We start from the raw sequence: 72,089 nt of genomic DNA on the forward strand, positions 1-72,089 counted from the left end.
ATGCCATTAGCCATGAAGTTGATACCTGACCATGGCTAAGGAGAGTAGCCAAGATGAAGGACAAGGGAGTCATGGAAAAGGTGGCTGGAAAGTAATCCCTTGGTCTCTTTCTAGAGAGGTACAGGCATTAGGAAATAAGATTCTTGAAGAATTTATAAGAACACTAAATACATTTAAGAAATTAAGAGGAGCGATAGTAAATATCTCAGTTTGCTTTAAGCGAAGTGCTTCAGGCTCTGAACTGTTCACCCAGCTCATCCCTGGGAGCAAGTGTGGAGAGCTGTCTAGACCCTGTCCCTGCTTCAGGTAGCTGCGTGAAAACGCCTGTGTCACAGCACGGATCATTTACTCACTGCTCTCCAGAGACTGAACACTCTGCCCTGTTCCTTCCCAGCCTCAGTCGGGACTGAGTGGAGAAGCCTCTACCTCACACAGCAGGCCCTAACTGCCACAGTGCCTTCCGCAGAGAGCTTTAAATTCTCTGCCTTTAGTCATAAGCCTCTTTCTTTTAACTGGAACAAATCATTGGTCAACATTTACCTCGGGTGAAGAGGAGACAGGCCTCTGCAAACTCTTCAGAAACAGCCCGGGTTTCAAAACCAAAGACAGTTGTGTAAGCAGTTTGGAAACAAGCATGCTGGACTTTCTCCCTAGTGTAGCAGTTAGGAAACGCTAACTAGTTTGGCTAATTTGAGCGACCAGCTGACCAGTGAGCACAGTGAAGCAGTAGAATAACAACATCCAGAGGTGGTTTGAAGGAGAAACAGAAGCATTTTGACTTCATACCCTCTCTGAGCCTGGGTTTCCTGAAATCGTCACACCTGCAGCAGAAGGAAAATGGCAGAGTTGAAGGTAAGACACTATCTGGCCACTTCGCTGTGGCTTCTTCAGCCACAACTCACGGAAGCGTCTGAGAATTCCAGAGCTTCAGAGTCAGAAAGAACTTAGAGAGGCCCTCGTCCAAGCTGTTGTGTTCAGAGGCTTCGCCGTGGTGTCCGTAAGCATTGCTGGGGCTGGGGGATGATAAAGAAAAGAGATGACAGTCTAATTGTCCATCTCTTGCCTTGCTCATTTCATATATTGTCTTGGGAATCTGTAGACGTCATAAGGGCTCTCCTCCGCCATGGACAGACATGTTTCTCACTGTGTCTGTTTGCCAGCCCCTACTCTCCCACACCTTCCTGATGCTGCAGCTTCCTGGACAGCCTCCAGCCGACCAATTAGGCCTGTTTAATCTATTCAGTTATTTTGAGGCTCACAATCAGCGCTTGGCCAGTAGAAACCCTAGCACTTCCTCTAGGAAATAATTCCTTTTTATTATTTAATCTTCAATTGAAAAAGATGTGTGGGTTATGTGTTACTAATGAATTAACTCATAATCTTCAAAGTAAATCTGGAGGTAGCCACTTTACCATTAAGGAAAATAAAGTTCAGAGAGATTAAGTCACTTGCCCAAGGTCACTGCTGATAGGTGATGGAGACTGGATTAGAAGTTGGGTTTGTCTGAATCCATGGCCAGGCTCCAAAAGGAGCCTTAGTGGCATCTGCTAGACTGAGTGCCTTAAAGCCAGTGTCTAAAACCATGCCTAGTGTCCACCCCAGGCCGGCATCAGTGCCCAACACATGCATGTGGGCCTGAGTAGAACTGCCCAGAATTTTGACTCAAGCCAAGTGTGCCAGACTCCAGGCTTCTCTCCAGAGTTTGAGCACTTCCTGAATGCCCTTCAACTGATGCTGAGTTTGAAAATCAAACATCTCCCTAATTAACAGGGGTCCTAAAACCACTCAACACCAAAGTAAAAGAGTTTGCTTCTTTATGCCTGATCAAGAGTTAGAAAGACTGAGAAAGAATTCTTATTCTTTCATTCGGCAAATATTATATGTGAATACATGATGCCACAAATTAACATAAGAAAGGCACTGAATCTGGACTAGGCGGGGCCAAGAGAAACTTCTCCAAGGAGGCTGTTCCTAAGCTGAGTCTTAGGAGAGATGTAGAAATTGACTTAACTGAAAAGGGGCTAGAGGAAACAACAGGTGCAAAGGCGCAGCACACACAGAAAGCCCTGCACATTCTGGCATCCAAGAGTTAAATCTGGGTTGCTGCAGGGACAGCCAAGATGAGATACCCAGGATGTGGTCAGATGTATGGATCTGGATCTCAGGGGAGGGGGTAGAGCTAGGAGAATAGATATGGGAGGTCATCATATCAATGGTGGTAGTTGAAGTCTTAGAAGAGGGGGAGTGCATAAAAACTTCATTTCCTGATGAAAGGCTATGGGGAAGTTCAGCAGGGGTGGAAACATCCTTACCATTTATAAATAAATTATATCTAAAATCCTATCCTGCTGAAATTTTTGAGCAACTTATTATGCACAGCACCAGCACACCAACGTAAATTGCATGCTGATCTTTGTTCTCAATTTCAAAGGCATTTTTCCCAGGCTGCTGTCTAATCTCTGCAAGGAAAGGTTAGCTCTACAGATCACAAATCCAAACACAGAAAGCCAGATTGCATCACTCTAATCAATACACATTATAAGTTAAAAAAAATATTTCTCTGCTTTTATTTCTTCCTTTTAATGGATATGTCAACACAAAGTCTCAAATGAAATCACATTTACATAAAAGCAGCACAACTGGGGGAAGAAAATTCAAAAGATAAAATAGTAAAATTAAATTTTAAATGAACCACCCAATGTTCTTAAGTCTTCTACAAGTCCACTTCTACAAGTCTTGATTTCTTCATTTCTAAAAAACAGAGCTGTTTAACATGCAGACTTTGGGCCCCAGCACCAAATACTTTGATTCACTAGGTACGGGTCTGTATTTAACAAGCTTTGGGGGTGATTCTAATGATTAGCCAGAGATGGGACCCCCTGGTCTACATAATTATTGTATTCGTTTCCTGTTTCTGTTGTAACAAATTACCACAAATTTAGTGGCTTAAAATGACCAAATTAATTTTCTTACAGTTCTGGAGGTCAGAAGTCTGAAATCAGTTTCACTGGGCTTAAAGTCAAGGTGTTGCCTGGTTCCTTTTGAAGACTCAAGGGGAGAATCCATTTCCCTGCATTTCCAGCTTCTAGAAGTTGCCTGCATTTCTTGACTTATGGTCCCTTTCACCATCTTCAAAGTGCATCACTCATCTCTGCTTCCATCATCACATCACCTTTTCCTCTTCTATAATCAAATCTTCCTCTACCTCCCTCTCTTACGAATACTTATGATTATATTTAGGGTGCACCCAAATAATCCAGGACACCTCCCCATCTCAAGATCCTTAACTTAATCACATCTGCAAAGTCTCTTTTGCTATATAAGGGAACACTCACAAGTTCCAGGGATTAAGACATAGGTATCTTTGGGGCATCATTATTCAGCCTACCGCAGTTTAGCCTACTTGCAATAATCTTCAAATTCCCCTAACAATCTATATCCTATGTTCCCAACAAGGTTAACTAGAAATACTGGACTCTTTGCACAGGAGAAAAAGGTAGCTATAGTTCCATCTCTACCCTGACTTCTCTCTCTTTCCCTCATGCCCAGGAAAAGGAAGTGAGGTATAGTATCTGCTCATCCCATCAGGGTGTTACCCAGAATCAGAGTCAGGAGAAAGCACCTCATAAAACTACTCTGACAAATAAATCATATCCTGGGGACCAGGTGAAAATTAGAAAGCTGTACACTAGGGAGCTGCCAAAGAACTGATGGTACTGAAGTTACATGGAGCTCAATAATTTGTTCTTTCATTTAGAAAGGATGTGTATAATTCTCTTGGAAGGAAACAAAATTGTTTCTATGTGGGATCAAATTATTCAGAAATCTGGATTGAAGAAAGCATACAAACACACTTGCTTAATGTCAGACGTTTTTATTTTCAATTTTTGGTATAAGGTATATTTGTATAGTCACTGAACCAGCTGGAGTTGAAAGCTTGGATGTTCACAGCTGATATAAGCAGAGTTCAGATTCTGTCCTTGATCTCAAAGCCTTGGGAAAGCAGCTGCAGAATACTGCTTCCTTGATTCTGATACCTTCAGCAGTAAGGCACATGATATTTTAAAACTCTAACAAACTCATCTGTAATTTTTCTCTCAGGGGATTAGGAAAACCAACTGGTTTGAGAATGACTCAGCAGTTTTCACCCCCCTCTTCAGCCAATGCACCTCAGCTAAGATTGAGAAACCAATTCAGAACTCACACCTCTCTCTGAGCTGGGTGGCTCCCTTCCAAAGCACCAACTGTTCTTTCTACTTTCTTTTCTACTTTTTAAAGCAGTCTGAAGCATATGCTTTAAAATTACATATAGTAAGTCTCTTTTCCTTTGTTCCCAACGTACAAATAACCCTGGACTCTGTTCTGAGGCCAGCAGTTGCAAAGAATGGAGAAGGTTAATGAGTAAACCCACCCACTCCTGCCAGAAAGCTCAGCGCTCAGACCTTCTTGCCTCCCTTTGCAGAGAGAAACAATGCTGCAGTTGAACAAAGTGAAGCCACTGTGATACTCAGTGGCTTCAGGCAAGATTGGTCTTCAATTCCATTCCACAGAACTGAAGATAATTTCGGGTCATTACCATTTCTCAGCAGCTCAGATTCAATCTTCTTGATGGTGAGCAGGAGGTTCATTAGAGAGAAGAAAATTGTATACAGTGGAGAGTCAGAATGCTGGATGGTCTCTGCCCTTTCCCCAAAGAAATCATTCCAAACTGCATGCCGCTGTTAACCAATCTCTGTGTAATATAACTCACTGTTTTTAGTGCTGATAGATTTTCAAATACAAAAAAATATTGTGTCTGGAGGCAAAAAAGAATAATTTCACTTCCATTGCTTTCTAGGTCATAACATTTCACATTTGATATTCCTTCCAAATATGGGCAGCTGTTGCCCTGATCATTGCTCACACATCCAGGTGTGTTACATCAATCTCATCCTGCTCCGAGCTGCTGAGAATTCTGGAGGGTTTATCCTCCACCCACTTACTTCCTTCTTATATCTCTTAAAGACATGTACTCAGATGGTGGCATTTCACTCACTGAGTGACACTGCACTTTCATTATCGTGGGCTAAAATTAAGTATTGATACATTTATGAGGAACAACTATGGGAAGAAAGTGGCCTTTTTTTTGATGTTTAAGTCAGAGAAAAGGGGGTTCTAACCCTACTGAGAGCAGGATACATACACTCGTGTTAGAATAGGCTGTAAGGCGGACTTCCCTGGTGGCACAGTGGTTAAGAATCCACCTGCCAATGCATGGGATAGGGGTTCGAGCCCTGGTCCGGGAAGATCCCACATGCCACGGAGCAACTAAGCCTGTGCGCCACAGCTACTGAGCCTGAGCTCTAGAGCCCATACTCCACAACAAGAGAGGCCACTGCAGTGAGAAGCCCACGCACCGCAACTAACGGTAGCCCCAACTCTCCACAACTAGAGAAAGCCTGCGTGCAGCAATGAAGACCCAACCCAGCCAAAAATAAATAAATAAATAGAGTAGAATAGAATAGGCTCTAAGGGAAAAACTAAATCAAACAATAGATATCTACTGAGTACCTTCTATAAACCAGGCACAAGGCATATAGAGGTAAACACGATGCCATGGTTCCAGCCTTCATGGAGCTTATAAACTAGCAGAGAAGCCAGACAGTGAACAAGAACTCACAGGTGTGTTTAAGTGTTGTCAAAATAAGTTTTAGGGGCTCCGCACACTTTACTTTATTGAGAAACTCCCTTTTCTTCCTCTGGATGAAAAGTAAATTGATGACAATCAGAATGAACTCCATTGTGCCACTGAGGACAGATTCTGATCTGGCTATTCTCCTGAAAGCCACCCATACCTTCAAAACTTGTTTTCCTATATCCACGTAGATGCAAATATATTTACAAGTGCTCCATAGATGAGCCAGATGATGTAGGTTTTTGCCTGCAGCGAGGCTGGTTGGAGGGCTTTTTCTCAAGGGTTTTGCTGTCAGATTGGATCCACACACTCTTTACAGCTACTTGTTTCAGCGTATGGAGGGGAAGTGGGGCTCCAACCTCGGGGAGGTTGCAAGCTAGGCCAGCCAGATCTTACTAACCTGGAGTTGAGGTGATGCCTGAGCCATCTCCCCTCTCAGGAACTCCCTGATGGGCCCAGAATTAAAGAAGCTTTTCTTGGAGTGGGATAATTAAGAACAAGCCCATAAATCAACTAAGTACAGCTAAGGATGGAAAGTCCATGTAATATCCAGCACTCTTCTCCCAATTAATTGGTGGTCTTTAAAATTCACACAGAGAAATTATCTTTCCTAAATGGTTCACATGCCAAGACATAGCAAAGATGTTATGTATAGAACGTGATACACAAACATATGTGCATAAAGAAATTCTTACCTTCATAGACAGTCAAAATAGCAAAATACTCTTTAAATCCCATTAATGGTGACCTTTGTGTCTTTGTCACATGCAGTACATTTCTGGATTCGGTAATGAGTGCACCTCAGAGGATCCTCGCTGCCCAGGTGCCCTGCCAGAAGGACAGGTATGAGTGAATAGAATATTAGCTTGGAGAACTCTGAATTATAAGAATGAATGACCAGCTTTCAGGCCAAGTGCTTCTACCCACCATCTTGAAAATTAGCCTGTGAACTGTCTAGGAGTTTCACAAATCATTAAGACAATTGGGATGCAGAACAATGACAATACAAAGGTTAAAGTTGGATAATAGTTACCTATGGCAAAGCACTTAGTCCCAAAAAAGTAACACTAAATTTAGGGCTTTCAAGAAGATCCCCTAGGTCCAGGGTTAAGGGACTTCCTTAAAGTTCCCTTGAACAGCATAAGATATGGCAATGATGAGAAAATAATCAGTCCTTGTTAAAAAAAAAAAAAAATGTGTGCGCAAAGATGTTTACACTAGTGTTGGTTACAACAGCAAAAATATGGCAAACAAAAATTTTGTCAAAAATTGTTAAGAATATTTCATGGCATGAAAAAATGCTCATGATATAGTGTTTCCTCTTTTTTTAAAGTGCTAATTATTAACAGGACTACACATATCATAGGGTTCCCATTTTGGAGGATAAGAATGGAAGGAAATATACTCATATGTCAACATTGGGTTATTTCTGGATGGTGAGATAATGGCTTATAGTTTATAAATTTTCTACAATAAGCATGTACTACTTTTCTAATCAAGGAGGAAAGTCACCTAAAACATTATTACAAGAAGGATGTATGGGTTGGAGATGGTCATGTGCAGTGAGTGGCCCAGAGCATCCCCATCCAAGATAGAATTCCCCCACTGAGTTGTTTGATGAGAAGGTGGAATGCTTTTCTGATGGAGTGATGTCATTTATTGCCTCCTTTGTTTTAGAATAATCCTCAAGTTTGCCCTTACAATCTGTATGCTGAGCAGCTCTCAGGATCAGCTTTCACTTGTCCACGGAGCAGCAATAAAAGAAGGTAAAAGGATTAGGTTAATTCTGACCTGCGGTCTATGGGAGCTGTGACTAGTATTTAGTGCTGCCTCCTATACCCGGGCCACAGCCTCCCAGGGTTGCCCAAGAGCCTGCTTCTAACAGGCTGTGCTCTGGGTCATAGTCAGGGGAGGATGAACCTCACCTCCAGCTAGAATCAAGTGACTGATGGAAGAAGGGGAGAGAGCAGCTGCACAGAGCCTAGAAAACAGACATGTCTAGTTCCATTTATAATTTGTTGCTTGTACTCAGAAGAAAGTGTTCCTCATAGTCTGGCCTTCCCCTGGGATTGTGCAGTTGAGTTCCAAATTTTGATTTACTTGGGAGTTTTTTTTATAATGATTAACTCAAAATTATAGAAGATTCAGTGCAATATCTTCCTCAGCTGACTAGAACTATTATGTTCTTTGGATGAAAATGTTGGATAATCCAAGCTTGGGTTAGATGAAAGGTCATGTATTATGGCCCCTGGTGGTCTGAATTAATAAGGTTTTTTCTCCTCGGAATTTGTCTTTGCTGGAAACCAGCACATTCATTAGCACAACGTGTCATGATCCATGTTTGCTCTAATCCTACAAGCCAGGTCAATGAACTCAGTCTCTTGGTTAACTCCTTTGGTGCAGGTTGGTTTCAGTAGCTGTTGCGGTTTAGGGAAGCAGTTGAGTGTTGTGACTTAAACAAGCAGTGTCTAATTATGGGAATTTCAGAATAGGACACCTGTGTAGAGGGCTGCTGCTTGTATTGGAGTTTGGGGGAGGAGGGCAGGCAGTCTTGTACTGCTTAGTGGAAGGTGATCGGGTTTGTCTCCAGCGAGTCCTCCTGAGAAGTAAATGAGATAGTGAGAACAAAAGCACCATGGACCACACAAATGATAGGTTGTTCCCCTTAGGGGTTAATCGTGCCCACTCTGGAGGCAGGCCTCCTGAGTTTAAATCCTGGCTCCTTCTCTTTCCAGCTGTGTGACCTTGGGCAGGTCATGTACCCTCCAAGAGCCTTCTGGTTTCTCATTTGTAAAAGAGATAATAATAGTACTTATCTCACAGTTGTGATGAGGATTAAGGGAAAGAACGTATGTAAGGTGCTTAGCACATTGCCGGGTACATGGTGAGTGCTCAATTAACATTAATTATTATCATCATCATTATTGCCACAGTAGCAGAGTGTCTCCCTCCAATACAGTGTATCCCTAGGAGGCTGTCGGAAAACTGAGTGGCAGGTGCTATGCTACCATGTCAATATCAATATTGCTTCCCTCTCGATAGATCTGTACATGGAGGGGAAAGAGATAGTTTCCCATACTTGTCAAATCAAGATTAATTCTATCACTATTTAATCATCTCTCTCTCTCTGCAAGCCCAGATAGCCAAGGTAAGGTAAACACACAGACAATTCCTGTCTATTCTAATTTATGACAGCCTGGCCTCCATGACTATGTTCTTGACTTTATGACCCATTCACTAACTGGACACCCGGACTCCGGATTCTGCTGCCTGCCCCCATTATTCAGCAATATCTTCAGCCAGCAGGAGCAGAGCCCTGTTCCAGGAGGCTGAAAAGGAGCTGTTGGCATTTCATTAAGACGCTGGCACCATTCCCTGAATCAGAATTAAATCTCTGTCCAGGGCAGTGTAGTGCTGCCTGGGGAGTTTTATAAACTCAGCTGAAAAACAAGGGACACTAGGCATGGTTCACCCATCTGTTTAGAACTCTTCAAAGGTATCCACAAGAATTTTGTGAAAATGCTCAAAATCCCCAGTGGGAAGATGGAACCAGCCCCATCCATAGATGAGAAAGCCTGAAATTCCTACATTTAGTCACTATTCATTCAAGCCACAGAATTCAGGATCTCCCCCACCCCCACCCACAAACTATCAGAGAGTATATCTATCAGGGGTTGATTTTTATCTGATTAGTTAGCTGATCCCTTAGGTCCTGAGAAGGTGAGAGCCAGGACAGAGATTGTAGGAAATCTGGACCATCAAAAAACCCCAGATGATTAGAGGTAGGCAGATAGACAATTCAACACACATCTAGTAAGTGAGCACCTATTGTGTGCCAGGCATTCTAGGTACATAAACTCTGAATCCTCACAACAATCCTAGGAGACAAGGATGAGGAACATAGGATCAAGAAAGTTTTGGGAATTCCCTGGAGATCTGGTGGTTAGGACTCTGAGCCTTCACTGCTGAGGGCCTGGGTTTGGTCCCTGGTCAGGGAACTAAGATCTCACAAGCCACACAGGGTGGCCAAAAAAAAAAAAAAGAAGGTTTTGTAACTTGCCCAGGATCACACAGTTGGTTCTAAAATACACACACACATGTTCTCAATTCCGTATAGAACCTAGAGAGGCCTAGTTAATTCATGGCCCGAAGTCCAATGTCTGAGATTACTTCACGTAGAGCTAGAGGAATCAAAAGAAAACTGAACAAATCTAGCTAGCCCTTTAATCTCCCGAATGGCTCAGTGTAGGGCCAGGTCAATTCCACCCCCTGAAGTAGACTGTCCTGGGGCTTAAAGGGCCAGAGCTTGTTCAAGCAGGTCTGGTCTTCCATTGCCCCAAGTGGTGTTCCTCTTCCTGCTGTACCCTGTCAGGGTAACAGCCTCTGAAAGGACCTGGGTCCCTCTTAGTGAGGTTCAGTGTCCCTCTCAACTTCTGGATGGTTCTCCTCCTGGTGTCCTTCAGGGTTCCTTCATCAGAGTCTTCTCTTCCTGAAACAAAGCCAGAAATGTACTATAAGAAAGTAAAGATGGATGCTCTTATAATTTTAGATATGTTAATTTCCTAAACATCTTACAAATTAACATCAAAAAGACAACCCAATAGAAAAATGGTAAAGGACTTGGGCAAGTAATTTATAGAAAAATTCCAAGGGACCAATAAACATACAGATTCTCAACCTTACTCATAATAATGGTAATACAAAATAAAAATGAGATAGTATTTTTCACCTACAAGGCCAAAATTATTAATAATACCCCCTATTTGTAAAGATGTGGGTGATCAGGCACTCTCACACATTAGTGTTGTGAGAATAAAGTGGTACAACAATTTGGCAATTTTTCTTATTATGCATTGGAAATATCTTAGAGATTGTACAAGAAAATTGCTAAGTTCTGATGCCTCTGAGGATTGGCTCTGAAGAAATTGGAGGAGAAAGCCATCTAAGTCTACCTTTTGAGACTTCTTAAATTACCTGAATTATTTTTATCACTGGCATGAATTACTTCTATAATTTTAAAGAAGAAAATTGATTTATATTTCAAAAATGACAAAGAAACCACCCATATTGTCTCAATCTGTGAAGGATTCGTTGTCTTCACTTTCCAGAGCCAGAGCAAGGATTAGTATCCAATATGTACATAAGCTAATGTTTTTCTGTGGATTTGCCTGCACAGATATCCCTCAAGGTACTTTCCCTTCCTTTATAGTTGTCATTGGGAAAGGCAATTCTTTTTTTGTCAGTATGGAAATAACCAAGGGCTACAGGCTCAGTTTGAAGAGTGATGGATCGTGTGGAAAGGTGAGAAGAGGCCAGGGCTATGGGCAGCAGTGGCTATTAAGAAATGATGCTGTGTCATTGCTTCTCACATTAAAGCCCACAGATCATTGTTGACTTGAGCGTCTTCCTAATAGTATTTCCTGAGCCAGTCTGTGCATTACTCATAACATCACCCTAAGGCTTATGTGTCCTTGTTTCCCCCCAGCTGGCTATATAGGATTCTACCTTCGGTTTCTCACAAGCCTTTTGAATCCATTGACCAAGGCCATGTCACTCACAACTGGGATGAAGTTGATCCTGATCCTAACCAGGTAACCTGGTCCTGTGAATTGGAGAATAGCATGTATCCAAAGCCTTAAGTACAAACATTTAAGTCTAACCTGGGTCTTTGAGAAATTAGACAGATTTTTTAAATAAATGCTAAAGTGTATCTGTTCTTTTGCTCAAACTTGGGTAGGAATTTTGGAATTGATTGACTGTGCCTGTGCACGTGTGTGTGTGTGTGTGTGTGTGTGTGTGTATAAGCTTTCGTTTTTCTAGCCTAATGGCTTTAGGAGTGCCCCAGTGAGTTGAATGAATGGAAATCATATAGGCTGGTGAAAAGACATCTACACACCCGTAGGTTGGTTGGTTTGTTTTTTTTGTTTTTTTGTTTTTGGTTGGTTTGTTTTAATCTAAACTCACCACAGCATACTGAAAACACATTCAACACTTATGCCTCTGAGAAGAGGCCTCTGATATAGAGAAGAGAGGCTTGTTGTCTGACTTGGATTCTATAAGTCTAGTGTCACCTAGGAACTTCCATTCCTTGCCTAAGAGTTTCCTTCTTTTGGTCTAGTGACAAATCGGCTTTCCCTCTGCATATCAGTATTATTTATGTACTCTACTTTCAGTAACAAGACAGACCCATTGCTATAATGGACTGAGCTTTTTTTTTGTTTGTTTACCTTTTGAGCACCCCAGTGTATTCCCTTTGCCCCTGAGTTTAGGTACATGTCACTGATCACAAGAGCATAATGCAGGAAGGAAAACAGACCTGGGTTTGCATCCCTGGCCCTCTACTTGTCACTGTGTCTTTGAGCTACAGTGTTTCACCTGTAAACTGGGATAATCATGACATCTGCCATGCAGTGCTGTTTTGTGAAGTTTACTTGACAGAACAGGTGGTGAACATGCTTCGCCCAGTGCCTGGAACACAGTAGGCAAGAACCATGACTCTGATACAGCCATTTTGATATATTCACTTAAAGGCAGTGATAGTACATGTAAATCTCAGAATTTATATTCAGGTAATTTTTTTTTCATTTTATATTTTTTTGAATTCTGAGGTCTCCATCTGCCAAACTGGCAGAAAACAACTTCTTCTCAGTCTTCCCTGAGAATCTCTGGGGTTTTTTTGGTTGTTTTGTTTTTTTTATAGTTTTATTTATTTATTTTTATCTTTGGTTGCCTTGAGTCTTGGTTTCTGCGTGAGGGCTTTCTCTAGTTGCGGCAAGTGGGGGCCATTCTTCATCGCGGTGCGCGGGCCTCTCGCTATCGCAGCCTCTCTTGTGGAGCACAGGCTCCAGACGCGCAGGCTCAGTAATTGTGGCTCACGGGCCTAGTTGCTCCGCGGCACGTGGGATCCTCCCAGACCAGAGCTCGAACCCCTGTCCCCTGCATTAGCAGGCAGAGAATCTCTGGTTTTAAACAATGCCAAAGTAGGACTGGGGGTTGGGCCATGCTGGTTGGTCCTCTTTCACTTGATGGTGTTGAGATACCCATTGTTCTGCTGCTATCGTGTCAGGCCTGGGCATGGAATCATCTGCAAGATACTTCTAGTCTTGTTGTCCCAGACATGCCACACAACCATTTCTTCCTTCTGGGAGTTGCTAGGACATGGGCTCAAGGGTCCCCTCTGTATTCAAAGTTCACACAAATTGATCAGTCTCTCTCCCTCCCCTTCCGTCCACTCTCCTCCCCTTCCACAACTCCTTCCCACAGCCCAAGGAAATCTTCTGTTTCCTCTTGGTTTACCAAGATGTTTGGTCTATATACCTGCTAATCCCCTTCCCTTAAACGCTTAGACTTTTTGTAGAACAAGACAGAATAATTTAGAGTCACTTTTGGTTTCCTGCCCTGTTCCATCTTTTCCCTAATTATGGAAATCTCAGAGAACCAAGTATCTGCTTGAGTGCTACTCAACCCTCTCCAACAGGGACAGGAAGAGAAGCCTTAAGAGTGGAAAAATATGTGAGTTAGCAACATACAGTATCATCCACCTCACAGTCATTTTGAAGCCAAGACATTCTGTTTAAATAACTGACCCTTAAACTTGTGTGAAGTTTAGTGCCTGAAGCAGACATCCTCCCCGGTCTGCCACTGGCCTATATATGGCCTTTGAGCCTATGGGAAAAGGCACCCCAATCCCCAACCCTGCAGGCACAGTCCCCTGCTGAGACACTGCCCCTTTCCCCTTCAGCAGATCAGGGCCCTGTGCTGGACACAATTTGCATAGCCAACCTGTGGACCCCATCTTTACCTGTCTGAGTCTCACCTGGGATCCTAATCCAATCCCATACATCCTTCTCTCCCACACTCTGGAGTTAGGAACCCATCTGGCAGACACACTCATTTAATCATTTACCTCACTCATTTAACCATTTACTTCCCCACTCATCTCACAAAGGGCCATAAATCATTCTATCCAAAGTCACTGTTCATTCTTTGAGAATCTGCTTGACTCATCAATGGGTTACATCTCAAATTCTCCAATTTCTCTCTTAGAGTTACAATGGTCATACATGTTTGTTTTAGATTAATAAATAGACCTGACTGCTTAATAATAGGACTCCATCTTTCATTGGAAAAAATAAAGGATGGTTGCCTATACCTCTATAAGATTCTTGGTCAGGCTAAAAATTAAGCATTTATTATATACTAGCTTTGGAAGGTTGAGAAGCTATTTGAACCACAGTAAGTTTTCTAATTCTTCTCTTCAGGAGGCAAAGAGAATCCCCAATTAAGTTTCTGACAGTTCTCTCAAGTAGAGCCAAATCTCATATTATACAAAGGAACAGCGTGGCTGTAAAGTCAGCAAGCAAGACAAAAATTAAGTACAAACAAAATTATCTCTGAAAAATCCCTTAAATCACCCATAAAGTATAGGATACATGGCTTTGTGTGTGCTACTTTGTATGGTAATTCTTATGCACACTAAATTTGAGAACCATTGAACTAAATTTGAGAACAATTGAGCATTGACTAAAAGAGAGATTATAGGCAAAATCTGTAGGCAGATGTTTGGGAATTCAAATTGTGGAGCCCTTAAGGTAACTATCGACCAGTGGTGTATAGGGTAGAGAGGGGAGTTCCAATGCCTCTGCCTGCTCATATCACCCACACAGTTATCTAAGTCTCTTTATACATCATCAGAGGTTTGTGCGTGGTTGTGTGGGCAACAGTGGAGCCACACGTATATCATTTTGTTTGGGGTGGGGAGGTGAGGTTTTAAACCTAACCTTTAAGGAAAATATGAGTGTGATGTGTAATATGTAATATGCTCAGTAATATCCTTTTATTATATAATATTATTATTGCTATGACTACTCTCAATACATTTTTTTAAACATGAATACAACACTTCACAATGATTATTTGGGGGTACAAGTGGCTTATCCAGGGAAGCTAACCTCATTGTGATAGAATTTTTCTGGTTTTGTCTTATTATAAAAGTAATGTATACTTATAAAAACTTAAATGATATAGAAATTAACAAAGTAGAAAATGGAAATCTCACCCCATATGTGAGAGTCAAGTACATCAGTTGTGCATGTTAATTCATTATTTCATAAGTAGTTAACATACATTTAGAGAGAGAAGTTTGAGGAAACTGCATTTAAAAGCCTGAGTTAATGTAAAGGCATCAAAATAGCTGCATCAGAAGTTTCTGCTTGCTTTCTAGCAGAACCTCGATACATATTTGTTTCCTTCTCCCCTTCCCCATTTCCTTGCTTTGCGTTTTTCCTTGAACTTGTTACCTTCCTCCGGTTTTGAATCTTTCAGGTGCTTTCTACATAGTGGCCACCAAATGTATTTCTTCTGCAGTATTTCCCCTACTCATTTTCAATGTTGTGCTCACACATGTTGGGACAGATGTGCCCCAGAACTCTATCGTGCCTCTTTGGACACCAGCTCCATCAAGGTAGAGGTTTATCCTCCTCCCGCTCTGTAACCTACACCTGCCATCCTGCTTCCCTTGTCCTGATACACACCCTCGCTGTTCTTGCAAAATCTATCCTTTTGTCTTTTCATTTACACTTTCTTGACAATTTAATATCTCTTTCTAATTTTATGCTTCATTAATTAACCACAGCAATCTGCATTCATCACTTCCCCCCCCATCTCCTTGTAACCTCTTCCAAATATGTACTCCATACTCAAAGAAAAAGTCTGAGAAAATTATATTTAGGTACACATCTGACAGTTCTTCTCAGCTGAAACCTGTAGAGTAGGTATGTTTTCACCTGTCACAGACCAAATCCAATGCTTCATCAGCTTCACCAACTCCCACATTAGTCATCTCTGGGAATGTCAGAACATGAGAATTACTTAATATTTCCTCCAAGGGAGCATTATGGGATATGCTACCATCACTGTCATCTTTGATACCCTCCCAGGAATATTGGAAACTATGCCCCCAAACCTTCATTTTCTTTTAGGGTATATTTAATTAATCATCTAAGAATTAATGCAAACTGTTTTTGAGTGTATTTAGATTCAGCTGTGGACATAACAAGTTCTATCCATTAATATCTCACATAAGAAATATACCTAATTTTGTTCACCATGCACCTTCCTCTAACTTCTGGAATCCCAGAATTTAACAAACAAATCTACATCTAATTTAACTGTGAGTTTACAGATTTCAGTTAGCATTCCTGAATCAGCATTCCTCTTTTAAATGTCAGAGTCCTTTAAAGTTTATCTTTGTTATCACTACAGCCCTAATGTCTTAATTGTTGGAAAGTCAGACTCTTGACCCAGTTAAGCCTCAGCTGAGGAAATTACCTTTTAGTTCTCAATCAATATCATTTGGACCAAGTGAGAAACACCTCAAAGCTAATTAAAGATTATATCATAAAATTCCCTCTGCCTCCAGGACATACAAATTATCAAAAATGTTTCAAAACAATACATCCTTAGTCGGTGTTTGATGCCTTATTTGTCAAACTCTTTAGATCTCACTATCCTAAAAGCCCCCTCCCTCCAAAAATGTCTTGGATTTCCCACCTCTTTAAGCTTTTGCCCAAGTCTCTCTTATTCATAGCAACTTCTTGAGAAAGTAATCTAAGCCCAGTTTATCACCCCTATTCACTCCTAACCCTTTGCAATTCAACCTGCCCAGATCACTCTGCTGAAAGTATGTATACCTTCTTTAAACAACAATAATGCACCCCTTACCATTAATACATGTTTTTATTCAAAACTTACATAAAAGTGTCAATGCCTAATAATCCCACCAATGCAGAGTTAACCACTTCTAGTGTTTTGGTTTCTTTCTTTCCAGTTTTTTTCTTTGCATATATATGTAAATAAATAAGGTCTGGGGTCTCATGTAGCCAGAGACCAAAAGTAATTGAAAATAATCCCAATCTTCATTTGCTTCTCCTGAAAACCTTAAGGAGCATCCAGGCTATGACCCACAGCAACACTTTTCAAAATCCCCTTCCACCAATTTTTCCTAGACTCCAACCCTCTCACACCTCTTGTCTTCCCCAAGCTCCTCAGGCCTGGACCACTTGTTCATGGCTTGCCTCTGCCTGCCCCTACCTTCTGCCTCTAGAAAATGACAGAGTGTAAGTCCTCATCCCATTTTCCCAGGACACACACACACACATACACACACACACACACACACACACACACACAACATTGATCTACATGGTGAGACTGGAGTTCGAAGGACTGAGGGAGTGGGAATGAGCAAAGCAGAATTTTCCATAGGGAGCAGGGAAGGGAAGGGGAAGAGGCTGTGCATACTCTTATATTAATGCTGTTTGTGTCTGTCTTTCTCTATCTGAGTTACTTCACTAAGTAGAGATTATCATACTACTTATATGTAGAATCTAAAATATGATAAAATGAATTTATTTATAAAACAGAAACAAACTCACAGACAGAAAACAAATTTATGGTTACCAAAGGGGAAAGGGGGAGGAGGGATAAGTTGGGAGTTTGGGATTAGCAGATACAAGCTACTATATATAAAATACATAATCAATAAGGTCTTACTGTATAGCACAGGGGACTATACTTAATATCCTGTAATAAACCATAATGGAAAAGAATATGAAAAAGAATATATATACATATACGTGTATAACTGAATCACTTTGCTGTACACCAGAAACTAACACAACATTGTAAATCAACTATACTTTAATTTTTAAAAAAGTAGTTACATATATATTTACTGTAAGTACAGTCATTCTCTAATACAGTTTTACATTCTGGTTTTTTTTTATTTATTTAAACATCATATTTTGTGCCTTTTTCCATGTCTTTTTAAACTTTTTGAGTGTAGATGATTTTTCATAATTCCTCTATTGTCAGATATTTAGATTGTTTCCAGTTTTACTATTATAAATCATCCATGGCTAAATACAATCCTTTTCTCCTCAACGTCCCAAAGCCAGGAACAGTTGACTTCCCTCTTTTCTTTTATTTTTTTATTTTATTTTATTTTTTTAACATCTTTATTGGAGTATAATTGCTTTACAATGGTGTGTTAGTTTCTGCTGTGTAACAAAGTGAATCAGCTATTCATATACATACATCCCCATATCTCCTCCCTCTTGCATCTCCCTCCCATCCTCCCTATCCCACCCCTCTAGGTGGACACAAAGCACCGAGCTGATCTCCCTGTGCTATGCGGCTGCTTCCCACTAGCTATGTATTTTACATTTGGTAGTGTATATATGTCCATGCTATCTATTTTACATTTGGTAGTATATATATGTCCATGCCACTGTCTCACTTCGTCCCAGCTTACCCTTCCCCCTCCCCCTGTCCTCAAGTCCATTCTCTATGTCTGTGTCTTTATTCCTGTCCTGCCCCTAGGTTCATCAGAACCATTTTTTTAGATTATCCTCTTTTCTTCCTGGATCTCTGTCGTTTCCTGTGTTCTGTGACATTGTGTAAACCTGCAAAACAGGCCATCTCCAAGGTCCTGAACTAGACTCTCTTGCCCCTGGCCTGTCTCCATCATCCTCCTGGGAGAGAGGGAAGTACTTACTCTCTCCTGCTCCTCACTTCCTCTTCCTTCTTGTCTTTCTTACCTTCTTTTTTTCTTCTCTTTCTTTTCACCCCCATCAGCCCTTCCCCTCTGTATTAGTTTGCTAGGGCTGCCTTTACAAAGTACCACAGACTGGGTGGCTTAAACAATAAAGATTTATTTTCTCACAGTTGTGGAGGCAAGATGTCTGAGTTCAAGGTGTCAGCAGCTGGGTTTCTTCTGAGGCCTCTCGACTGGCTTGTAGTTGGCTATCTTCCCCTGTGTCTTCACATCGTCTTCCCTCTCTACATCTCTGTGTTCAAATTTCCTCATCTTACAAGGACACATCATGTTGATCAGAGCCCACCCAAATGACCTCATTTTAACTTAATCACTTCTGTAAAGACCCTATCTCCAAATACATTTATATTCTGAGGTACTAGGGGTTTGGACTCCAACATACGAATTTTGGGGAGAAGACAGTTCGGCCCAATTCTCCCTTTGCCTCCTCCCCTTTCCTTCCAATTATCAGTTAGTGAGTCCCACTTTCATTGGACTCTGTTTTAGAGATGAAGGGTTAATTGCTGCTTATAAGAAATACCCAGCTTTGGTGAACTAAGAGAAGGAATTCTTTGAGCAGCAGGGGGGTTTTCTAGCCCACTTCACTTCCCACCTATCCCCACATGTATACATCTCTGCAGGTAGAATTATAGATATCTAACTTCACCCAACATAATTTCAGCCCAAAGCTTGGTATAACCTGGTAGACCATGTTGCAGGAAGTCAGTCCAACACTTGGGTTTGGAAGCTATTCTGGGGCTGCCTTCACTGTAGAACCTCATTTATACTCCAGCATCCACTTCTTCTCCCTCTTGCCATCTTCCACATCTCCCATGTTTTACTTTTTAAAATCTAACGAACATCATTCGTTCCCATGACATTAACTATTACCTCTCTGCAATATGTTTTACAAATCTCCCCACCAACTTCAAACCCCACAGGGGACATTGCCATGTGTGTGTCCCAACTCAACAGGATCCATACTGAAGACATCATAGTCCCATCCAAACTTTCCTCTCTCTCTGGCTTCTCTAGGTCTGTTAATGACACAACCATTCTTTCACATTCAACCTGCTATTACCCCTCCCCTCCACTGCTCAGCCAATCCTTAGAGTCATCTTTGAGAACTTCTTTCTCTCTTTACATTGAATTAGGTGCCATGTCTATAGAATGGTGATTCCCATCTACATAAAAGTTACCAGGGTGACTTGTTGAAAATGTAGATTCCCCAGACTCCCCACCCAGAGATTCTAATTCAATAGGTCTGGGATGATGCACAGGAGCCTCTCTAGATGATTTCCATTCAGATTGGCTCTGGACCACACTTTAAGAAACACTGCTGTAGCATTTGCTCCCAAGATGTCTCTGGTATCTGTATTCTTCTTCCTTTTCTTCACACCCCTGGTTTGGACCTCTTTTCCTCTTACCAGGACTGTTAAAATGGCCTCCTAACTGATCTATGTGTCTTCCCACCCTATCCCACACATTGCTGCCAGACTCAACTTATGAAATTGTCATTCAAAAATATTTAAATCCTGCCATTACCTCTCCCTCCCACTGCCCAGCCAATCAAGTGCAGGCTCCCATGACAGGTGACTCTTATTGTATCTTTCAAGCCCTTCCCTCTCTTCCATGTCCTCTACCCATCAGCCACACTGGAACCTTCACCATTCCAGGACAATGCTCTAAATTTTCTTGCCTGGGTGTTTTATTCTCTTTCATCTACCTAGAATTTTCTCTTCTTCCCTCACAAGTATCCACCCATCCAAATGCCACCCATAATTTAAGACTCATCTTAAATACCACCTTCTTCATTGAACTCTTTCAATATTTCTCAGAGTATTTGAGAGTAAGATCTATGTCTCCATCATTTTCATATAACCTGCAGTGTCCAGCACATGCCTTCTTCCCAACGGTAGAATCACAAGTATTTGTTGAAGTAACTCCCTGATAGCTCAGATCCCATCATCCTATAAATAGACTAGATTACATTTCTCTAAATGCATTCACTGGTGCTTGCCAACACCGCAGTGCACATTGCCCTTTTCAGCCCTTTTGGACAGTTTGCTGGCTCTTTTTAAGTACATCTCCATCAACTTGCATTTCACTGCTTGGAAAGATGTTGAAGCTGTATGCAAACCAGATTATTTTATTGTGTGTGTCTCTTATTGCTCTTGTGTAAGAATGTTAAATATGCTCTGTACCAGGAATTATTCCTGAGGGAACATTCCTGCTTATATTTCTCTTCCAAAGTTATTTCCAGTTATCCATTTCCTTGTTTTTCAATCATGAATTGCCCATACTTTCAGGGTCTTCTTGTTTCCTGAGGGCAGAGACTGTCATGTTCACCTCTGGTACCTAGCACAAAACCTGGCACATGGAGTGGTACAATAAATCATTTGAATGAGTTACTATATAGGGATTGGACAAGAATGCTGACTTTGAAGGACCTTAGCAGGATTTGGGTCCCAGGAGTCAGACTGGGCCAAGGCAACTCAGCACCGGAGGAGCAGTAGATAAGGGCCCAGATTAGAAGACCAAGTACAAGACCATTAAAAGGAGGCAAAGCCTGGGTTCAGGAGCCATGGAGATCATGAATGGTTTGGAAAGCAGATCAAGACAGGCTGAGATTAAAGAGCTCAGGGTTTAGGTTGCTAAGGGAGGCTGAGAAATTGTTGGTATCAGTTCTTAGTAAAGAAAACTTAACTGCTCTAAACCATTTGTCTTGTCACTCTAAAATAGAGATAATAATTATGGGAGCCTTAGAGGGTTGTTGTGAGAATTAAATGTCATCCAACAAATATTTATAGAGTGACTACTATGTTTCATGTTCTGGGTGCTGAATAATGGATATAAAACCCTTAGCTTTACCCTCAAGGGCAAGGTCAAATAGGAATCCAGGTTTCTATCCATGAAAAAATGTCATCTAAATACTATGCTGGCTCATCTTTTTTTGTCTTCTCATGAAAGACTTTTAAAAGTAAACAAACTACAGTGATTTGAATCTTCCTTACTTGTGCTCTTACCTATTACCTCTAAGACCGCCAAAGAGTCACTCAAAGCCTGATTTCTCTCCACATAAATTATGTTGCCTTTTTCCTCAAATTCTAGATTTGCTGAAGAATTTAATGAGCCACTGTTTTATTTTATCCCCCTGTCCCATCTTCCCTAGTCTGGGCTGAAACTCACTGTAGTGCATTACCCTGGACCTCTCCTAGCCATAGCTGCTGCTAACGACTGTTTGCATATTATGATCACAAAAGCATCTACAAGTTACTTCCAAAATCTTGGATAGATGTTATCAACTTCTAATGATATGTCTACCTCTAGCCCACCAATGTTGCTGAGAGTATCCAACTCATCCAATCAAGTTGAGTCCAAGGCAGCTTTGGAGGGAATCTCACGTAGTGTTGAAGGTGATACTCAGATCATCCAGTACACCTCGCAATCTTCTGACTTTGGAAATACTGAGTCCAATTCTTTGGTTTCATTTACATCCTTGAGCATGAATTTCAAATCCTGATCATTAAATATTGCCACTGATTCTCCTACTCCTTTGGTAACCTTAAATAATTTTTAATTCTAACTTTAGTCTCTGTTGAAGATGCTTTCCAAATTATTTTTGACCATCTCACTTCTAGTAAGAGTTTATTTTCCAATAGAATTTGCAGACCACAGCTGCAAAATATGTGAAGCAATGATAGAACTGAAAGGAGAAACAGAGTTAATCCACAATTATAGTTGGAAACATCAACACCTCTCTCTCAACAGTTGATAGAACAACTGGACAGAAAATCAGAAAGGATATGGAAGAACTGAGGGGTTTTCACATGTATAAAGAACTGACTTATGCTTTAGAAACAATCTCAGGACTTTTAGAAACATTTGTCAATTTACTAGCTATTGCCTGAATGTCATTTTGACTTCCAAAAGTCTCACAAATTTGCTTTAGTCTTGTTCTTTGAGATATTAGCAATGTTCTCAGTGTCTTATATTTGTTCATTCATTCAATCATTCAATACACATATATTAATATCCACTATAGTCAAGACATTGTATTGGGTACTTCAATTGATTTCATTGTTTTTGAAATGTTAATAATTGAATTCTGTGTGGGGGTTTCTTTAGCAATAATATATAATATAAACAAAATTAACTGTTAAAAAGTTATAGAATTAAATCAGTTAATAAGCATCCAGTGACTTGCCAGAAGTCACAGAGTAAACAGGAACAGAGGCAGCAGCAGAACCCAGGTCTCCTGGCTCAGCCCAGTGCACAGTCCCCTTGGGCTGGCCTTAGATCAGAGGGTTACTGCTCCATAGCATGCAGTTAGTCTGAACATCTGGCTTTAGCAGGAGATGTTTCCACTCTCCACTCCATAGCCTCTTCCTGTTTATCCTCTCCTCAAATTTCCCTCCCTACATTCAACATGATATTGCACCAAAACTCTTGACCCAAATCTCTTACCTGAAGACTCGAAGCTGGCTTCTTCTTGTGGGTACTGGGTTTATCAGAACTACCTTGGGGTCTTTATTATTGTTCATGATATGCTGAGTATAGGTCCTGCACAATCCTCTGCCATCAGACTCAGCAGATAAATTACTCCTTTCCCTATACCATCTCCATCATCTGAAGGGCATCACCTTTTGCATTAGAGAAGGTTCTTCAAGACCACCGTCTCATCCAGGATGTGGGCTCTATTGAAGGCATGTTACCTACATCATCATGTAGGTGCCCTTCCACCTTCCACTCCAGGCTCTCTCTCCTCATGACTGATGTGCTACAGAAGACTTTGAAAAACTGAAAAAACCTAACAAAAACCTAACCAAACCAACCCATTGTCCTCTCTGGTTCAGTCTTTCCTACTCAAAATGTACCAACCTCTTCTCTAGGGGCCAGGACTTTATTTCTACCCACAACAGGTATTTTTAATTTCAGGAAGATCTACAAAGGTGCTGTCTTGCTGTCAAACCCAAGTTCATGTACCTGATGCACAGTGAGGCTAAACAAAATGAGATGTCAGAGTTTGGAGCAGAGAAAGATTTATGGCAAGGGCCAAACAAGGAGAAAAGGTGGCTCATGCTCAAAAGGGCCGAACTCCATGATGATTTCTGGGGAAGAGTTTTTAAAGGCAAAATTTGGGGTGAGGACTGCAGGGTGTGTGACTTTCTTCTGATTGGTTGGTGGTGAGGTAACACAGTGATGTCTCTGGAATCTCAACCTTCTGGTTCCAACCAGTCCGGGGTCTAAGTGCTTGTTGTCAGCATATAGTCACCATCTTCCACTGGGTAGGGGTCTTAATTTCTGCAGAACAACTCAAAGATATGCATCAGATACAGACATGTATATCCCTTGAGGAGGAACCAGGAGTCCTGTGACTCTCTCTTCTTGAGCCTGCTCTTTGGAGCTCAGAGAAGGCCTAGCAAACTAAAGCCTTTTTTTTTTTCGACAAACAACAAACAGGGGACACCTGGGAGGACCCTGCAGGGTCCTGCTCAGTTTCAGTCTCGGTGCAACAAACCAGGTAGTGCTTTCCTATTACTGGGATTCTCTCTTGCTTACTTGCTCCCTTTTGTTTATTTCTCTTTTTTTCTTTCTTCTCTCTCTTTTCTTGCTCTTCTTTTTCCCTTAGGTTTGCAAACCTTAGACTTGTGTTATTTAAACATCCTTGCTATTTGGTAACTGGCCCTAGATACAACAATTTAGTTGATTGACTGATTGGTTGGTTGACTAAGTGGACTTTTCTGAACATGAACATGAACAGCAATACAAAAATCACAGGCTCTCTGGGTTGGGTGTGCTGATTCTTAGACCATAGCTGCACATTAAAGTTTTTTTATAAGACAGAGCTTTTATAAAATACTGATGTCTGGGCCCTACCTTCTCAATCAGAATTAAGATTCTGATTTAATTAGTTTTGGGGTCTCAGAGACTCTCTGGGTGATTCTCATGGCTTGCCAGGGTTTAGAATCTCTGGATAGATCTAAAAGGTTGCCCAGGTAACCACTGATCGGATACTTAAATCCCTTCCATTGGGAAATCTAGAATGCTGACTCCTCTTAGAACCAAGATTCTATGTAGTATTATCTTCCAGACAATCTTCCTGGGTGTGCAAACTCTGTGCTGCTACTAAACAGGGAAGCAGCAGGTAATGGTTCATGGTAAACCAAAACCCCCTTCAAAAAGCCAGCAGCGCTTAGCTGTGGCCCTGGCTGATGTCAGGGGAATATCCTCCTAGGTCAATGGTGCTCGACCAGGGAATATTTGTCCCCCAGGTGACATCTGACAATGTCTGGAGACGTTTTTGGCTGTTATAACTTGGGGGAGTGCTACCAGCATCCAGTGAGTAGAGGTCAGGGATGCTGCTAAACACCCTGCAATGCACAGGACGGCCCTGTGACAAGAATTGTCTGACACAAAACGTCAGTAGTGCCAGAGTTGAGAAACCCTTTCCTAGATCCTTGATCTCAGGTTCCCCCCACTGCCCCAGGAAATATCATCCTCAGTGGAATTAGTCCTAAACCTTTTCCTTCTTTCTGAAGCATGATTTCAACAATGTTTTTCAAATCAACATCTTACATTCTTTTCAAGTAGTCCCAGAATGTGATAATCCTGCTTTGCTTTTAAGAAATAAAGGCTGCTGCCTGACTGTGTACATCAGAGAGGCAGGATCACGCCAGCGCTGCCTTTTCCACGTGCTGCTTCCTTTCCCACCCAGCTGCCTCTCTGGACTACAGAATGAGCTGAGCCCCATGACCCACTGGAGGGCCTGCCTGGCCTGCCTTGACCAGGCACTGCAGCCAGTGGAGCCAGCCCTTGGGGTGCAGGTCACTCCATGAGATGTCCTGAGGCTGCTGGGTTTATCAGCTGCCAGACTGCCTGGGTCAGGCCCGCGGCCAAGTTGATTAATAAGTGCTGGGCTGACACTTCTAGTAGGGCTCAGACCTGCTGATTTTATTTCCTACTTGCTTAGATCATTTCATTATTAAATTAAAGATTGTTGTGATTTAAACTGAACCGGCAGGAAGCCTGGGGACAAACACAGGGTTTGGTGAAGAAACTGAACCTGGTACTGCATTTACCAAATCCAATCTCAGCTGGGTGCTTTTTCTTTCTCTTAAAGAAATAATTCAAAACTCCAAGGGCTGGAAGTAAGAAGTAGAGCCTTCCCCTGCAGTGTCAGGAGCCCACACAGAGAGGCTGGCACACCAGGAAAGGGAGCTGATTATAAATAGCATAAAAAGCAGCATCAGTCAAAACTCACTGATGTGCCAGAGCAAAATGTTAAAAGAAATAGCTTCTGAAATAGGAAGCAATGATTTTTTATTTTTGTAATTTAAAATGCTAAGGAATGAAGACAATATATATACATATAGGTTAAACATTCACACACAACACAAACATACACCCTGCATACACACACAGAACCCAACTGAGCCCCTTTAAGGAAATGATGGATAATTATTAAATTGAAAATTACAAAATCACAAGTAGTCAGAGCCTCACAGAGTGAGCAGCTGTCCTTTTACATGCTATTTATTGAGAAAGTCTATGGTTTCCCCTTGTGAAGTAATTTTTCTGTGTGTGTATTTTTTTTTCCAGCTGAGATGGAAACCATTTGAGATTCCAAAAGCCTCTCAGAAGAAAGTGGACTTCGTGAGTGTAAGTCAATACTATCCACACCTGCCCACCACTCTCCCCTCTTCTGCGGTGAGTGACCCAGCCATTTGCAGGCTGGATGCCCAGCAGAAGCAGCCCTGGAGGCAGGCAGCAGACCTAGCACCACCTGCCTCTGCTTTTGGGGCTGGCAGAGGGATGTCTTACGTACAGGCACTATATGGCCACTGACACCAAAGGGCACTTGTGAGCTATTTACAACATCTCCAAACAGCCAGTGGAAATTGGGCATTTACCTACTTCACGTTTCTTTGTTCCTGGCTAGAACACGGGTTCTGAGCCTTTTTGTTCCATGGACTCCTTTGAAAGTCTGGAAGCCAGTGTTTTTATTTTATTTATTTATTATTTTTTTTAAGCCTGTGTTTTTAAATGCATAAAATAAATTACATAAAATTACAAAGAAGCCAATTATATTGAAATACAGTGATAAAAATATTAAAATAGCAAATCTGGTTTGGTTTATAGTAATATATATGCTACCTTCTTAATGCACTAAATCACAAGATCTATGAAAAGATCTAATAACTATGGTTATTAAAAGTATGAGCATAAATGATATTTTGGGATATCTGTAACAACTATAATGTGATATAAAAGCCTCTATGGTTTCTATCAGTACAAGGTTACAGGCACTTCTAAAACTGCTGTGGTTTGTTGCTTATATTCACGTCAATTGAAGGAAATGATAAATTTCAGTCAGAGATTAGTGAAATACATATATAATTTTTTTCCCCATCCAATTTCATGAACTCCCCAAAATGGATCCCTGGGCTAGAATAGCATCGACTCAGGGTGGCAACTCTAGTTAGCACAATGCTGATTAGAAGTTCTGCTTGGTAGTTATAGGTGCTGGGAGTATTGGAACACCTGTGCTCAGAACAAAGCATATATAGGGGAGAGGCTGGGAACTACAAGGAGGTGGGGCTCAAAGAAGCCAGTGGAGGGTTCTGTACACCAACCTCAGCTCATAGCTTACTTAAGGAGAGTCCAGGTGCCCAGCCTTAGGCCAAATTGTTTGTTCCATGTTGAATTCTTTATCATATTAAGTGCTCCAAGCCCTGTGTGGGCTCATCTAAATAGGCCCCAAACTTGCAAATTGAGTTAAAATATAAAAAGAAATCCCTCACCCTGGATGAATTATAGATATCTGGAGGAACAGAGCTCCCTCCTTTCGGGAAGGCCCATGTGTTAAAGTCTTTGGGACTGTGGGTTATTAGCAGAGAGGATTACAGTTGGTCAGAATACTTTCCTCTACCCTGTTCTGGAAAGGTTAGGGCTGACCCTATTCATAAGCAGAGGGCTACCCACATGGTAACGTATATTTGAGGGGCATTAATTGGTCCTTAATGCTGCAACTTTCCTCCCCAAGCCTCCTAGATGCCTGATTTTACCTCCAAAGGAAACTCTCCTTCAGGTTGATCTTAAGCACCAAACTGATAAAATGCCAAGTAATGAATTGATGCTCTGTAAGGTCAACTCTGATGGAGCCATTAAGACCATCCAGATCTAGGGCCATGCCTGGCAATGAGGGTGAGCCACCATCTAAAAAACATAAGTCAGTAAATTCCGGGTTCCCCAGAGGCAGCCTGGTCCCAAAGGGAAGACCCTAGTAGAATTTGCCTCATGACTCTCAGGGACCAGCGGGAGGGCTGGCCTCATTCACCTTTCCCTCTCGTGCGGGTCTCTCCCAGGGCCTGCACACCTTGTGTGGAGCTGGAGACATCAGGTCTAACAATGGGCTTGCTGTCCACATTTTCCTCTGCAACACCTCCATGGGCAACAGGTAAGTGGCTCAGAGCTATGGCACGAGAGCCCCCTTCCCCAAGAGCTACTGGCAAGAGGGTGAAGGCTGGTTTGTTGTTTTTGTTACTTTTTTTTTTTTTTTTTTACCCCAGAGCAATCTTGGTATACATTTTAAAATAATGACAATAAATGAGCATTCCTATCTTGACTGACTCCTGTGGCATAAATAAGAATGTCACATAACAATGCAAATAGAAAAGGGACAATGGAGCACTGAAAGCAGGAGTAATCTAAGTATTCTGACTCAAACCTTGACTTTAATCAGGTTTGAGTCAGAATATCCTTAACTTCTAAGGTTCCCCAGGGCTGTTCTTGAGTCCAAAGTCATACTATATGAGCAGCCATTAGAGCTACCTGTTGGTGGCAGACTTTGGCTTCAGCTAATAACTTTGCGTAAACTTAAAGATCCTAAATAAAAGAACTTACATATTAGATTGTTTTTTCAATCAGAAACACTTACATAAAAGTCATTTTTGCCTTTTCTTTGGGAAGCAGAATATCATAGCAGTTTTGCACACTACCTTTGGAGCCAGACTGTTGTGTCCAAAGCTCAATCCATTCTTCCTGGCTGAGCAACCTAGGACAAGTCATTTAACTTCTCTGAGCCATGAATCAGGGCCAAGATCACGGCCCTATGACAAGGCACTGGAGATGTCCCTTGGAGTCCAGCATCATATCAGGTTCCTCCTCTCTGTCTACCTGAGCTACATTAGCCTTCATTCAGTTCTTTCTACCTGCCATGTGCCTTCCTGCCTCAGAGCAGGTGCCTGTGCGTTTCCTTCTGCCTGGAATGTTCTCCCCACCCCACCCCCATCCCATCCCCAAGCCCTTGCCTAGATGATTTCTTCAGATCTCAGGTCAAACATTCCCCCTTCAGGGAAGCCTTGGCTGCCTCCTCAGACTAGATCAGGTTCATCATTCTTTCAGTCCCCTGAACGTGACATTCACAGTGCCATTACAGTTTATGATGATATGGTTCTGTAATTGTTGGATTGCTGTCTGACTTCCTACTAGACTCTAAGGCTCCATGAGGGCAGAGATGGGGTCATTTTGCTCATAATTTTACACCCAGCACTAAGCCTGGCACATACCAGGTACTGAGCAATAATTTGTGCAGTGAATTAATTTGCCTGGACAGTGTTAAAATTGAAAATCATAGGAATTATTCTATATGTTTCAGATGCTTTTACAGTTCAGATGGAGACTTCTTGATTGGTAAGTTTTGAAGATTTCAGACCCTTTCATTGGTAATTGATCCCCAGTCATAAGCTACTTTTTAATTGTATGCATATGACTTTCCTTTCAATCTGTCTTACTTAGTGCAGTCTACAGACTGAGGTGTAAAGGCAATTGGAGGTCTGGAAAAGATTCTTTGTGTACCCCCAAGCCCCTACTCTATTTCCTGGTCTCCCTGTCTTTGCTCGTTTCTTCTGGGCCTTTCTGATCTGGGAGATCTGGGCAACTGAAAAGAAATGAAGAGTAATACCAACATGTGATTAACTTGTTAAGATAACTCTATTTGCCTTCAAACTCACCCAAGAAAAGACCATCTGTCATAGATATCTGCAATATAAATACAAATTTTCATGAGACCATCAAGATGGAAAGTCTAGTAGGGATTTCTCTGGTCTTCCCATTCTTTTTCGATGGTTTTAGTACTGATATTCTGGAGTGAACATTTTGATGTAGACAGTAGACATGCAAACGCCAGCATCCTGCTGGAACTATCAGAAATGGGTCTTTTTCCATCCTATTTCTGCTGCTCTTTCTGGTCAAGCCACAGAATTGTGCAAATACAAGCTCCTTACCTGGCAACCAAAGAAAAGAAGAAAAAAGCAGAGTCAATTTTTCCATTCATGTTTTTCTAGACAGTAAAATAGCTAACCTAAGTTGTCAATTCTGTCATATTCCCCCATAAAACTCAATAAAGTACTTTTCATTTGGAATGAAAAAGCAAATGCAGCCCTTAAGCCTTTTACTCTTCATGAAGTCGTTCTCGCATGAAAAGAGCTACTCACTGCCACCCTGTCTTTTTTGTTAGTTCCCCAGAAAGGGAAACTTCTCATTTACACCGAGTTTGGCAAGATGCTTGTTCAGCCCAACGAGATATGCGTCATTCAGGTTGGTGATGTGTCCCCCTCTCCTCCCTGCTTCTCCCTAATTTGGGAGCAATCTGATGTTGCAACTGCTGCTATTTCCAACTCTAAAATTCTCTGTCATGTCTGGGCAATGGGGAGGGAGTTTAAGTTATACAGAAGGCTCCCTGTGCAGAAGGGTAACTAGACTTGTGTGCCTACTTTGTTTTATTTTTTTTTCAAATTTATTTTATTTATTTATTTAGTTAGTTAGTTAGTTAGTTTGGCTGTGTTGGGTCTTTGTTGCTGCACGCAGGCTTTCTCTAGTTGTGGCGAGCGGGAGCTACTCTTTGATGTGATGCAAGGGCTTCTCACTGCGGTGGCTTCTCTTGTTGCAGAGGACAGGCTCTAGGCACACGGGCTTCAGTAGCTGTGGCACGCGGGCTCAGTAGTTGTGGCATGCAGGCTCAGTAGTTGTGGCTCATGGGCTCTAGAGCACAGGCTCAGTAGTTGTGGCGCATGAGCTTAGTTGCTCTGCAGCATGTGGGATCTTCCCAGACGGGGGCTCAAACCCATGTCCCCTGCATTGGCAGGCAGATTCTTAACCACTGCACCACCAGGGAAGCCCCCTACTTTGTTTTAAAATAGCACACAATCAAAAAGCAAAGAACATTGTCAGTTCACTTTCCTAAATATTTATACACACTCTGGATAAGGCCCTGGTGGGGGTGGAAAGCAGTGAAGATGGATTTCTTTAAAATTTGGCTAAATCAGGGCACTGTTATCCATGAACCCAGTGAGACAGTAGACTAGAATTGGTTTGGGTCACAGATGTGATTAGAAGTTAAATTTTTCTTTCTACCTCCTCTTTGAGCTGGTCACCTCTCCAACATAGTTCAACAGGCTACAGAATTACTTGTGCAAGTGAGGCTGGCTATGGCTCTTGGGCAGCTTCTTTATAACTACAGGTATAATTTGGGAGAGCACACCAGTGTTACTTCTGTTCCAGAGAGGAATGCGGTTCAGCATAGATGTCTTCGAGGAGACCAGGGGCTACATCCTGGAGGTCTACGGCGTCCACTTTGAGTTGCCTGACCTGGGACCGATTGGTAAATCTTCAATGCAAGCTTCTAAGCCTGACTTGAAATATAGGACACAGATAATTGCGTGAAAGTTAAACATCCATCTCCCCTCTTTATCTCACTCAAACTTCAACTTTCCTCTCTAGACAACTTCTTCCCTAGACCAAGTATAGTTGGGAATTTCAGAACATATTCGAGCTCCCTGAGCAATCGCAGACTTCTTATTTCAGACCTCTAAGTTCAGGGGCTCCAGGTGGCATAGCTGACCCATCTGATGAGATGACAGCTTCTTTAATTAGCTGGTCAGTGCACCAGTCCATCAGCTTGTCTCGGCTCCCATGTTGTGCTGAGCGTAATGACAGGAACCACATTAAGGGTAGAACAAGCTTCTTCCCATCACATACATGCATAACAGAAAACGATCCAAGCCAACCCATGGTAAATCTCTCTCTAGAATAGTATACAGACCATTGGAGAGCAAAACAATATGTAATAGATTTCAGGTTATACACAGTATACGCTAGAGGATGTAGAAGTCTGGGTTACTGTGGGCCAAGTCTCCAGGAACAGCTTCATAGAAAAGATAAGATTTGACTAATCCTTGATGGAAAGTTGAGGGCAAATAAAGAGGAAAGAGATCAGCTTAAGAAAAAGTGTACAAGTGGGAATGGGTTTTGTGGATAGAAGGAAGATCATGTTCTTAAATGAGAGGCTTGTGTGTAGACAATAAAATGGGAAAAGCCATAACAATGGTAGGGGCTATGTGGCTATGGAAAGGGGAAACGGACTGAAAGACATACAGTCTATGACCCTCACATTCCTACTGAGCATCCTCCAAAAAATCTACACACTTGAGGGTCAAAAAGCGTACCTCACTCAGTCCTGTGAAGGAGCTAGAAACCACAGCCTCCATGAGGCAGATTAAAACTTCCAAAAGTGAACCAAGGTCCACCACCCCCAGTTCTTCTGGCAAGCTGGAGACAGGAGAGCAGGAGAGAAGTGAAGGCAGTAGGAGGGGTTGTTCTCAAAACGTCTCTGGGAGTGAAAGGAGTGATTGGGAAAATTGGCCCTTGGATCCATCTTTGGCATGTTTGCTGAAGGTGGTGGCCACAGCCCCCCAGCTCTTCCCTTTCCTTGTCAACAGATTTTTTTAGAGCAAACCAGGGACAGGCCAGCATGTGCCTTCTGGTCACTCCCCTGGGGGATCCAAATAGTCAGAGGAAGATGAGAGGCAGCAGAGAGGCAGTGGAGCCATGGTGGGCCATCTGTTATCCTGCTCTCCACCCTCTCTTCCCACTTTGCTCTGGCTTCCTGCTGCTCCAGAGCCAGCAGAGCCTCCGGGTTCCATGGAACACGTACCCTCTGGAAAATATATATAATTTACTAACCAGCTGGGGACATATTTTTTTTTAAACCCCAGGAGCTGGAAATGATAAAACACTCCCCAGGTCTCTCCTTTTGGAGTTAAATTATGTTTTTGCACTTACGTTTTTCATTTTTGGTCTTTTGATTTATTTTTTTCTCTCTGGAGGGAACATTCACAAAACAAAGGTAAGCAGGCAAGTCCCAAATACTGTCTCCCTCAGTGGCAGACAGATTGTCAAGCTGCAGAGCAGTTTTTCAGGTTTGGGTTGATTCTGAGTTCTGTCTGAGGAACAGAGGCACGCCTGGGGCTACAGTATGTAACCTTTTCTTTCTCAAGGACTGTAGATGAGTTCTAGAGTCATCAGAGTTTTCTTGGAAAAAAAGATCTAGTATTCTATCATATCTTCCCTTTCCTCTTTTCTAGTTTCTTCCTCTCCTCCCCTTCCCTCCCCTGTAGTGATGAGATAATGCATGTAAAATGTTTATAAACCATATTCACTCTACAACTTTAGGACATAATGCTGGTGATGATGATGATGATATTTTCATGATTTTTTACTGACCAAATTCCTTGTGTCCTCCTTAAAAGTCACCAGACTGGGATTCCAATGAGCCTTTGAACAATGAAAGCAAATTGTGGAGTAGCTTTTGACGTGGAAGAAAGCCCTTTCTCTTTGTGCAACAGTGGGCATCTTTCCTATGTGATTTCAGAAGTGTCTAAAAGACTTTTGGGTCATTTGTTCTAGGAGCCAATGGCTTGGCCAATCCTCGTGATTTCTTGATACCTGTTGCCTGGTATGAAGATCACCAAGTGCCAGGTGGTTACACTGTGATTAATAAATACCAGGGCAAGCTGTTTGCTGCCAAACAGGTAAAGTAAGCGGGTTTGTAGGCAGGGGAACGAATGAATAGTTATTAAGCACCTTCTGATTGCCAAGGCTAGTATTAAGTATTTACATATATTATTTCATCTTTACCACATCACTAAGATACTACAAATAAGGTGCTACTTGCCTTATTTGTAGTCATGAAAACAGGCCAGGTGGTGATAACTTACCAAATGTCACAGTAAATGACAGAATCAGCATTCAAACCCATATCTTTCTGACTCCAAAGGGCATGCATCCTCTTTCTATTTATCAAGCAATAAAAACCCCGCAATATCTAGGTCTCTATAAATGGTGGGGGAAACATAATATACAGGTAGGGCAATGTGTTCTGAAAAGGGAAATGAGTTAATAGCAGTTCGTCTAAGACTTATATTCAACAATGGTCACCATATTTTCAAATACAAGCAATGATTGATAGAAAACAAGCAGAACTCATTTAGTTTGACTTCGTTTATAGCACCAGCCTGGTAAACTCAGGAGATAAGCAAAGGCATAGAGAATAATAAAAATAACAATATATAATCTATAATATAATACATTATTACTTCATATACTGGATATATAATACAGTAGAATAAAGTAAACATACAGTAAAAATAATCCAAATATCTCTTCTGTTTACCATTATTCACTTGCTTTATTTTTGCCCATTTAACTTATTGCTTATATTTTGCTAGGGCATTGTTATTTTCTTTGGACAGCATCTAGAAGGTATGCTAACCAGCAGAGGCCAACTAGTTTGGCATTTAAAATTAACTCTTGAGGGTTCATTGTCACCCTCATTGACACATAGTCATCCTTATATTCTCTGGATCAGGATTTCTTAAAATGTGGTTCAGAGACCATTTGTATCAGAAATTCTCAGGATAGCTTGTTTAAAATGCAGGTGCTGAGCTACTACTCCAGCCTGGCAAAAAATGATGACCTCTGGGGATGCAGTGTGGAAATCACATTCATTTTTTTTTCCTGTGCTATACAGTAGGCACTCACCAGCCATCTACTTCGTACACAGTAGTGTACATACGTCAATCCCAATCTCCCAGTCCATCCCACCCCCCACCCCTTGGTGTCCATATGTTTGTTCTCTACCTCTGTGTCTCTATTTCTGCTTTGCAAATAGGTTCATCTGTACCATTGTTCTAAATTCCACATATATGTGTTAATATACGATATTTGTTTTCCTCTTTCTGACTTACTTCACTCTGTATGATAGTCTCTAGGTCCATCCACGTCTCTGCAAATGGCGATAAAGAAGATGTGGTACATATATACAATGGAATACTACTCAGCCATAAAAAGGAACGAAATTGTGCCATCCACATTCATTTTTAAATGACTATTCCCTGTATTATATTTGACATACATTTGATAGAGGATCACCATTCTAGAGGTAGCCAGCAGCTCCATGGGTTTCCACTTTCCAAATGGACTCTGTGCAGGTTATTCTCTGTGTGAGCCCCCACTGATCCATTCTCCCATCTCTGCCATGATCTGTGCCCTGGGAGGCTGACCTACATGGACTGTATCACCTGGACTCCCTAGCCTAACTACCTTCCTATAACAGAGCACTGATCCTCTCTTACCCCAGGGCAGACCCAAGAAGCATCACCTTAGGATCGCTCTGAAATCTCAAGTCCCTGGGGCTGGAACTCTTAGAGACCTTCTAGCCTTCCTGCACTCACCAACCCAGGCACTGAACATACCAGAATCTCCTTTGGGCAGCAGTTAGCTGGAGAGCAGTCACAGCCAAGTGCCTGCCCTCAGCACTGGGAAACCCAGACGGTGGCCCAGATTGTCAAAGAATTGCTGGCATCCACAGATTCTCACAATTGTGTTAAAATTGTTGAAAAGGCACTACTGCTTGGAGCATGTGCTGTGCTTGTGCTGCACATGTGATCAGAAGCAGCTGCAGCTTATGAACGGGAAGACTAGGGTTAGCGGCGTAGTGAGGACGGTTTGAGAGAATGTGAAGCAACCACAAGATGATTCAGGGTGATATTTTTCCCAAAGATGGTATTATTAAATGATGAGAACAGAATCAAATCAAAAAAGAGACAGTAATGCCAAGTACGAACCGAGGAATCATACCTACAAAAGCATTACATGCTAAAATCACCCTTTCCTGCCTTTTTTTGTTGTTGTTGTTAATCAGGATGTCTCCCCGTTCAATGTTGTGGCCTGGCATGGGAATTACACGCCCTACAAGTACAACTTGGAGAACTTCATGGTCATCAACTCAGTGGCCTTTGACCACGCAGTAAGTCTGGCCCACGGAGGGGCCCCGGGGAGAGGACACCCGTAGGTGGGAGGGGTCCACAGTAGACCCCTGACATTCACAGATTTAACACTACCAGTGTCACCCTTGGAAGCCCGAGATTTAGTCATTTGTCATTGTGCTGACAGGAATTTGAATCATCTGCTGCAAGGCTTCAGTGAAGGAGTAAATAACATAGCTAGAGGGCGATCCAGGCTAGACGCTCAGCACTTACACTGCAATACAGCTCAGTTCTCCACAGAGTATTCACAGGAACTCTCCTACATGGCTAAAAACTTGGTTTCTTCCTGGAAAATATATCCCCAAAAGAAAACCAGTGCTAATGTTAGTGATGGAGTGGTGAGGAAGGAACATTTCTGGATTTGGAAAGTTCTCTGTCCTGCTCATAAATACCAAGAGTCTGCTTGCTCTGACTGCCCACTCCAGTGCCTCCACGCCCGGCTCTTTTTAGCCATGATGGAACAGACAGCCCTTTTCTAAAGTTACTCATAATGTTCCGTACTTGAATTTAAACCAAAGAAATTCTAGATTATGAATTCGGTCATATTTTTCAGTCAATCACGGGACTACAAATAGGTCCCCAGCCCACAGTGCAGGCCCCCAAGGCCCCACATTCTTGATAAAGTGCTACTTCTGAGATCCTGGGGGAAAGTTCACTTTGCATAATAGATTAACTTAACCCACAAGCTGGAGGGGTAATTAGGGCAGAAGCCAGAGAACCAGAGACAGAAAGCTTACTCTGAGCCAGTTCAGCTTACCTCTAGGGGCCCAAAACTACCCTTCTGAAGAGCAGCCACACTTAATAAAATCAAAAGGGAAAAGAAAATGAGGCATCATGCCCAAAGCAGCAATAAAAAGGATCCTGAGACACTGATAGAGCTTTATTTGAGCTTCGCTACCTTTTCTTTAACAGTTTCAGATCATTTCTCATGACAGATGAAGAAGTGTTCACTTTCACAGCATAAAGCGTTTTTTGACTTGCATTTACACATGCCCAATCTCCTCTGTACTGCTGCTATAGTTGTTTTCCCCAAATTCAGACCTGATCATTCTATCACAGCATTAGAAACCTTTGCAGGCTCCCTGTGGTTTAGGATTAAGTCTGAGCTCTGAAGCATGGTATCTGATGGTCTTTGCCATCTGGCCCTGGGCTCATTTCCCAGTACCACCTCTTGCCCCTCTCCCTTTTGCCAGTGCACTCTGGGCTTTAGCTTTCTTGCCTCTTAACAAAATCTCTGTGCATTTTGATCTTTCCTGTTTTCTGTGCTTAAAATGCCTTTTTGCCTTTTCCTTCCTTTCCTTCCCTTCCTACCTTCCTTCCTCCTTCCCTCTCTTTTTCTTTCTTTCTCCTTTCATTCTTCAGGTCCTACCTCAAATGTCACCTCCTCTTTGAAGCCTTCCCTGATCCTCTCAGTAGAGATAGGCACTCTGTACCCCCTTGGCTCTCTATTTGTAAAGCTAGATTGCCCTTGGCACCTTGCTGTGATTCATTATTCATGCACTTGTTTTATTACTCCTTCAGTCGCCCTCACACACACACACCACCACCACTAATGATGCTAAAGGGCAAGGAGTAGTGCTCAATCATCTTTGAACCCCAGACCCTCATGTGGCATCTGAAAGCAAACGTGATCATTGATTGCCATTAAGTTGAATCGCAGTCCTTCCACCGAAAGATTCTAAAGTTCTTGATAAATCATAATATTGTCCCCCCACCTATTCCCCTCTATACTACCACCACCCAGACGAGTGATACATTTTAGACCTGAGAGTCAAACAAGGGTAAGAAAGCAATGAGGATGCCATGTGGAATCTCTGTGATTCCTCCAAAGGGATGCACATCCTACATCTATACCAACCCTTGGATATTATTTTATTTCTATTTCCACCTTACTCTGAGCACCCCTTCTGCCAAGAGCTCCCTGCAGCACATCCCAGCTCTGGTCACTCTGACCTGAGGTTGGGGGGCATGCACTGCTTGTTGTCAGACCCACAGGGTAGTACTTACAAGAAATGAGGGCTCAGCAGGGTGAAAAAGCTGCTCAGAATCTCCTTAGCTGGTGTTAATTCATTTTGCTTCAAGCACAGCAAGAGGGGAAAGTCAGATGAGTGATTACGACACCTCGATGACAAGCCCAGACTTCTTAGCCTGGCCTGTGGTTTGATCAGAAATCGCAGTTTCACCCAAAAACCCCTTCATGCGTGGGTGACGTGTGTCATTGTCCAGTCACCTCCCTTTCCTCGTGTCTTCAGGCTTTCCTTGTCCTTTCTTTTTCACAGGACCCATCCATTTTCACCGTATTGACTGCCAAGTCTGTCCGCCCCGGAGTGGCCATCGCTGATTTTGTCATCTTCCCACCCCGATGGGGAGTTGCTGATAAGACCTTCAGGCCTCCTTATTACCACAGTAAGTCTTTTGCCAAGTTACATTTGAAAACCAAAGAGACGGCGGAGTGGTGAGCATTACCCGCGGGGAACGCTGCCAGAGGTGTTTTTGGACGCCCTGCCCTGGCTGGAGTTCAGAGCCTGCCTCCCCAGGCCCAGGGCTGCTCCCCCAGAATTTTAGCTACTTAAACGCCACAACTTGTGTGGGGATGGCAGTGGTGTTTGACTCTGAGAAGGAAACAACTGTGTAATGCCTAGAGCCCAGTTCCTCTGGCCCTGAAGAAAGGCACAAAGGCTGGTAAAGGATGAAGCAAGATGCTTCTTTACATTTTAGGTGTAAAGGGAGGAGGAACCGTGGGATGTTGTTGGTTAGTTTGCTGTTTTTGGAAAGTTCATTATCTAAGTCTGGTTCAAAAGCCAATAAAATGTGCCCTCTCCAATAATAATTGGAGGGGTAAAGCAGATTGCAGTCCACACTAGGGGATGGATCCTATTCTGGAAGCAGTTTCTACAAAGCAGTTGTTGTCTAGAACAGAACTTACCAGATCTATGCTTTTCTTCATCGTATTAATACTGTTTTTACTTACTGCGAACACTCAATGACAATTTCCTGTGGCTCTAAGGTTCTTTAAAAGTATTAACCCATTCAATCCTCATAACAGTTGTGAAAGGTAGGTAGTATCATTATCTGCCTCCACCCCCGCCGCTTTTTTTTTTTTTCAGAGATGAAACTGAGCTGTGAAGGATTAAGTATCTTGCTCAAGGCCTCACAGCTAGTTAAGTGGTGGAGTCAGGATTTAATGAAGGCAGTCCGAAGCCGGACCAGACAGTCATGGGCACTAACGGATATGCCTAGCACAGTGCCCAGTGCATGATATGCATCTAATAAATATTTATTTAATAAGTCAATGCATCGCCAAGAATGAATAAGGTACCTCATGGCTGTACTTAATGAAGCTGGCATTTTTAATTGTGCAGTAGCTAGCTATAAACCCAACCTAAATAAATGTCAACGCACAATTCTACTTCCTGGAGATTGCATTTTTGTACATAGAGTTCTGGAAAGACTCTGAGGTGCATGTCAGCTGCAACGTTCTAAAAAACAAACCCCTTTCTTTAGTTAATCTCAGGGCTTTCTGTCTCTGAGGCTCATCGCTATATGTTCCCAGGTGCCAGCACTTTAACAGGATACAACAGTGACTAAATGAGCAATTTAGGCATTTGTAGAGGATGGAGAACAAGGGCCCTCAGAATGGAAGAAGGTCACTTCATGGTCAAATGTCAGCATCACCTTTTTCAGGTGATATCACCTGAAAAGGACGCAATTGGTTAACGCTTCAAGGACACCAGATACTTTCTGAATAAAGATGTAACAAACTATGTCCTTTCTGAAGAATATCAAGCCCATCACAGGTCCCAACTGTTCTCCTCCTGGAAATTAGTCCCCTAGAGGGCCTGTTGTCAAGGCAAGAGAATTGCTCTGGATTATAGCCTGTACGTCACATACTAATCCCTGATACTTCACTATTTCACATAGTTCTTATATGGAGGCTGCTCTTTGTGCCTGAGGTAGTGGTTTTCAAATTTTAGCATGTGTCAGTGTCACCTGGAGGGCGTGTTAAAACGCAGATTCCTGGGTCCCACCCTCAGAATTTCTGCTTCAGAACACCCAGGGTAGGACCTGAGAATTTGTATTTGTAACAAGTTCCCTCGTGATGCTGATGCAGCTGTTCCAGGAACCACACTTTAAGAGCATTAGGGGATATAAAAACCACTTAGAATGACTTTTTAAAAAAAAAATTTTCCCCTGGGTCCACTCTCAGAGAGTTTAATTAGTTGGTGTTGAGGTGGAACCTCAGAATCTGCATTTTGAACTAGCAAGTCGGGATTCTGATGCAGGAGGTCTACAGACCACATGTTGAGAAATGCTGGCCTGGGGCTAGTATCCCCACCCAGGTTCGCTCCTGTGCTATAGTTCTCAATCCACTGCTTGATTTTAGTTTGTAATTCAGACTGCCTGAAACAAATGGCCTCGTGAAATGCCTCTTCTAATTTTTTTTAAAGACTCTCAAATAAATTTGGCCCAGGATAGATAAATCTCGGAGAGGTATGGTTGCCCTGAGTTAGTTGGAAAAACCCCAGAACCCTGAGTTAGAAATTATTTTTACCAGAGATATTAAAAATAATGCTTTAGCAATAATCAAAATCTTTGCCACTTTGATGTGACTTTACAGAAGTGGAGAATGATTTCTGTAGAAATATTGCCTCCAGTCATCTTTTTTTTTTTTTAAATAAATTTATTTATTCATTTATTTATTTATTTTTGGCTGCATTGGGTCTTCGTTGCTGCACGGCTTTCTCTAGTTGCGGTGAGCGGGGGCTACTTTTCCTTGTGGTGCGCGGGCTTCTCATTGTGGTGGCTTCTCTTGTTGCGGACCATGGGCTCTAGGTGCACGGGCTTCAGTAGTTGTGGCGTGCAGGCTCAATAGTTGTGGCGCACGGGCTTAGTTGCTCCATGGCATGTGGGATCTTCCTGGACCAGGGCTCGAACCCGTGTGCTCTGTGTTGGCAGGTGGATTCTTAACCACTGTGCCACCAGGGAAGCCCGCCTCCAGTCATCTTAATGCACCTTAGTCGACTGGATTCAGCATTAATCAAAAAGGCAAGGTCTACCTTCCCAGTGTCCTTTGAAATACAGAAAACGATGTAGAAATGTCATCACCAAATCACTGCTACCTAAATTCATATTCAGACCAAAGCTGAATTCTGTCTTGCTCTCATCTCAAAATTAAGCCATGAAGGTGACCCTGAGGATACATACTAGATCAAGGAGTGTGACGGCATATTTAAGTCGTGAACAGAACTGCTCTTACAATATAGACACTTTATGCTTACAGTTGCTTCTTTTCCTCTATTTCTGCTTCATGGAGAAACAAGTAGAGCTATGATCTGGGTCTTGCCTTTTCTGCAGGGACCTGCAGCAGCATTTGTTTTCTGGGCAAAATGGGTATGGCTGCTTAGGCAGTTCCACAAGTATTTTGGCACTTGGCTACATTCGCATGTAAGGAAGGGGGTGGAGCACTCATCATGTCAAATGTTTGGCTTTGCAAGGGTTGCCAATGCCATCTCTCTCTTCTCTGCCCAAGATGTGCACTCTGAGCACTCTCATGGGACAGACTATGACTATGAGACTATGAAGAACTTTAAAGAGGCTGTTTCTTACTCGTTTCTATCACAGTACTTAGCACAGTGTCCGTATATGCTGGATGGACGGATAGGCAGATGGATAGGGTAGGGAATGGACAGATGAATGGATGGATGGATGGATGGGTAGATATTCACCCAGGTGTTATATTTCTTTAATTCTTGCTCTAGATAAAGAGCTTTGTTTCAACAGAAACATATGATTGAAAAAGTGGGAACATGGTGATTTTTGTCAAATTTTGTTGATTCTAGAGGCACAACTGGGACCGGTATACTTAACTTATATGAAAGAAAATTTCCATTTAACTTGGGAGAACTTTCTAACACCCAGAGTCTTCAGTAATATGATAGGATCCTTTGTTGAGTAGAGCGCTTCCATTCACAGGAGGAGTGCAGGCAGAGTCCAGAAGGTAATCTGTCAGGAATGATATACAGAATATTTCTGTTTTGAGCAGAAGTAGGGGTCCCTTCTAATATTAAGATTTTCAGATTCTATGAAGAGAATGTCAATGGAAAAAGAATGAATCTAAGAAGCATTTTGGAGAATGAAAGAATAAGATGATATTAGATTCAGATATAGAAGATATTTGTTAGAATATATAGTATTTATGGATTAGTTTTTATAGATAATAAGATTTTTTCACACAGATTATTATTTGATAACGGCCTCCAAGTCCAGGGTTCTTTCCATTACATCACATTTCCATCAACACACACACACACACCCACACACCACTTCAATTTTCTAATTTGGTAACCAGAAATATGGTGATACCCTGTATGACTGTGAGACTATTTGGGAAAGGATTCAGATCTGAGAAAGAGGATAATTTTTATATGGGGCTTGTAAGCCTAGATGATGGAGTACATCCCTTCTTTATTATGATTTGCATGTTACTTATTATTAAAATTCTTGTCTGGGCCCTGATTTTCTTTAGATCTAGCATAATTTCATCCAGGCAGTGGAACTTAAGACCTCTGATAATCCACACGGCCATGGAGTAGAGCTTTGCCTACCAAGAATTCCACACTAATGAATGTTTTGCAGTTGTTTTCCTGTCTATCTATATTCTTTATTATTTCTATGAAATTTATCAGATTCTCCTATCTTCTTGACATTCTGTGGAAATAATGTTTGAGAGGTCTTGGTGTTGTCGGGCCTTGCCTGGGATAATAAAAATAATACTGTTTCAACCTTCCCAGGGAACTGCATGAGTGAATTCATGGGACTCATCAAAGGTCACTATGAGGCAAAGCAAGGTGGGTTCCTGCCAGGGGGAGGCAGCCTGCACAGCCCAATGACGCCCCATGGGCCTGATGCCGACTGCTTTGAGAAGGCCAGTAAAGCCAAGCTGGCACCTGAGAGGATTGCTGATGGCACCATGGTAAGCAAGTTAGATGTGAGGCTCTGGTGGCCTCTGGGGTCCCCAATCTTATTGAGAGGCTATTTTTTATTTTCCCAAAGTCACAAAGAAGGAGTCAGGAGAGGAGAGTGTCTATGTGTATGTTCCCATGTGTGTATGCACACACCCCAGTGTATATACTAGACTCCTGATGTGGTAGGGTAAAAAGAGTTTGTATTGTACTTGGAGTCAGACCTGGGTTCAAATTCTAGCTCTTGGTTCCTGTGTGACCTTGAGTAAGTCACTTAACTTCTCTGTGCTTCATTTTCTCCATCTGTAGAATAGGTAGGGCATCCAACCCAGCCAGTGGCTGTGATTTAACCCTGCTGACTGTACAGCACTGTTCAAATATAAGGGGGGATATTTTTAATACTATGTGAGGAGTCTTCCCTTATCTGTATGCAGCCCTCTGTATATACGCTCTGTCTCAGAGTCATCTCCTGCTTTTTGAAGTAATCTTCTAGGGCCACAGGAACAGGGGATACAAGATGTCACCTTTAGCTAGTTTCTCAAGCCCAGGAGGGTCAAGGAAACCTTTGCCTGACTATAGTCAGAGATTGTGAGCAGCAGTTCTCAGCTGTTTTCTCATTTTCTTTTGCTCTCCTTTGGCATGGGATGAAGCTGATGGGATTTAAAACCTGTTTTGTATTCCTCCTGTGTCACGCTGTAAACACTGAGGCTGAACACAATTGCAGTTGGCTGCAGTACTTGATTTCATTTTATTTTGCATTCTAGTTTAGGGACCACAAGGAGTAATTTTATGCTAAATCATATGTAAATTTGCTTTAAAGTTTTAAACAAATGCCTTCAGTGCCACCTGACTTTAAAATCGATAGCACAGACCTGCCTGACTCCATGCCCAGCTCGCAAACTACTTAATCAGAGAGCTTATCTGTCCCTCTGCCCAACACAGTTTACTTTCAGTTCCAACTTGAGGACCATAGTTGATGGAGCTGATCTGCAGGGGCAGGGTGCGAGTCCCATCTGCTGGACCTCGGCTCCATTTCCCCTCGCAAGGGCCTCTGCAGAGTTTCTGTAGAACCCCTTCATCTCTGTGCGAGAGCTCTATGAAATATTGATAATCTTAAGCTATTACCTCTGAAAGTTCCTGGAAGTTCACAGGCTACCCCAGAGTTACCACTTAGTAACCTTCAGCGCCCAACTTGGCTTTGGATAGTGTTACCAGGCAGCAGTGTTTTGCCAACAGTGAGGCACAGGACAGGGCTGTTTCTATGAGGAGCAAGGCTTTGGGGAATGTCTAGGGCTTGGAGCTCTAGTGAGAAGGAGCTCTCCTATGGAGGGGAGCCCAGACTACCTGGCAAAGGAGGGTCCAACACTTTACTAGACCTAACTGGGTCTCCCTCACCATTTCCCATTACATAATTTGGATCCAGGCTCATCCATATGCCTTATCCTTATACCACTTTGGAATAAATTAACTTTATAATACTGTCTTCATAGCTCAGCTGGGATGGAATTTTGTTACTCCAGTCAGACAGCAAGGCTCCTAAGAAGTAGTCAGCAAAGAGACAACAATAATTATGGCCTTAATAATGACCTTTATATCTGAATAGTGCTTTATAACGTGCACAACACCTCCATATGATCTCATTTGGTCCTCATATCAAGCCTGTCATGGGAAGTCAGGCAGAGACAATCAACTCCATTGTTTTATTTTTTTAATATGTATTTATTTATTATTTTGTTTGTTTGTTTGTTTGTTTTGGCTGCTCCTGGTCTTAATTGCGGCACATGGGATCTTCGTAGCAGCATGTGGGATCTTTAGTTGCGGCATGCGCACTTCTTAGTAGCAGCATGCAGACTCTTAGCTGTGGCATGCATGCAGGATCTAGTTCCCCAACCAGGGATCAAACCCAGGCCCCCTGCATTGGGAGTGCAGAGTCTTACCCACTGGACCACCAGGGAAGTCCCTCTCCATTGTTTTAGGCAAAAAGAAGTTAATGTATATTAGACACCAGACATTAACATGGGTTCTCTGAGTTGTGGCACAAAGAAAATTTTTATCTTCCTTTTGTCCATGTATATTTTTAAAATTTCCAGCAACATGAGCACATAAGAATTGTAGGGTTTTCTTTTTTTTAAGCCATAGTGAGTCAGAAAATCAGCAATAGGTGAAGCTGGAATGTCTAGGATGCACAGGGCACTTGCATATTCTTTCTGTTGCAGATGAAACCTGCCTGAACATAGCAGGACATCCACCATTCAGAACCTTCTGGGACAGGGCTTTTAAAAGTGCTACAGCCGTTCCTGCTCCCTTCTTCCTATCTCCTCCTCCTCACTCTCTCTTTTCCTTCTTTTCCTTTTCCCAGCCTATTTCTTGGTCAGAGTCCTGCAAAAGAAAGGTTCAAATCCTAGCTCTATGATTTCTTACTACTATCACCTTATACAGTCATTTCCCAGCTCTGAACCTTAGTTTCCTCATCTGCAAAATGGGAAGTATGTTCTCCCTCACATGGACATAGCCACAGTAATGGCCCCTGAGAAGAATATTCCTAGGACTCTCCCACCTCTGCCCTTGGATCAAGCAAATTTAGCTCCATGATGCTACAAAGACAATGTGATGCTTACGTGTCCAGTTCCATTTTACAGAATGAAACTTGAGTGTCAGAGAAGTTAAGGATCTTGCACAAGCTACTACCCACTTATAAGTAGTAGGGCCAGAGCCAGAACCCAAGGCTTGAGTTTTTCTCCTCACCGTGCTAGCACACATGATTTATTATTCAAAGATTCTACCTACTCATATCATCTCTCTTGACATCTAATCAAATGTGTTTTATTATCCACCTCACTTCTTCTTTCTTGTCCCCATCCTCATTCCCTACAGGCATTTATGTTTGAGTCTTCTCTAAGTATGGCCGTCACCAAGTGGGGGCTGAAGACCTCTAACTGTTTGGATGAGAACTACTACAAGTGCTGGGAACCTCTCAAGAGCCACTTCACCCCCAATTCCAGGCACCCTGCAGGAACTAATTGAGACTGGAGCATTGCTACCATAATCAAGAATGGATTTGTGTGATTTCCTTTAGAATCTCATGCTCTTTGGCAGTACTGGGGGAGGAGGTTGGTTAAAATGAGAACTTACTTTTTCACAGTCAAGGAACTCAAACATTTATAGAGATGTATTTGGAAAGTTCTGTCAGCTTAATTACTCAATAAATACTTGCTGGTGTTCTGTGAAAGTGGCAATTGGTCATAATCAGGCCTTGATGAGGCAGACCTGTGGTGCCCAGGAATGGAAGTCCATGAGATTGGACCAGGAGATTAGGTTCTCCTGGAGTGAGAAGACAGAGAACAGAACAGAAAGGAATGGGAAGCAGTATTTCTCACTACTTTAGTTCTGTAGTTTTAACACATTTCCCCCACTTTGTTGCCAAATTTTGCTGCTACCAAATTTTTATTTAACAGTGTGTAATGAGAGTCAGCTATGTGTCAGGGCCTAGGAACTAGGGTTGCCAGATAAAATACAACACGCCCAGTTACATTTGAATTTCAGATAAATCACGAATAATTTTTAGTATAAGTATGTCCTGTGCATTATTTGGATGTACTTATACTAAAAATTTATTCATAGTTTATCTGAAATTCAAATTTAACTGATATGCCTGTATTTTTATTTGCTAAATCTGTCAGTCCTACAAGGGTATGGTCGTCAAGGAGATAGACATGGTCCTGGCCCTTACAGAGTTTACATTCTAGACAGGGAGACAAAATACACAAACAATATAATTACAAATTGTGAAACAGGCAAGGAAGAAAACAAATAGGAACTGAGATGGGAATGACAGGTGGGATGGGGAGATCTTTCTTTAGAGAGGAAGGTCTTCAATGAAAAAGTGACATTTAGCCAGACCTAAAGGATAGGAAGGAGCAAGTCATTGGAAGAGTAGGGCTGGGCTGGGGTGGGCTGGGGAAAAGGAGCATTCCAAGAAAAAGCCTTGTGGGTTCAAGGAACTGAAAGAAGAGTGGATGTGGGGAGCCCAGGAGCAGGCCATTGCAATAGTCCAGGCAAAAGACACCATTGTCCTGGACTAATGAGGTGGCAGCAGGGAGAGAGTGGATAAATCCCTGAAAGCTTTGGAGTAGACCTGAAAGAACTTGTTAGTGGGCTGGATGTAAGGGCTGTGGGAAAGAGGAGTTGCAGACAGGGCTGGGACAACTGCTGGGTTTCTGGCAGTGGCATTTCATGATCTCAAACAATAAGGCATCTTTGAGGGTGACAGTAGTTGGTGTGCCTTCCCAATGTTCCTTAATATATTAAGAAATCTTTATTAAAAATAAACCATTGTAAACTAGTAAAGCAGTTAATCCTTTAAAATTTTTAAATTGACCCCTATAGCAGGCTGCCAGTGGCTCACCTATATCCCATTAGCAATCACCATCCTGTGTTGACCAGCTGCTTCCAGTTGCCAGCAGGACACTCACAACATTGACTGAGGCCCAAACCAGAACAAAAGTGCTGAGGATTTTTTTTTTTAACATCTTTATTGGAGTATAATTGCTTTACAATGTTGTGTTAGTTTCTGCTGTATAAAAAAGTGAATCGGCTAGTGCTGAGGATTGGATGGCCCTGGATGCAGCCCTCAACCAACGGAACAGAAATTAGTGGATAAATACGCCAGCTCTCTTGCTCCATACTTCTGAGGCTTGTGTTCAGCTGTGATTCCCCTCAACTTCCAGAAGGATTAAGCTCCACTGCCCATGGTGGCAACTTCTAGAAAGGCATCCATTAGTAGCTTCCTTCCCTCTCACCCCCCAACTCTCCTATGGTGCTTCCTGGGCTCTTTTCTCAAATAACCCCAAACTAAGACAACCACTAAATATTCCCAAACTCCAGCACTTCCGTAATGAGCTCATTCTAACCCTCCTCTTATACACAAACTTAGACTCTCACCCATTTTGGTTCACTCTATCATCAGTGTGGTGACAAAGACTTCCTAGAGCTAAGGAAACGTTCTGGGTTTACATCCATTTAGCATCCAAGCCTGTGTACTTTATCTCCCCAGTGCTGGCAGCAACTCATCAGCAGGAGACAATATTTCACCCAGGCCAGGCTCTTCACACTAATTTAAAAAAGATTTAGTTTCCTTCTGTTGTGCTTCAGATCAGCTAGAAAGATCTGTATCATTTCCTTAATTCCCTATTCTCGAAGATATTTTCCTCTACTATGCTTCCCAAGAAATACACCATCTCTTGGCTTAGAAATTAAAAAATCTTTTTAAAAAAAAAGCCACTCCGATTAAGGTTCCTCCAATGACAGGAGGGTTTTCTGCCAGGTACCCTTGGCATCTTTATATATTTTTGAGAGAATGCCATAGAAGCCACCCTTCTCTTTTTTTCTTTTTGGGAGACTTCTCTCACAGCCTGCGCTACCGGCAATCGCTCTAGACAAATGGTTCTCAATAAGGGTGATTTTGTACCCCTCGCCCAAGACATCTGGCAAAGTCTAGAGACATTTTTTGGTTGTCACAACTGGGGAGGGTGCTACTGGCATCTATCAGGTAAAGGTTAGGGAAGTTGGCAAACATTCTATAATGCACAGGACAAAGAATTATCCAGTACTGAATGTCAATAGTGCCGAGGTTGAAAAACCCTGCAGTGGTTTTCAACTTCAGCTATACATTGGAGCTCCTGGCAGCTTCTGAAACTCCAAGTGCCCAGGGTGTATCTCAAATCAACTAATAGAAATACTAGGAATGGAATCCAAGCGAGAATGTTTTTGAAACTCATCTGGTAATTCCAATGCACAGGCAAGGCTGAGGACCACTGTTTTGGAAACTACCTTAAAATCAGTATCCAAAACATTCTCTGTTTCCAACCTTAGATCCTGGTCCAAATCTGGGCTTCCTGGGGTCTACAGAAAGGAGGTGGAAAAAGTTCCCAATGTTTCATGGAATGAGATGGGATGGGATGGGATGGGGTGTGTAGTGAGCAATTACCCAGGAGGAGAAGCAGGCTACAAGGCAGTGGTGGGGAGGGCCACTGCCTTCCTCCAGAAAGCACAAGCTTTATTGCCCAGATGGGGCACAGAGAGAGTGCAGGGAGGACGAGAGGGAAGGTAAGAAACCTAATGCCCGGGTGTAAACTATAAGTTAATAGTTAATGTGCAGTTTCTGTGTTGTAGTTTTCCAGAGCGATGAAAGAGTTATCACTTCTGGGTTTGAAGGAAGTTCTGTCCTTCTGGAAAGATATTTTACTACTAAAATGAAAAAAAGGTGCGGGGGAGCTTGAGACCTGACATTTAAACTTCTTTGTTACATTTAGTAATCAGCTAGCCTTCAATTTAATATAATCAACTTTATATAATCGCATGACAAATCTGAAGTATGTCCAAAATGTATCCTTTTGTGAGTCAGTGTCGTACATAATTAAGAGGACAGATGATAAAGCCAGAATGCCTGGGTTCAAATCCAGGCTCTACCACTTATTAGCTGTGTGACCCTAAGTGAGTTATCAATTTTTCTGAGCCTCTATTTCCTCAGCTGTAAAATGTGGATAATGATAGTACCTACTTCATGAGGAATTCAGACTCTAGAATCCAGACTGTGCTTATAGCTGAATGAGTTTGAGCAAGTGACTTAACCTCTCTAAACCTCACCTTCCTCATTTGTAAGAAGGAAATTATTTATTTCACAAGGATTTGGTGGGGGTTAAATGAGAGCCTGCATTGAAAGCACCCACACTGCTTTTGGCACATAGTGAGCATAGGCAAATTTAGCTATTATTATTGTTATAGTTTATTGTTGCTATGGTGACTCAGTGAATACTTATTAGTTCCTGCCTCAGAGAAGCTATTGTGTGACCTACTGTAGGATACACTGGAATGAGTAAGCCAAGGTCCTTGTCCCTAAATAACTAGCCTTTAGCTGAGGAGAAAGGCATGTACTCTTCTAATGCAATAAGTAACAGAAGCCCAAAGTGTGGAAAATTTAAAATATATACTGCCTTCTTTTTGTCATCTTTTAGGTCTTAAAACAAGAAAACCATATTGAAGTTCAATTTAAGATCTCAACAGTGCACATTAATAGCTCAATTAAAGTGAAAATTAAGACAGAATCTAAAATGGCTTTGATATAAGTAGCTCACCTATGACTAACTACAGAGCTTTTCCTGAAGAATCTTGCCTAATCATGTGGGCCTTTGGACTCTAATTAGCCTACTCTAGGTTTTTTAAATCTAAACTTATATCAGAAGCTTTGACACAACTCACTACAGCACTATTAACAGTGATACCTCATAAAAAAAACAAGTGTAGGGGCTTCCGTGGTGGCACAGTGGTTGAGAGTCTGCCTGCCGGTGCAGGGGACGCGGGTTCGAGCCCTGGTCTGGGAGGATCCCACGTGCCGTGGAGCAACTGGCCCCGTGAGCCACAATTACTGAGCCTGCGCGTCTGGAGCCTGTGCTCCGCAACAAGAGAGGCCACGATAGTGAGAGGCCCGCGCACCGCGATGAAGAGTGGCCCCCGCTTGCCGCAACTAGAGGAAGCCCTCGCACAGAAACGAAGACCCAACGCAGCCATAAATAAATAAATAAATAAAATTTAAAAATTAAAAAAAAAAAAAAACAAGTGTATGCAATTCTATACAGTTCCTGGAATAGAAATTTAACAAATGGGGCAATTTCACTCATTAATGAGCATTTACTGCCCTTATTTTATAAATAAAATTAAAATCTAAAGGACAGGTATATTTTACAACACCACTTCTCTTAATAAAAGGACATGGTATCAATTGAGTGCATTCAACTGTAACTGAAAATCTAACATTAGCTTAACAACTAGGACTTTATTTCAAAAAAGAAGTCTGCGGTTGGCAGGTCAGGACAAGGACAATGATAACACGAAGTTATCCTGGAACCAAGTTCATTCTGGTTTTCTGCTCTGCTATTCTGGGATATTGTCTTATCTTCATCTCACTTCCATGTTCTAGGTCAGGGGAAGGGAGGAAAGCAAAAGGGTGAAGGGACAGAAAGATTTCTCCTTGGGAAATGTCTTTTATTGAGGGAAGGAAGCCCTCCCCAGTAGATTTCTCTTACGTCTCATGTGCAGAACTGGGTCACATGTCCACCCTTAGACCAATCCCAGGTTCATTCCCTGGGCGTGGGGTCATGCCCACCCTCCCTGAGATAAAGGGACTTCCACCACCCTCCTGAACAAATAAGGGTTCTATTAGAAGAAAAAGGAGAGTGAGTATTGGTGGGCAACAACTACTGCCTGCCATGGATACCTTCTTGTGGAAATTTGGCAAGAATAACATGGGAAGTGTTGGTGTTGAATCAAATATTTTCACTCTCACAGCCCCAAGAAGAGATAAATCTACTGATACTTGCTTTACACAGAAAATGCTCCAAACATCTGCCTAGTTTCTCTCCAAATACATCCTTATTAAAATTGTTACCAACCTTCCCGGGTTGGTCCCCAACAAAGGTCCTTTTGCCAGTGTCGTTGGAGCTAATAGAACAAGACCAAGTTCAGTTCAGAAGCAAAGGAAAACTTTATTCTTTGATCAAAGAATGGAGATGCGAGCTCGAGCCCTAGAGCACACGCTCTCTCTGGGACAGGCAACCGGAGGGGCTGCTTTATAGGGCTCTCATCTGCGGAGGGAGGGGCAGCGGAGTTCTTGAGGGTCATGCGCAGTTGTGCTGTTCCCGGCACTTCAGGCCGCAGCACCTCTTCACACAGCACGTGGTCATCTTGAACTGAGGTGTCAGGCACAGCTGTTCTGCCCCAGGAACTCTAATCGGATGTGTTAGGTGCAAGGCCTCTGCACTCGGGCCCCTGTGGGCAAGTGAAACTAGACTAAGCACAAGAGAAGAGGTTTAGACCTTAAATTATCACCTAGATTCCATCTTATTTTTCCCAGGACCCCAGTGGGCTTTGCTGGTGACAAAATGGCTTTTCATGTCTTCTTTTTATACAGGGTAAGGAGGTTGGCTGGCAGTTGTCTCAATTGTCCCGACAGTCTCATTTCTAATCACAAACAGGTGACACGGACAATCAGAGCAGTAGGACTTAATCAAAACCTAGAATACTGATCCTCAAATTAGCAGGGTTTCTTTTATTTTTTTAATTTTAACTTTTTAAAATTTTATTTATTTATTTTGGTTGTGCCAGGTCTTAGTTGCGGCAGGCGGGCTCCTTAGTTGCAGCCGGCGGGCTCCTCAGATGTGACTCACGGGATCCTTAGTTGTGGCATGTGAACTCTTAGCTGCAGCATGCATGTGGGATCTAGTTCCCTGACTAGGGATCGAACACACATTCCCTGCATTGGGAGGTGGATTCTTAACCACTGCGCCACCAGAGAAGTCCCTTTTTTTTTTTTTTTTTTTTTTTAAATAGACTATTTTTTTAGAGCAGTTTTAGGTTCATGGCAAAATTGAGGGGAAGGTACAGAGATTTCCCAAATACCCTCTGCCTTCAGTCATGCATGGCCTCCCGCATTATCAATATCCCCCACCAGAGTGGTATATTTTTTACAACAGAGGAACCTACATTGACACACGATTGTCACCAAAAACCCATAGTTTACATTAGGGTTCACTCTTGGCATTGTACATTCTGTGGGTTTGGACAAATATAATAACATGTATCTACCCTCACAGTGTCCTACAGAGTAGTTTCACTGTCCTAAAAATCCTCTGTCCTCTGTCTATTCATCCCTCCCTTGGTTGCTTCCAGGTTATGGCCATTATGAATTAAGCTGCTATAAACATCCAGATGCAGGTTTCTGTGTAGGCATAAGTTTTCAACTCCTTTTGGTAACTACCAAGGAGCATGATTCCTGGATCATGTGGTAAAAGTATGTTTAGTTTTGTAGGAAACTGATACTGACAAACTGCCGAAGTGACTGTACCATTTTACATTCCCACCAGAAATGAATGAGAGGTCTTTATCAGGGTTCTTGAAGAACTGGACAAGTTGTTTCTCCTATCCAAACCTTTCCTATAGAGTTAGGCTGTGAGACTAGCAGATCTTTAAAGATCCTTCCAGCTCTAACTATATACCTGTGAATGTGCTAGAAAAGTGCACATGGGGGGTCCCTGTTCTTGAAGGCACCATCTCTTAATCCCTCCAGGCTAGATTAAGTGTCCTTTCTCAGTATTGGGCTCCACACAACATCAGTCTTTATCGCTTTCAAAGATATGCTCTCTGGAGTCAGCCTGCCCAGATTTAAGTTCTGTCTCAGCCCTTATTAGCTAGAGGACTCAAGCAAATTATTTAACCTCTCAAAATTTTATGATGATGAGATTTAAGGTCTGATTTTAATGAGTTTTAAGATATGTTGGGAGGTGTGTAAAGCCCTTACTTTAGCTTAGTAAAAAGTAATAAGCGTTGACTGCTGTAATTATTTTTCTCCATTGTGAGTTTCTCCAAGAAGAAGCTGTATCTTCAGATTAGTATCCTTAGTGCTTAGTAAATGACCGGGGCTCAGTAAGTATTTGATCAACACAGAAAACGAGCAGGATGACACTAGCCGATGATGTAACCCTGGACGACTTGATCATGGCTAAAGATGACCTCTCTGGTGCCGACATCAAGGCAATCTGTACAGAAGCTGGCCTGATGGCCTTGAGAGAACGTAGAATGAAAGTAACGAATGAAGACTTCAGAAAGTCTAAAGAAAATGTTCTTTATGAAAAACAAGAAGGCACTCCTTAGGGGCTCTATCTCTAGTGGACCACAGTTGCCTTCCAGGAAAAGGTTGGAAGTGTCCTGACCCCTCAGAGGTGTGAGGTTGGGGAAGTTGCCTAGGAGTCCATGTTCCAGTTGACCTTCATTAGCACAGCATCCTGAGTACCTTTTGAGCATGATGTGTAGGATTCCCATCTGGCTCTCTTTGTATGTTGGTCATGTGCAGTGCTCTCTTCCCAATAAAGCGCCTCTTTCTCAAAAAAAAAAAAAAAAAAAAAAAACACCACACACACACACACACACACACAGGAGACCTGATGGCCAGTGTCCTACTAGAATTCAGCAGGACACAGGCTCCTCTATCCCAGTGGCTCCAGGAGACTAACCATCCCCAGTACCTGCAGACCAACAGCAGCTCATTTTCCTTGTGGCCTGCACTTGTCTCTCCTCCCAAACTCCCTGATGGGACCAAACTGCTTCTGTGCCACTCCTGCAGAGCATAATTTTGGAGAAGCTGCCCATCCAGCTTCTAGTACATGGCACCGGGGTTACTGAAACCCTCCATCTCCATCTACCCTCACCCAAGCCACTCCATATAAAATAATACTACTACTCTTTGATGCCGTCTCCATCTCACATAAAGAATAAAACCCTCTTTAGAAAACTTTGTTTTTAATTGATGTGAAACATATAATGTAAGCAGAAAAAAGTGCTTAACTGTGCAAATGTAGTTTCAAGAGAAGTCCCCTCTCACCTTTTCCTCCTACCCACAATTTTATATCAGACTGCAGTCCTTGAATCCCTCCTGTAATGATTTCTGGAGCAGCCTCAGCCAAGTTGCCTCTCTCCCCCACCCCCAAGATTTTTCCAGAGCCTAATTATTAAATAAGGGATGAATGATTTAAATGCAATTGGTGATAAGAACTGACTTTAATCTGATAAGATGATACTCCTTGTGATTATGGGGGAAATGAATTTGAACTTTAGTGCGTTTGCTCCAGAAATCTCAGATGTTTCACCAGCCATCCATCTCCAGGGACATTCAGAGATCAGATGCCAGACTTTCAGCTTGACTTTAATCCTATAAATCCTGAAACTTGGCCATACGATTAATGCTTACTGCACCTTCTTGGGATGATAAAGGGTCTCCAGGTAGATGACACTGTCCAGGCCACAGTGGTTATCAGCAGAAGGAGTCATCTCTAGCTCAGCTAGAGAAACGGCAGTAAACAAGGCAGCCAGAGAGGGAACTATCGGATGTATTACAATCATAGTTATAGGTACAAATGGGTCCTATAATAGAAACATGATAAAATTCTGTTTGTTCACACAAAGGTAGAAAGTGGCCCTGGAAGCTTTGAAAATTCAGAATCTTTGAATGTTTTCATAGGATTATGTTTTTACTAATTTTAAAGTGTTGTTCATATTTTTAAATCACACATATTTGATCAAGACAGTTTCTTGTTCAGATCTCTAATCTCTTCAAATACCCCATTAACGATCCTGAAGACTGTAGAGATAATCAATACCCTGTATCTTCCCCAAAGTTATGAGAAGACTGTGTGCCAGGAGTGAGAAAGAAGAAAAAGAAAAAGAAATCAGGGACTGGACTCAAGGGGATTTTGATCAGAGCATGAATAATCTTTTTCTCCAGGCAGGATCCATAATAAAGGGTAAAAAGACATAGTACTTAAACAAACCACCCTGTTAGAGAAGCAATATTGTTCCAGAGAGAGGAAGGGATGTCATACAAGGATAAGGAATTATTAAGAACACTGACTTCTCATGCATGTGCCTAAAGGGGAACTAACAGAGATAATATATTTAGACTTTCATAAAGCTTTCGACAAGTTCACATCTAAATAAGTCATCCTGGGATCGGCAGGGGCTGCTTTGTTCTGCACTGAGAGCTGTCTCAAAAACTGAAAATAATTTCTGGCCTGAAGTCTTACAACAGCCTGGTTACTAGTCATCCTCCAGCCTCTCCTACCCCAAGATGTTCCTCCAGGATCCAGAAGGATCTTCCAGGAGTGCAAATTCAATAAGGTTACTCCTGCTTAACACCTTCAAAGGCTCCCACTGTCATCAGGTTGAAGTCTAAATTCCTTACCTGTGATAAAGGCTTTATGATGTTGTTCCTGGTTACCTTCCTCAGTATATAACTATCAATTTTTGGATGCTCAGCATTTGAACCACTTTATGTTTGGGAATTCCTTACCTGCTTTAGAGCTGAACATACTACATGTTTGCTTTTTCAGTCTCCCTTGCAGCTAGAACTCACACACATAACCTAGGCTCAGTCAATCAGATGCCCTGGACTTAGCAGCAAGTGATGGGAAGATACAGCGGCCTTGAGGAACTCTTTCCAGCGGCTGTACTTGTAACAAACTTGAGTTCTTGGGCCAACAGAAGCAGATTAGTGGTGTGGGCTTCTGTGCCCAGTACCCCTAGCAGCATCAGTCAGACAAATGGCAGCACTGAGTGCTCAGATGAGGTAATTGGTGTTCTCACCAGATCACTTCTGAGTGTGATTTGGGGCACTGTTCATGGTGATGAAAAATCTTTTGAAATTGATTAAACTCTTAAGAACACAATGCTCAATAATTCTCCATGTTAAAAAAGTGTTTAAAAAATTCTGCCTATGCCTCTCTGGGTATTGCCTTCTTTCAAAGTTTAGACACAAAAGATATACTGTAAATGTTTTTCCTGTTACTGAGGTGTACTAAAACAACTCTTGAGGAAAGAAGATTGGTATAATCAAGAATTAATATCTTTATTTATTTATTTATTTATTATTTTAAAAAATTTATTTATTTTTGGCTGTGTTGGATCTTCATTTCTGTGCGAGGGCTTTCTCTAGTTGTGGCGAGTGGGGGCTACTCTTCGTTGTGATGCGCGGGCTTCTCACTGCAGTGGCTTCTCTTGTTGCGGAGTGTGGGCTCTAGACGCATGGGCTTCAGTAGTTGCAGCATGCAGGCTCAGTAGTTGTGGCACATGGGCTTAGTTGCTCTGCAGCATGTGGGAGCTTCCCGGACCAGGGCTCAAACCTGTGTCCCCTGCATTGCAGGCGGATTAACCACCAGGGAAGCCCAAGGATTAACATCTTTAATTTACCTTGGTTAAGTCTTAAAATCATTAAGAAAAAAAAGACGTTTTACATCAGAAAAATTGGGCAGTGGATTTGAGCAAGTAAATAACAAAATAAACATAAATGGACAAAAATATATGAAAAAAGTTATCCTTCAATAACAAATGAAATGCAAATTAAAACATTTTCATTAATTAGGTTTAAAAATAATAATAGGGGCTTCCCTGGTGGCACAGTGGCTAAGAATCCGCCTGACAATGCAGGGGATGTGGGTTCAAGCCCTGGTCCAGGAAGATCCCACATGCCACAGAGCAACTAAGCCCGTGCGCCACAACTACTGAGCCTGCGCTCTAGAGCCTGTGAGCCACAACTACTGAAGCCCGCGCGCGCCTAGAGCCCGTGCTCCGCAACAACAGAAGCCACGGAATGAGAAGCCCACGCACCGCAACAAAGAGCAGCCCCTGCTCACCGCACCTAAAGAAAGCCTGTGCGCAGCAAGGAAGACCTGATGCAGCCAAAAAAATAATAATAATAGTAAACACTCACTGAGACCTGAATCTATGCCACTGTTCTAAATATTTTGTTAAGTAATAACTCATTAAACAATGAGTTTAATAACAATTTAAGTTTTACTAGTTTATCCATTTTAAAGATAAGGAAACACAGAATTTAAATACATTCCAGGTCACTTCACCAGTAAGTAGCAGAGCAGGGAGATAAAGGTTAAGCAGGGGTGGGACTGAAAGTTCCAACTCTCTAATCACATGGTTGGTTCTCCAGGCAGCCAGCCCCCATCCTTAGGTGTGGCCCAAAACTCACCTCATTAATGTAACAAAAGATACCTTTATCTGTTTCATCACTTAGGAAATCCCAAGGGTTTTAGAAGCTTTGTGCCAGAAACAAAGACCGAATATATATTTATTATAAATCACAGTGTAACAGGATTTCACTTTAATTTGAAGCTATGACTATCTCCTGGCCATTTGGGTCTTCTTGTACCTGGGAAACAGCAGACAAAAAGAAAAAAAAGAAAAGGTTTTCACACTGGCAGCACTAAGTGACCTTGATTACAAGGAGCTAGGGTTGCTGCTACACAACGGGGGCAGAAAGGGATATGCCTGGCACCCAAGGGATTCACTGGCTTATCTTGGAGCTTTCATGTCCAGTGATAACTGTAAACAGGCAGTTGCTGCAACAAAGCATCTGATGATGCTAGAGTAACTAAGGTTCTGGCCTTTGGAAATGAAGGTCCTGGTGACTCAGGCAAGCAACCTAGATCTGCAAAAGTTATGGCCAAGAGAAGGGAAATGTACAGTGGGGGGGAAATGAAGATTATCAGCTAGGGCCTCAGATCAGTCACAGCTGTGTAGACTGTAGCTTGTTCCACTAACCCTCCTGTTAGACTGTACCTGACTACCACCCTGAATGATACATTGCAGATTAGATTCAATGTGTGCACAGACCCAAGCAGTACATGGAGTGGATGAGGAAATAGTATACCTCTTGTGCGTGCCTCACTTCCTCTCAGTCCATCTTTTTACTCCAGTTGCTGCTGCAGCTCTCATTTGCCTGCAGGTGTGACCTGACAATACTTCACCCCAGCTGCACAGCACACCACCTGCTTTCTGCCCTATGCTTCCTCCTCCACGAGATGCCAGTAAGAACCCAGTCAGCCAGTCTGAGGCATGCCCATACCTGGGAGTACAAGGGAATTAACTGCATGAGATAACTCTGGACCAAGAGGGAGAAGAGCTAGTACGTAAATATTCACTTTTTCCGTGTCTGGGGGTAAAATTCTGTGTCCATTCCACAGAGCTCCTCAGAACGCCCCTATAGGAATTAAGCCCATTACTCCCAGAGGCAACGGGCCAAGAGCACAGTTTGGGCTCTGAAGATCACAGGGGCTGACAGAGCAGAATAGGAGCACAAAAGGGCAAGGTGTGTTGGCTACTGCTAGAATGGGGGCCACTGTTGGGTGAGAAGACAGGGAGGGTGGAGGCCATGCTGAAGAACACAGGTAAAATGCTATACAGCATTGGGTTTTCCCTCAGCCTGTTTCACTCTGAGCAGTCTCCCACCTGTTCTTTCAGATCACTTCCTAACATAAACTATCTACATACAAGCTTTTCTCTCAGGCTCTGCATTTTGGGGTACTCCAGGCTCACACAAGGATCAAATGAGACAATAGTTGTGAATATGCTTTGAAAGTTAAAAGCAATATACTCATGTAAGGCAGCCCCACAGAGCATGCTGTTCTTCCTATAGCACTTGATTTTACTTTGTCTTCATAGATGAAATTGTCACCCTACTGTTTCAAGACTAAACTACAAAGCATGGGGTAGCTTTTATTGAGCAATACTCTGTTACTTCATTTTCATCTTTATGACCTTATGAGGTAGTAGGCATTACTATCTCCATGCCATAGATGATGAAAGGGGGGCCTGGTAAACTCAAGCTAAGATTCTAGACCAGATCTGACCTTCAAAGCCCATGCTCTATACCATTTTACCTGTTCTTCAGCATGGCCTCCACCCTCCCTGTCTTCTCACCCAGCAGTGGCCCCCAATCTAGCCATAGCCAACACACCTTGCCCTTTTGTGCTCCTATTCTGCTCTGTCAGCCCCTGTGATCTCCAGAGCCTAAATCAAATGCCATCTCCCTAGACAGAACTGCTTCTTCATCAGCTTGCCAACATCACTTTCCTGAATCGCTATCTTTTTTTTTTTAAACCATAAGGTTGTAACTGTTCTGCTGCATTTACCACTGGGGCTGGAGCCAGACGACAGCTTAGGTTTTAAGTAGTAATAAGCACTCAAATAATAACTGTTGAATAAACAGTTGTCAGAGTGTGTACTCCTTAAGCACAGGGCCTAAGTTGTCCTGTTGACTGCTATAATCTGAGCACAATAGCACAATGCCTGGTTCATAGCAGACACTCATTTGTTGAATGACTGAATGAATGAACATGAATCTGTTTCTTCATTAAACTGTGAACTCTTACGAAATAGGGATTCTACAATGTCCAGCAAATGTTTGTTGAATCAAAGTAATATTAAGAAAGAAAAACTTTTTAATGATTAATAGACTCATTTAAACAACAGTACATATAGTCATCATTGCCAGACTTAATATGAGATGTTAAATGTTCGATCCAATTTTCCTTCCCGGATAAGTTTTTCTTTCCTATCCTGTATAGACAGAAAAAAAAAAAGTACATTAAAAACAATGCATTCTGGCACAATTCATGATATAGCTCTGAAAAACAGGAATGAAACACTCCCAGACTAATTACAATCCCCTACTGTCTAAAGCCTACAGAGTATAAGCGAGGAATAATCTGAAGAAATAAAGGGACAATAAGAAAACACTCCTATTGAAAAACACCTATATTTTAGTAAGTAGAATTATATTATCCCACTAAATAGCATACACTGAAAGCAAAATGTAAATACCTTCTAGGTAAGTGTGGCCTACCTTTCTGTTAAGCAATAATTTATCAGATAATCAAAATATATACACTCCAGGAGAGTGGACTGGCCAGTTTAAGGCAGAGCTACATGGATGGGCTCCAGTGTAGATGGAACATGAGGCCTGGGGGCTGGGTTGGGGACCTAGTATCAGAGTGGTCTAGTGTCAAAGATTAGCTTGGCTTTCTGTGCAGTCACATACCCAGGCCTCTGGTGGCAGTGAGCCCCACCACAGGCTGCTTTGGCTTTTCTGTTGTTGGAGTATTAATATATTTTAACATTAATTCACAAAATGTGACCTACATAACTGGAATTCATGCCGACAGGGAGCATACTAAGTGATATATGTATTCTGCTAATACTTAACCCAATAAACATCTCTTTTAAAAGCAAACAAAATAAACTAAATATAAAAATTGGCAAAGATAACATCTAAAGATTAATCAGAATAGAAAAGGTTAACTTCTGCACATCTAATGAGAAAAAAGAAATTAACTTTTTAAGTTATTTCTATATTCTCTTGCTTAATATACACATTATAATTTCCTTACCTAATCTTAAACACATCAGGAAAACAAAAATAAATAAAAAAAATAATAAAACACAACAGGAAAACTCTTTCATGAGCTAAGTTCAAGTTTTAGATATTTAAAGTGACCAATTCATTACTTTAAATTCTAGAATAGCCATTAAATTAAATTTGAAAGACCCAGAGACAATCGTAGTTTATAAGAAAGTATATTTCTATATGAGATGAAATAATAAAGCAATAAAACTAAACATATAATTGAAACTTCCTGTTCTAACTCAGTTGGAAAGGAATAAAGATAAAAGAGGAACTGAAGGAAGAGTAGAAAGACAAGATGGGAATTATCAAGAGAGAGAGCTGCAGCCAGCACAGAGGGAACCTATCACACAGATACCAAACACAAGGTCCTAATACTTACTCTGTCAGTTTTGAAAACATAATACCAGAAGAGGAGGGGCCCAATTCCAAACAGAGCTCCTAAAAGTGAGGTCTTGGGAGTGGGTCTGAAATTGGGATAGACATTTGCTGATCTTGCATAGGTCCAACGAATCAAGGCAGGATCTTCCTAAAATGAATGAAAACAAAAGATACAGGAAATTAAGTTCTACACTAAGAAACAATCTCATCAGGACTTTTGTGGAGAAGCACAAGAGATGCCCTTTGTTCTCTTCTACAGTTAAGGGTATACCCTGAATATTCCTAAATAGCTTCAAAGAAGATCTTTCATTTCCAGTATTTGTTGAATAATTCTCTTATGATCCTGTTCAGAATTTAAAAGACTCATATCATCCTTCAGCTTCCTATTTATTTAAGATTTAAGAATCCTAGTCACTTTAAGCTGTCAGAGAAGGCACTTTTTTTTTTATTATTAATTAATTTATTTATTTTTGGCTGTGTTGGGTCTTCGTTTCTGTGCGAGGGCTTTCTCTAGTTGCGGCGAGCGGGGGCCACTCTTCATCGCGGTGCGCGGGCCTCTCACCATCGCGGCCTCTCTTGTTGCGGAGCACAGGCTCCAGACGCACAGGCTCAGCAGTTGTGGCTCACGGGCCCAGTTGCTCCACGGCATGTGGGATCTTCCCAGACCAGGGCTCGAACCCGTGTCCCCTGCATTGGCAGGCAGATTCTCAACCACTGCGCCACCAGGGAAGCCCGGCACTTTTTTTAAAATCATTTTTTTCTATTCTTTTCTGGATTGTTTTTGGCTTCACTGTCTTTCTCGAAGTATGATGAACAGAACCACACAGTACATCCAATGAGGACAAACAGATTTCATATGCTCTATCATACTGTGAACTTTGTTTCCAGGACCTTTTCTAATGCTATGCCCACACTGGTCTTTCCAGGCTACAAATAAACTGCAGGAAGAGGAAGACAGAGGTAGGCTAACTCTGAACTTTACATTTTTTTAAGCTGACTTCGCTGGTATTTTAAGAGCAAAATTATTACATTTCACATTATTAAAATACTTTTTTGAAAGGACAAGGTTGTTAAAGAAAAATAATCAGATTGTCTTGGTTAAGAAAAAAAGTAACTGTCAATTTTAATATATTTATACTAGAATAACTATGTAAGAATAGCAAATCTACCCCAAATATGTAATTAAATTTAATTAGCTAAATACCCTAATGATTTTACAAAATTATTTGCTCCAGTTAACTGATAGATAAAAATAAGCAAATGAAATCAGCTTTAAAACTTTAATACTAAGCTGTGAGGAGAACATTCAAGGTCTTAACCAACACCAAGAAGTCATGATTGGTAGGACATAAATAATTAAACTGGATCTTTCACAGTAACATTTTAAATCAAATTGTTTGTCAAACTCTTTGCAGAGACAGTAAAGAAGGCGAAGACACAAGATACAGGTTCAAGGGGACATTTGAGCACCTTTACCTGAAAGGATAAATACATCTATCTATTCTTGTATCTATCCCTTCCTGCTATTAATGCATTTGAATGACTCTCTCATGCCAGAATTTTCTACCAGTCACCTCTCTACACCTAATGTCTGCCAAATCTGTCTTCCAGAAACAGACATTTCATTTCATAAAAATACCAATAGCTCCATGACCATAGTTCATTGAACGAGGTACTGTTGTTGAAAGAGGTTCCAAAACACCTGCCATGGGAGACAGTTCCCCTTCTTTGACACCACTCCACGTCCAAAGGACTATCAGCAGCATGTGACATGGTGAACACCACTTCTTTTTTTTTTTTTTTTTAATTTATTTTATTTATTTATTTTTGGCTGCATTGGGTCTTTGTTGCTGCGCGCGGGCACGGGCTTTCTCTAGTTGCAGCGAGCGGGGGCCACTCTTGGTTGCAGTGCATGGGCTTCTCATTGCGGTGGTTTCTCTTGTTGCGGAGCATGGGCTCTAGGCGCGTGGGCCTCAGTAGTTATGGCGCATGGGCTCAGTAGTTGTGGCGCACAGGCTTAGTTGCTCCGTGGCATGTGGGATCTTCCCAGACCAGGGATCGAACCCGTGTCCCCTGTGTTGGCATGCAGGTTCTCAACCACTGCGCCACCAGGGAAGCCCATGAACACCACTTCTTGAAATCATTTCTTCACTTGGCTTCAAGGGCATACACCAGCTTGGCTTTCCTCCTAACTCTCTGGCCATTCCCTCTTAGTCTCTTTCGCTCTCTTCCTCCTTATCTTCCCAGTCTCTTAATATAGGACCTCAGACCCTGTGGGTCTTTCCTATCTACATTCACTCCCTTGATAATCTCTGGTCACATGGTTTTAAATATCCACCTATAGGCTGATGACTCCCCAAAACTATGCCTCCAGTCCTAGACCTCTACCCTGAACTGCAGACATAATATCCCACTCCCTGCTCAATGCTGACATATTGTCTAACTGGCAAATGTGATGCCAAACATGATGTATCCCAAACTGATTTGCCAATATGCGATTCCACCTTCATCCCTGATCCTTTCACACTCTTCCCTATCTTGGTAAAAGGCAACTTCATTCTTCACTTCAGTCAAAAACCTTGGCGTTATCCTTGAGTCCTCTCTTTCTCTTACACCACATATCCAATCTGCCAGCTAACCTGATGGGCTCTACTTTCAATACATAACCAGAACGGACCACTTCTTACCAACTCCACTGCCACCACCCTTGTAGCCACCATCAACTAAGAAATTAGATCACTGCAAAAGGCTCCTAACTAGCCTCCCTGCTCCTGCTTTTGCTCCCCCATAGTCTCTTTTCTACTAAGCAGCCAGAGATGTTGTTAAAATGTAAGTCCTGATTATGGGACACCCGACTCAGAAAAGTCCTTTCAATGGCCTATGAGGCTTGGTGTGATCTAGTCCCAGGTAACTTTCCCATCTCATCTCTTCCTACTCTGCCCTCACCTTTCTCCATGTTAGTCACAATGGTCTCTTCAGTATTTTGGGGATTAACAAGGCACACTCCTGTCGAAGGACCCTCGTATTTGCTGTCCCCTCTGACTAAAATGTTACTTTCCCAGAGAGCTGAATGGCTAGCTCCCTCCCCTCACTTCTTGGAGAACTTCAATGTCACCTTCCAAGTGAGGCCTTTCCTGTGCCTTTCTAAAACTGCAGCTGCTCTCCCTTTCTACTACATACACACACTCCTAATCCCCTTCCTTGCTTTATTTTTCTTCTTATCACTTCCCATTACCTAACAGACTAAATGATTTAATTTTTTAACTTATTACTTGTCTTCCCTCTGGAAAGAAAGCTTTATGAGGACAGGAGTCTTTGCCTGTTTTGTTCTCCACTGTTACCGCAGTATCTAAAAGAGGACCTGGTACATAACATATCCCAAGCAATTATTTATTCCCTAAATCAATCATTCTTAGACATTAGGCAAAGAATTTCCATGTATTGCTCAATATATAACTGTCAGGCCCTCATTTACTTAACAGAACAACCAGTGAGGCTGGTGTAAAACCTGTTTTACACAGCAAAACTATAACTGCCCTGGGTCACAGAACTGGAAAAAAGAAAATCTGGAGTTTAAACCTCAGCTCTGTCTGACTCAAAGTCTCTCTTTTTTTTTTTTTTTTTTTTTTTTTTTAATACATCTTACTATCTGGCACATCAAACCCAATCGTGTGAGTATGTATATAATCAATGTCTCTGTCCTCACCTTTTCCCAAGTAAATGAGGTTCTGGCTGAAGACAGTATAGCCAAATGGTTAAGAGATGCTTTGGGTTACACAGACTATGGTGCAAATTCTGCTCTATCACTTGCTAACGTATATCACTCTATGACATACTTGTCCTTCCCATGTAGTCTTTCTCATCTGTAAAATGGGGACAGTAATAGAGCTTAACTCTTTGAATAGCTGTGATATTTGAATATCATTCAGAAAGAGTTTCAATAGTGCCTGGCACATTGTAAATTTCTTTCAATTCTCACAACTTCCTAAAATTCCTACGGAACACCAATGCAACTGCTGGGAAAAGTCTTTTTTCTTTTTTAATCTAAAAGCACACTTCTTAAATAATAATAGCTATCAGTTTACTGGGCATGTATTATGTGCCAGGAATGTTATACAGACTATCTCATTTAACCTCACAACGATTCTATAAAGAATGTACTACCATTTCCATATATGAAAATTAGAAAACTAAGGTTCAGAAGGGTTAGGGATATTGCACAAAGTCATATAGCTTGCTAGTACATACTGCCTCGGCGTTTGACTCCAAAGCCCAAAGCTTCAGCAAGCTGTAGGGTGTTTGGGTCTTTAAAAGATATAAACCGAAAAATCACTATATACCCTTCAAAAGAGAGCAGTATTGCTATAATTGTGAACTGAAAAGTGGAAAACATCTTTTAAAAAAATACACACACACCCCCATTTCCTGAACACTCATCACAAGCCAGGCACTGTGCTGGCCGGTCACGTGCCTTATCTCATTTAATCCTCCTAACAGCCTCATAAGATAGGAATTACTATATTATCCCCATTTTTCAGACAGGAAAACCGAGGCAAAGCAGCAGAGTTGAACAACTTTTTCAAAATCACTCAGGCGGGAAGTGATCAAGCCGAGGCTCAAACCCAGCCTGGTGTGAATCCAGAACCCGTCCTCTTGACCACCGAGCTCTCTGCCCAAGGTCAAAGGGCTAATGAGCTGGCCTGCTCTCTGGGCCTGGAAGAGGATCCATGTCTAAAATACTCTTCGGGAACGGTGACCGCCCCGCGGCGTGAACCCCCTTGTCAGGTCTGAGCTGCCCAGCCCGACGGGACCGTCCCGACTCTGGCCCCTCGATTCCCACCCGCTGGCCCCTCACTCACGATGACCCCACGACGGCTGGGGTCGTTGTACTGAAGCAGATACTCCCGTTTAAGCCGGGATCTTATGGCCAAACGCTCGGCTTGTGCCTTCCGGGTTTCCGGAGATATGTCGTATTCAGCTGGGTCGAGGGTAGTGGGCAGGGTGGCCAGGCGCGACGGCTTGTACTTGGGGAACGACATCTTGGCGACCCGGCGCACAACTGCGCCTGCGCGGTCCGAAGCCCGCCCTCTTCAGTCTGACCTTCGTCCCGAGGCAGTGCGCCTGCGCGTCAGCCAGAGGTTGAAGATGGAGTTTAGCAAGAAGTTCAGCCTCTTTCCTCAACCTTCCTCACGGTCTTGGCCCCCTAGTGGCGATCTGCGCAGGCGCAAGGTACTTTTCTCGCCTTCCCCACCCCCCTTCCCCTACCACCCTCCAAATCTATCGCTTGTTGCTCCTTCCTAGCAGCCGTATCTCTACTGACATACAGAACTTATTATGTGAAGTTGAGCTGGCAGAGACTGAAAATGGGATTGACTGTGGAATTCTGATTCAGTGTGGGTTCATCTCTGTGACTTGCGACAAGTCACTTAACTTCTCGGAGTTTCCTCTTCCTTATCCTGGAGATAATGACCCCTATTCTATCCACGTAGCAAAACTGTTGTGAGGATTAAAATAAATAATTAATAGATGCCAACATACTTTGCAAAGCACAATTTCTCTTCCAAGAAAAAGAAAATTAGCTTTTCTGTGCGTTACCATATTAGATCCATACAACATAAGCAGAAGAGTATTTTTCATTGGCATGAAATAATGTTTAATAGGAGAATGATGTTAGAAGTGTTCCCTGCCTGACTATAGGTCAGAAAAAAATGGTATTGAATAAACCTCGCAAAGAAACAATATCTTAGTTAAAATACTAAAACCTCTTATGTAAAATCCCTAGCACTCTTCAGGTGCTAAGAATAAAAAAACATCCTTAGAGATAGGAAAATAAGCATAAGGGCATTGTGTCTTGCTGTGAAAGATGATTTGGGGAAACAAGGAGGGTAACCTAAAAGGAAACGTTCTCCACCCCTACTGTCCTTCTCCTCTCCCCACTATCACCACAGAAAAAGGGCAACTTCAAATTGTATGGCAGGGTCTTTGGGTACCAGTCAGATACTCCTTAGGGGAAAACATGTAAACAGTATTTCCATAACTCAGGCAGGGAATGCTGGATCAGCTTGGGTGAAGCGTCTGGGGACATGTAGGTACGCTGGGAAATGGTTACTAGGCAGAGAAGGGGCCAAGAAAGTGTTGGCACTTGAAGTGATGAGGAGTAGCACTGCTGTCAAATTTACTCAACATTTTAATACTGTTTTAAAATATTTATTAAGCACTCGCCGCATGAAGCACACTGCACACTAGTCAGTCTTAGTCAATATTCTAGGCTCAGTGGGGGAAACACAGAAGAAATGAAGGACAAGACGTTTGTCTCTGAGAAGCTGACAATCAGGCAGTACAGAAAGAACAGACAGAATATGATAATATTTGCAAAGCAGTTTAATGATCAAATGAATATAGAGCAAAGTGAGCTCAGGAGAATGCAGGCTGAGGGAATGTAGAAAAAAAGAAACTTGAGACAAATCACTCACACTCCATTTTAAAGGAGCAGGGGGAAAAAAGTTCTGTTTTTTTCTGAGGTGTTTAAACATATTAAGAAAATAAAATGAAAAGCAGGAGCAGGTTGAAAATTCTAAAGACTACCTTGATAGTTTCAACAACCTTTTGTTAACAGATTAGATGCTGATCTAGGAAGAAGCGCATGTGAAAAAAAAAAGAAAAGAAAAAAGAAGAGTACATTGAGTACAAGCCACTGACAAAGTTAAAAAAAAAAGACTTTTTAAGGTTAAGAGAGGGAGAGAGAGAGACAGAGAGAAGAAACATCATTTCGTTTTGGATGAGTTAAGGGGATTATCTCCACATTTGCTTTTTTTTTTAATGAAGTCATTTATTTATTTATTTATTTATTTATTTATTTATTTATTTATGGCTGTGTTGAGTCTTCGTTGCTGTGCACACAGGTTTTTGTCTGGTTTTGCGGCGAGCAGGGACTACTCTTTGTTGTGGTGCGTGGGCTTCTCATTGTGGTTGCTTCTCTTGTTGCAGAGCATGGGCTCGAGGCGTGAGGGCTTCAGTAGTTGTGGCACGTGGGCTCAGTAGTTGTGGCTCGCGGGCTTAGTTGCTCCATGGCATGTGGGATCTTCCCTGACCAGGGCTCGAACCCGTGTCCCCTACATTGACAGGCAGATTCTTAACCACTGCACCACCAGGGAAGTCCCTCCACATTTGCTTAATTATCATACGGATCCCTTCAGATAACTGTTAAAAATATGAAGTCCTAGGTTTTGTTCTGCTCTTGTAGATTCAGAATTGGTCTTCAGGGGAACCCAGGAGTCTGTATTTTTTACAATTTCTTGAAGGGATTCTTACAATAGTGCATGTTTGGGGAACATAGAGATGAATATAAGAGGTCTTCCTTTTCCCAGAAAAGGCCATCTTAGAGTGAATCTATTTAAGATGGAGACCTAGATTCTATAGTGAAAGAAAAAGACTTGATTGGGACTTTAGCTTGAAACAATGCAACCAATTAATTATGAAAATGAATTTATCTTGTATTTAATACATTTTAGGTCACAATTACAACTGTGTGCTAATTCTGATAAATCACGTGTTAATTTGTGGGGACATTATTTTTATGTAGCTCATTATGCTTCACTCATTTGATTTTTTGCAGCAGGGTCATATTTGCAAAAGTGCTGGAGGGCTTTGTCCAGTTTTCCCAAGGCTCTCTTAATCCTTTGAAACCAGATTATTTCCTTTTCAAACACTGGTGTTATCATCATTCTTATTCATTTTTCTCTTTTTCATTTGCTACCTGGTCCAGCTGTAAGATCCCCCTGTATTAGGAACTTTGCATGTGGATCTAGCAGTTCACCAACATCACTTTCATCAATTTCATGAAATTCCACATCTTTTGCAAGATTTGCAATAGATTTCTATTGCATTCGAGAACTGGATATTTCCAAATGGATGACCAAGACTTCGATGGGGTGAATGTAGGCACTAGGGTTAGCAGATGGAATAATTTCAGTGAGCAGCAGTTTTACAGGTGGTCATATCATCAATGTATATTTCATGTTTTGAAGATTTTTACTTCTCTAAGAAATCTCCTAATAGAATTTATCAGAATTTATTGGATTACAGGGACTAAATACATGTATCTGTACTTGGTCGGAAGAGGGGGGATGAAGTGGTGAAGTGTAGAAGGAGAGAAGTGCATATATGCAGGGGTGGTTAAGCTATATAAATGGGGCAGGGTTTCAGGGAACAGAAGATGGACAGGTGAATACAGAAACTGTAAGAAGAAGATAAGTTCCAGCTTGCAACAATATGAAGAACATTCCTTCTCTTAATTGAGTAGGATCATATGTATATTTGGGAATAAACTCTTCACTTTGGGTTGAAAATAAACCCAATGCCCAGAGATTTAATTAATCAGTGATTAACAGCAGTTGACATTTAGTGAGTATTCTCTATTACTATTATTTTTTAAAATCTTGTCCTAACATTGAATGTTAGCAAAGGATATACTCTCAAGCTAATGAAAGGTCCCCTCTTTACAGGAGCCCTCTCCACTACCCTGGTAAGGACCATAAAAATGTGTTCGCATGGTCATTCTGTTTTTGTAAAATTAGTAAAGGTAAGCTGTTTGAATCACAATTGCCTAAGACTGCTGTGTCTCTCCTCTCTGACTTCCCCCTTCTATCACATTTTCTGCTGTTGGGTGGTATTGTGGTGGCCTTAGATATTTGGGGGATCTTACCAACAAAAGTTGGGGTTTAGTAAGATATATTTATTTGATTCACATCTATGCCAGGTGGAGTTAAGTTATTGCTAGCCATCCAGGTACAGGATGGCTTCCAGGGATGCTGCCATCACCTAGTGTGCCATGGAAGTTCAGGATCAGAGTTTGTATTGTGATATAAACTTGTCCTGTGAAGCCTGGCCCTGGAAATAATGAGGGTAGAGGAAGAGAACAAGGTTTGAAATAAACAGAACTAGAAGCTAATTTGTAGAATGTTCTTCTAGTCATCACTGAATCTTTTTTTCTCAAAGATTTTTTCTCCCCTCCTTCTCCCCCAAATTATATAAACTTCAAATCCCATCAAACCTGGATCTTCCTGTTTGTCAGTCTTGTTAAGGCTGCAAGGAAGGGACTCAGAGTGCTTTGTGAATTAATTTAATTGCAAGGAGATCCAGGAACATGGGGGTAGCAAGGAAAGTCATCTCTTTTTTCGCATAGCCACCCTGGGAACTTGTCTTCCAAAATTGAAACGAACAGCAGTTGCAAGGGAGAATAAGAAAAATACTCCAGATTTTTCAGAGTCTCACCTAAGCTCACGTATCCCACTTTCCCTTTGTTTATTACCTAGTGTTAACTCTTCCTTTAAACAAGGATATTATTGAGTCAGTTTGACACTATTCAATATAGATTGCCCCAAAGCACTACATGGGAGGTTGACTTTCATTGTATCCAACTCATCTGCGGCTCTTTGACTTGGGCACTGTCCAAATTAGTCATGAATAAGATTACACAACTGTTTTTCTGTATCCCTAACAGATACACCTAGGTCAAAGAAGCTTATCATATTTGGAAAAGACTCACATAGAACTACTATCTTAAGAAGCAGATTGTATCCAGAAGACACTTTGAGACTACACAGCCTCTTACAAACATACATCACTTTCTACTTGTTTCTACCATAGCTTTTTAATAAGTCTTGATATTTCATGGGGCAAATCTCTCCGTTTTATTATAGTTCACAATTGTCTTAGCAACTTTTTTTTCCTTTTCTCTTTCAAAAGAATTTTAGTATTAAGCTATCAAGTTCCATGAAAAATAATAATCCATTGGGATTTTTATTGGAATTGCACTAAAGTTATAGCTTGACCTGAGAACAAACATCCTTATAATATTGTATCTTCCCATTCATTAGTTAGGTCTTTTATTTCCTTCAATCATGTTTTGTAACTTTCTCTATAAAGAATTATGGCCTCTTCTTTTAGATTAATTCCTGCTACATTATAGATTTCATTGCTATTGTTAATTGTTTATTTTTCCTATTATATTTCCTAAATGGTTATTGCTGGTATACAGTAATATTATTGATGTTGGTATGCTGATCTTGGAACCAGTACCCTTATTGAACTTTCTACCAGTCCTATTAGCTTTTCTATATATTCTTTTCAATTGTTCTGTGTAGTCAGTCATATCCTGTGAAAATAGCAGTCTTGCCTTTTCTGTTCCAAGTTTTATACTTCTGTTTTTCTCTCATTGCATAAGCCAGGACCTCCAGGACAATATAATAGTAAAAGTAGTGAATCTCCTATCTTGTTCCCAGCTCTAATAGGAAATCTTCTGTTAGTTCACCATTAAATATGTTTGCTGTGGGGTTGGTAGAAGCGCTCTGTCAGGTTAATAAAATTCCCTTTTATTTCTTGCCAAAAGTTTTTTAAAATAATGAATGATTGTTTAATTGATCAAATGCTATTTCCACATTTCTTGATCTATATGTTTTTTCTCTGTTAATTTGTTAAAAAAGACAGAGAACCTTGGTAGGTTTTTCTGATGTGGTGTCATTTTGCATTCTGGAAGTAACTCTACTTCATGGTCATGTGTTTTTCAATATATTGATGAATTAAATTTATGAGCATTTTTTATAGAATTTTACCATTTATGTTCACAAATGAATTGGCTCTTCTTATTTTGTTCTTATGTACTTTTGGTAATATATTTAAACGAAATGAGTTGGATAGATTTCCTTCTTTTTTTTTCTTTTAACTCTCCAAAATGGTTTGTACAAGACAGGAACTATAATTCTTGAAAGCTTAGTAAATTATCTAATAAAACTGTCTGAGTCTTCTATATTTTTTCAAGAGAGACTTTTGGCTATCAATTCAATTTCTGTAATGATTGTTGGTTTGTTCAGGTTTTCTTCTGGAATCATTTATTGTAATTTACATTTTCTCAAATATCTTTCTTTAAACTTATTGCCATAGAGTTTCTCATCTTATGATCTTTTCAGTCTCCATTGTCTTTTATAATTATGATCCTCTTTTTGCTTCTATTACTGTTTATTTATTGCTCCTTGTTTTTCTTCCTCAATACTGCTAGAGTTCTGTCTACCTTGTCTTTTCAAGAAACTATTTTTAATTTTTAAAATTATCTCTAATCAGTAATTTTTCCTCTTATACTTTTTTCTTCTATTTTTCTTGAGAGTACTCCAATGTTCTTCTTCCAGCTTCTTAAGCAGAATGCTTATCTCATTTATTTTTGTTTATATGTGTTTTATAATTTTTATGCATGTAATTCTGTACATTTTCATTTTAGCTACATCTCCACAAGTTTTTATTAGTATTTTCATTGTCGTGTAGCTCTGAGTATTTCAAAATTTCCATTATGCTTTTTTCCTCAACTCATTAGTTATTTAGAAATGCAAAAGATGTTTTGTTTTGTCTATCTTTTTAATGTTAATTTCTAGTTTAACAGAATTATTGTCAGAGAACTTTGTATAATATTAGCCCTTTGGGACTTCATATGTGATGAGTTTTTTGTTCAGTTTGTTTTGTT

At 41.6% G+C, this 72,089-nt stretch overlaps 2 protein-coding genes across 2 annotated transcripts; one reads left to right on the forward strand and one right to left on the reverse strand.

Moving 5' to 3' along the window:
• The first annotated feature begins 366 nt into the window (after positions 1 to 366).
• On the forward strand, positions 367 to 46,746 carry HGD (homogentisate 1,2-dioxygenase). The gene is made up of 14 exons (XM_082460071.1): positions 367 to 852; positions 6,446 to 6,517; positions 7,352 to 7,440; positions 11,160 to 11,265; positions 25,872 to 25,931; positions 27,638 to 27,729; positions 28,930 to 28,964; positions 29,791 to 29,870; positions 30,834 to 30,933; positions 33,018 to 33,142; positions 35,314 to 35,418; positions 37,717 to 37,843; positions 42,229 to 42,410; positions 45,274 to 46,746. Exons 1-14 carry the CDS (start codon positions 838 to 840, stop codon positions 45,421 to 45,423), a joined length of 1,338 nt encoding a protein of 445 aa, XP_082316197.1. The 5' UTR covers positions 367 to 837; the 3' UTR covers positions 45,424 to 46,746.
• A 12,465-nt stretch (positions 46,747 to 59,211) lies between these two features.
• NDUFB4 (NADH:ubiquinone oxidoreductase subunit B4) lies at positions 59,212 to 65,660 on the reverse strand. The gene is made up of 3 exons (XM_082460112.1): positions 65,437 to 65,660; positions 60,579 to 60,725; positions 59,212 to 59,352 (listed from the first exon to the last, which is right to left on the reverse strand). Exons 1-3 carry the CDS (start codon positions 65,614 to 65,616, stop codon positions 59,290 to 59,292), a joined length of 390 nt encoding a protein of 129 aa, XP_082316238.1. The 5' UTR covers positions 65,617 to 65,660; the 3' UTR covers positions 59,212 to 59,289.
• Positions 65,661 to 72,089: the final 6,429 nt, after the last annotated feature.

The sequence above is a fragment of the Balaenoptera physalus genome (assembly GCF_965194825.1).
Source record: "Balaenoptera physalus genome assembly, chromosome: 4".
Taxonomy (NCBI): domain Eukaryota; kingdom Metazoa; phylum Chordata; class Mammalia; order Artiodactyla; family Balaenopteridae; genus Balaenoptera; species Balaenoptera physalus.

Coding starts and splice junctions, on each gene's coding strand:
- HGD (XM_082460071.1), top strand. Junction 30,934..33,017: donor GCCTGACCTGGGACCGATTG/GTAAATCTTCAA, acceptor CATTTGTTCTAG/GAGCCAATGGCTTGGCCAAT. Junction 33,143..35,313: donor AGCTGTTTGCTGCCAAACAG/GTAAAGTAAGCG, acceptor GTTGTTAATCAG/GATGTCTCCCCGTTCAATGT.
- NDUFB4 (XM_082460112.1), bottom strand. CDS start 65,616: ATGTCGTTCCCCAAGTACAAGCCGTCGCGCCTGGCCACCCTGCCCACT. Junction 60,726..65,436: donor CCAGCCGTCGTGGGGTCATC/GTGAGTGAGGGG, acceptor CATTCATTTTAG/GAAGATCCTGCCTTGATTCG. Junction 59,353..60,578: donor ATGTTTTCAAAACTGACAGA/GTAAGTATTAGG, acceptor CTGTCTATACAG/GATAGGAAAGAAAAACTTAT.